General features: G+C 44.2%; 3 protein-coding genes and 2 pseudogenes across 6 annotated transcripts in view; all 5 read right to left on the bottom strand.

Annotated features, from left to right (window-relative positions):
- Window positions 1-2,398: 2,398 nt before the first annotated feature.
- Window positions 2,399-15,459, bottom strand: LOC116579375 (zinc finger protein 211-like). 2 transcript variants are annotated; one of them, XM_032324684.1, is made up of 5 exons: window positions 15,100-15,459; window positions 14,485-14,523; window positions 13,527-13,653; window positions 6,626-6,688; window positions 2,399-4,405 (listed from the first exon to the last, which is right to left on the bottom strand). In XM_032324684.1, the coding sequence occupies exons 1-5, from the start codon at window positions 15,130-15,132 to the stop codon at window positions 2,937-2,939; spliced, it is 1,731 nt and encodes a 576-aa protein (XP_032180575.1). In that variant the 5' UTR covers window positions 15,133-15,459; the 3' UTR covers window positions 2,399-2,936. The 2 variants fall into 2 exon arrangements, with proteins under 2 accessions (XP_032180575.1, XP_032180576.1); XM_032324685.1 differs by lacking the exon at window positions 6,626-6,688 and having other exon boundaries at window positions 15,100-15,451.
- Window positions 15,460-35,387: 19,928 nt separating this feature from the next.
- On the bottom strand, window positions 35,388-42,897 carry LOC116579385 (zinc finger protein 134-like). 3 transcript variants are annotated; one of them, XM_032324745.1, is made up of 5 exons: window positions 42,129-42,897; window positions 41,540-41,690; window positions 40,956-40,994; window positions 37,880-37,973; window positions 37,037-37,137 (listed from the first exon to the last, which is right to left on the bottom strand). In XM_032324745.1, exons 1-5 carry the CDS (start codon window positions 42,327-42,329, stop codon window positions 37,113-37,115), a joined length of 510 nt encoding a protein of 169 aa, XP_032180636.1. In that variant the 5' UTR covers window positions 42,330-42,897; the 3' UTR covers window positions 37,037-37,112. The 3 variants fall into 3 exon arrangements, with proteins under 3 accessions (XP_032180634.1, XP_032180635.1, XP_032180636.1); XM_032324743.1 differs by lacking the exon at window positions 37,880-37,973 and having other exon boundaries at window positions 35,388-37,137; XM_032324744.1 differs by lacking the exon at window positions 37,880-37,973 and having other exon boundaries at window positions 35,388-37,137; window positions 42,807-42,897.
- Window positions 42,898-47,770: 4,873 nt separating this feature from the next.
- Window positions 47,771-48,744, bottom strand: LOC116580114 (annotated as a pseudogene).
- Window positions 48,745-56,790: 8,046 nt separating this feature from the next.
- Window positions 56,791-60,948, bottom strand: part of LOC116579405 — a 6,268-nt pseudogene continuing 2,110 nt past the window's right edge.
- Window positions 59,541-60,948, bottom strand: part of LOC116580113 (zinc finger and SCAN domain-containing protein 4-like) — a 14,041-nt gene continuing 12,633 nt past the window's right edge. The window contains exons 6-7 of the mRNA XM_032326151.1: window positions 59,976-60,130; window positions 59,541-59,631 (exon numbers count right to left, since the gene is read on the bottom strand). Coding sequence (XP_032182042.1) covers window positions 59,541-59,631; window positions 59,976-60,130 — 246 coding nt within the window. The remainder of the gene's footprint in view (window positions 59,632-59,975; window positions 60,131-60,948) is intronic.

Below are 60,948 nucleotides of genomic sequence, written 5' to 3'. Positions count from 1 at the left end.
TGAAAGTCTGGACTTAAGAACATGATGGAAAATATGTAAATAATGCAGATTAAACTTGAAAGTGTGTGGTGCATGTAGTCTTACCTTCTACGTACCACAGAAACACCTGAGGGATAAACGTAAGCTATTCCTTTGTTAACAAAAAAGGAAATAGCCACAATTAATAAAAAAGAAAATAGGCTAAAGATATGAACAGACATTAAGATACATGGATGACAAATAAACACAAGAAAAAAATGTTCAACATCATAAATCCCTAGGGAAATGTAATTAAAATTACTGCTTGCTTGTTAAAAAGGTAAATTCCAAAGACTGAATCAAAAGACTGATGCCGGGGCGCCTGGATGGCTCAGTGGGTTAAGCCTTCGGCTCAGGTCATGATCTCAGGGTCCTGGAATCGAGCCCCGCATTGGGCTCTCTGCTTAGCAGGGGGCCTGCTTCCTCCTCTTTCTCTGCCTGCCTCTCTGCCTACCTGTGATCTCTGTCTGTCAAATAAATAAATAAAAAATCTTAAAAAAAAAAAAAGACTGATGCCATGTATTGGCAAGGATGTGGAAGAACTGAAATGCTCATGTGCTACTGGTGGGTATGCAAAAACAAAAAATCATTTTGGATACTCTGGTAGTTTTTTTTTTTTTTTTTAGAGATTTTATTTATTTATTTGGCAGACAGAGATCACAAGTAGGCAGAGAGGCAGGCTGAGGTCGGGGGAGTAGGCTCCCCACTGAGCAGAGAGATGTGGGGCTCAATCCCAGGGCCCTGGCATCATGACCTGAGCCGAAGGCAGAGGCTTCAACCCACTGAGCCATCCAGGTGTCCCTCTTTGGTAGTTTCTTAAAAGTTAAACATTCACCTGTCCTATGGCTCAGGCATTTTACTTTGAGTTACTAACCCAAGAAAAGTGAAAAAATACATATGTACATATTAAATTATATATAAGTGTTCTAGCAGCTTTATTTGCAATCGCCCAAAGGAGGTACCAAAGGCTCCTAACAGATGAACAGATAAACAAATGGTATATCCATAGAAAAGATACTACGCAGCAACAGGGTGAAACACTTATATAAGCATCACTGAAGAATTAATTATCTTAATTAATTATCTTAAGATAATTACAAATCATGAATGAAACCAGAAAAAAAAAAAAAACACTTTATGACTCAGTCCATATAAAATTCTAGAATATTCAAACTATTATAAATGAAGGTAAATCAAAGGTTGCCTGGAGAGGGGAAAGACACATTATAAAATGATGTGAGGCAAATTAGGGCTGATAGACATGGTCAAAATCATGATCACGATGAAGTTTTGCAGATTTGTATGTACATCAAAACTTAACAAACTGTACACCTCAAATAGGTGGAATATATTGTATGTCAACTATACCTGAATCAAGTCCTACAGAATAGTTCCAAACAAACAAAAAAACACAAAACAAATTCAAAAACAAAACCTGAATAAAGTTCTATGAAATAGTTCCAAACAAAAAAAACACAAAAGACGTCCCTCCCTCTTTTCATAAAATCAGGTTCTGCAGCCCTGTATTGACTCTATCTCTTTCCCGATGGCCTTGGAGAAGCAGCCTTGCCTAAGTGGTAGCAAATACTTATGACTAAGTAAATCCATACCACTCACTGAACAGGAATGCTGGCTAGGTCACAGAGCCACACCGAGGGACTAAGGGATCTCCTTTCTCTGCATGCTTGTTTTCCTATGTGTGTAGAAATGGCTTAAGGTGAATATACTAGAACCAGTAGCTTATTTTTCTTTGACAAAGATCTCAGCGACAAAAGATGCACAAACCTGGAGGTCCTGAGTTTCTATACATACCTATCCTGCACAATCACAGTCACTGGAGCATTTCTTGATGCAATGCTAGAAGGGGCAAGTGCAGTGTACTTTGCTTCAGACTCCTCCATTGTTACTGTACCAATTATAGTTCCCCCGGGGCTCTGTATTCTCACCATGACATTTGCCTAATGAATCCTTGGTATCAGGGCACATGGCTCCCTTGTAGCACCTGGGGTAGAGACTCAACACTACTGAGCGTTATGTGACATCCACTGTGAGAAAGAAAAACAATTCCTGTAGTTCTTAGAACCACTGAAGGTTGTCACAATTTCCTGACTCTTCAGGGTGTTCTCTGAGCCCACAAAAAAAAATCCTGAAACCCAGTCCTCAAATTAGGACAAGGCCTGGCAGTCTTTCCTACGAGACCTCAGGCAACAATGTAAATTGTTGGAAAAGCTGGAAAGAGAGCTATTTTCTTTCCAGACTCTCATCTCTGAGGCACACAAAGCATTAGGAACCCCAACAAAGCTGTTCACTCTGTAATGCCGACAGAACCCAGCCATTTTCAAATCACCTCACATAGCGAAGAGAACCCCAAGAGCAAAGATGGCTTAAACAATAAAGTCTTTATTACTGCAAAATCTAAAGGAATAGGAGGCAGGGAGATCCCAGGCTGGGGACTTGGGAGGTCAGGAAAATCCAAGAGGAGTGTCACAGAACAAACACATCCTTGAAAATGTGGTCCTTCTTGGCAAGTTACCAGCAGAACTCAGCTTGGGTCCTCTGGGCCATGCTCTAACTTCTACAAGAGAAGAGAATGAAGACCCTATAAGGGCTAAGAGTAATCATGATTTCCTCCAGCAAAAGGGAGGGAAAGAGGTCAGCTTCCCTGAGCACACTGTGGTGGTAACTAAAGCAGTAGTGCACACTGTAAACGCTGAGTGGTAGAGGTGATAAAACTCTTCCACAGAAACTGGCAGTGACATAAACCTGGCAAGAGCCCTGGACAGGTTAGAAGTGTGACACAGCTCCTGTATAGATTCCCACATACTAAAGTGAGATCTCTCCACTGTGAATTTTCAGATGTATGGACTTAAATTTAGGTAGATGGCTTCCTCACAACTTCTCTCCTCCAGTGTAATTATCTAAGGCCTTTCTCTAGTATGAAGTCTCTGGTGTTGAATGAGGTCAGATTTGGAGCTAAAGGATTTCCCGCATTTTCTGCACTCAGTAGATCTCTTTTCAGTGTGAACTCTCCGGTGCTGAATGAGGCTGGAGCTCTGGCTAAAGGATTTTCCACATTCCCCACACTCATAAGGCCTTTCGCCCGTGTGAACTCTCAGGTGTTTAACGAGGTTAGATTTGCAGCTAAAGGACTTTCCACATTCACTGCACTCAATAGGCCTTTCTCCAGTGTGAACTCTCCAGTGGTTCTTGAGGTTGGAGCTATGGCTAAAGGATTTTCCACATTCCCCACACTCATAAGGCCTCTCTCCTGTGTGGACTTTACGATGTGAACTGAAGCTGGAGCTTTGCTTAAAGGATTTCCCACATTTACTGCACTCATAAGGCCTTTCTCCAGTGTGAAGTCTCCTGTGGTGAATGAGGCTGGAGCTTCGGCTGAAGGACTTCCCACATTCACTGCATTGATGAGGCCTTTCTCCAGTGTGAACTCTCCTGTGGTAAATGAGACTGAAGTTTTGGCTAAAGGACTTCCCACATTCACTGCACTCATAAGGCCTTTCTCCAGTGTGAACTCTCTGATGTTGAATGAGGTTGGACCTTTGGCTGAAAGATTTTCCACATTCCCTGCACTCATAAGGCTTCTCTCCAGTGTGAACTTTCCTATGGCTATTGAGGCTGTAGCTTTGGCTAAAGGATTTCCCACATTCATTGCACTCATAGGGCCTTTCTCCAGTGTGAACTCTCCGATGTATAATGAAACTGGAGTAATAGGTGAAGAATTTTCCACATTCATTGCACTCATAAGGTCTTTCTCCAGTGTGGACTTTCTGGTGCTGAATAAGGTTACATCTTCGGGTACAGGCTTTTCCACATTTGCCACACTCATAGAGTCCTTCTCTAGTGATAACTCCCTGGTCCTGAGCAAGTGTGTCTGCGCAGCTGAAGGCTTTCTTGCATTCTCCACAGTTGTGATGACTTTTATCACTGTGAAAGACAGCCTTACACTCATTGTTCGGCTTCTCCCCAGTGTAAGTGACCTCTTGTTGGAGAAATCCCATGCTAGCTAAGAAGTCCTTCCCTGTCTCCTCACAGGTAAAGGGCTTTCCTGACACGTGGACTGTACAGTTCTTTATAAATGAGGCTCTGTCCACAGAATTTCTGAAGGGTATCTCTCCAGTGTGCTGCCCCCGGTACTGCTGAAGGTTGGCATCTAAACAGAATTGTTTCCTACATGTATATGGTTTTTCCCCAAGATATGTTCCCTGGTGCTCAGCCAAGTACAAAATGCTTCTCAAGATTGGGCCATGCAGTTCAAAGGGCTGGGCCTTCTGGGAAGGTGAATCTGCCTTCAGAGTCCCAATCTCTGAAACTCCTATAGGAATGCTCTCTTCGGAAGGTGCATGCTCATCCTTCACTCCAAGCCAACAACCTGAAAGCAAAGAAGTGATGATGAAATACATGTTGACTTTATTGGGAAGGGGCAAAACCCATCACAAATGTACATCTGACACATTAAAGAACCAGTATAAGGAACTGTTTTCAGGAAAAGGAAGTTGGGATTAGGTTTTGGAAACAGCTGCTTTATACTACTGGGTCCCCAAGGTCACAGAACTGGGGAGGCCTCATTAGGCACAGGATACAAGAAAAGGGTTGGGCCGGGGTGAAACACATATTCTACAACTCATTCTACTGTTAATGGCTTTTAGCAGGATTACCTCTGCTGTGACCTGTGATGCTGGACAGAAGTCTATGTCCACATGTAGGAAAATCTGACTGGAACAAAGTAAATGGCTTTAAGAATTCATAAAAGATGGGGCGCCTGGGTGGCTTAGTCAGTTAAGTGTCTGACTTTTGGCTTCAGTGCAGGTTGTGATCTCAGGTTAGTGAGATCGAGCCTCAGGGCAGGCTCTACACTGGGCATGGAACCTGCTTAAGATTCTTTCTCTCCCTTTCCCTCTGCCACCACCCCTCTCTTAAAAAAAAAAAAAAATTAAAAGATATGTGCACACTTTACTGTGGAGAGAAGAGTGTGAGGAATGAGTAAGAAAAAAGGTCCAGAGAGGTGGAGATTGGCCTGGGGCTAGAGAATGAATAAAAATGACAAGTCAGCAAAGTGTCAAGAATGGAGAAGGGAAGGTAGAAGTGAGTTGTGGCCACCAGCAATGGCACCAAAACACAAGTCAAACACAATAGGTTCCTGGTGTGATTTGTAACAAAGGTCTGATATCACATTCTCCCCCAGCTGTCATTCACCTAGATCAGGCCCTCTCTGGGCCCATCTTGTGGAGACTGGAATTATATCCATCCTGTGAAGCACAGGAGACTCTTCCCCTAACCCCAGCTGAGCAACTGCATGGGACTTGGAAGATCCAAATCCTAAGGATAAGATAGGATAGGTCAGTGGTTAATACTAGCCTGGAACACCTCAGCACACAATGGATCACAGAAAACACACTATAAAAAGTACCTCCATGCCCAGCTAGAGGGAAGATGGTGGGGCAGTAAGCACCAGGAGCCTGTCTCCTCACCCGGGACCACAAATGTATTGACAGACTCAATCTGATATAACTATTTTGCAACTGTAGAGTCTAATGAATGCTTGCAACTTGCTAAATTGCTTTAACTTTGGTCAATATCAGCTCTTAGCAATGTGTTAAGTTATAAACATCCCAACTTGTCTAACTCTTGAGTCCTACAGCAGGCAGTCATACACATTTTTCTAGAGCAGCTTGCTGGAGTCCAGGTGGGCAATAAGGACTCTGTCCTCCAAGTATCACAGATCTATGCTTCTGATGGTGGAGGTGTAATAGACAGGTGGGCAGCCATTGTTGCAAAACCTCTCCCTCCCTGACTCAGGCAATTTTACAGGAGGTTTAAAGGGCAGATGTCTATCCATTCCACCACCTCCTATTTCTCTTATTCCTGTTTTGGGAGACAGAAATTCAAGACTAGGATATTCAAAATCACATATATGGAGGAATAGAAAAAATCATCATACATGCCCAGGGAAAGGCACAGTCTTAGAAAAAAACAGAGGAGATCTTAAGTTTATACCTCAGACTGATCTCCAGTAGACACCCTACAACCATTAAAAAAAAACCTCCAAACGTTTGGTTTTCAACAACAAGAAAACCAACAAATCAGAGGACACACAAAGCAACAAGAAAGTTTAATCCATTCTAAAGAAAAAGAAAAAAAATCAAGAGAAAGTGTCCTTGAGAAAGACTACATTGTGTACTTATTAGACAAAGACTTTATTTTTTTCTTCAAGATTTTATTTATTTGACAGTGAAAGAGAGAGAGAGAGAGAGAGAGAGAGCGCACACAAGCAGAAGGAGCAGGAGAGGAAGAAGCAGGTTTTCCACTGAGCAGTAATCCCAATGTGTGGCTCCATCCCAGGACCCTGGGATCATCACCTGAGCTGAAGGCAGATGCTTAACCAAATGAACCACCCAGGTGTCCCTAGACAAAGACTTTTATTTAAAACATCTGTCTAAAAGACGCTCAAAGAGCTAAAAGAAAATGTGGACAAAGTCAAGAAAATGTTGCATGACCAAAACATAAATATCAGTAGAGACAGGCAATATAAAGAATAATCAAAAAGAAATTTGGGGGCTGAAAAATATAATAACTGAATGAAAGAACTCACTAGAGGGATACAAAAACAGCTGTGAGTAGGTAGAAGTAATCAGCGAATCTGAAGATATCACATCTGAGGAAAAGAAAGAAAAAGGATTGACCAGAAGTGAACAGAACATAAGAACCTATGTTCTTGTGTTCTATAGTATACCAAATATAGCATAGTAAACCAATATATGCAATATATACAATGTGTAATATAGTATATGTATAAACATATGTGTATATGGGTATAAAATGTGTATAGTAAACCAATATATGCAATGTGTTAGCCTAGAAGAAGAGGGAAACAAAAGGACAGAGAGCTTATTTGAAGAAACAATGCCTGAAAACATCCCAAATTTAATGGAAGACACAAACATTAACATCTAAGAAGCCCAGTGAACTCCAACAAGGCTAAACTCTGAAACTCACTCTTGGCACACACTATAGTCCAAGTGTCAAAAGCAAAAAGCAAAGAGAGAATCTTGAAAGCAACAAGACAGAAGTGACTCATCACATACAATGGATCTCCAAGATGATCAGATTTTTCATCAGAATCCATAGAGGCAAAAGGTAGTGGGTTGATATATCCAAGGGTTGAAGGAAAAAAATCGAAGAATCCTATAACAAGCAAAAATGTCCTTAAAAAAGGAGAGAGAAATTAAGACCTTGCAGATAAGTAAGAGCCAAGGAAGTTCTTTACCACTAGATGTATCCTGTAAAAAATGGTAATCGGGGTCCTTCAGGTTGAGATGAAAGGACACTAGACAGTAACTCAAAGCCATCTGACCAAATAAAGATCTCTGTTAAATTAACATAAAAACAATTATAAAAGCTAATAACTTGGGCTTATAACTCCACTTTTGGGGGCACCTGTGTGGCTTAGTGGGTTAAGGCCTCTGCCTTCGGCTCAGGTCGTGATCCCAGGGTCCTGGAATCAAGCCCCGCATCAGGCTCTCTGCTTGGCAGGGAGCCTGCTTCCTTCTCTCTCTCTGCCTATTTGTGATCTCTGTCTGTCAAATAAATAAATAAAATCTTTAAAAAAAAAAAAAAAAAAAACCACTTTTGGGGGGCACCTGGGTGGCTCCGTCAGTTGGGCATCTGCCTTCCGCTCAGGTCGTGGTTCCAGGGTCTTGGAATTGAGCCCCACATCGGGCTCCCTCCTCACCCGGAGGTCTGCTTCTCCCTCTCCCACTCTCCCTGCTTATGTTCCCTCTCTCACTGTGTCTCTCTCTGCCAAATAAATAAAATCTTAAAAAAAAAAAAAAACCAACTCTACTCTTTGTTTCCTATGTTTAAGAGATTAACACATAAATGACAATTACTGATCCAAATTTCTGGACATACAACACACACAAGATGTAATTTCATGACATCAGTAACTAAAGGGTGTAGGGACAGAGTCGTATAGAAGCAGAGTTTTAAAAAAATATGACTGAGGGGTGCCGGGGTGGCTCAGTAGTTAAGCCTCTGCCTTCAGCTCAGGTCATGATCTCAGGGTCTTGGGATTGAGCCCTGCAGAGAGCCTGATCCAACCCCCCATGCCTGCCTCTCTGCCTACTTGTGATCTCTGTCAAATAAATAAATAAAATCTTTAAAAAAATATGATTGAAGCTAAGCTGGCATAAATTCAAATTAACTGTTATAATTTTATATGTTAAATGTAACCCCATAATTAACTAAAACAAAACAAAACAAAACCCAAAAAAGAAAAAACAAAGCTCTCTAGAAGGTATACCAAAAAAACCCTCCAAAACAAAACCAACAAATCAGAACATTTCACTACAAATAAATAAATAAATAAATAAAAATCAATTGAATGCAAAAGACAGTAATACAGAAAATGAGGGGAAAAAAGCTTCAAGGCCTACAGAAAACAAATAGCAAAATGACAGATGTCCCTGCTCATCAGTAGTTACTATAAATGTAAATAGATTAAACTCTCTAAACAAAAGACAAAATTGGTGGAATGGATAAAAAAAATGTGAGCCGGGGCGCCTGGGTGGCTCAGTTGGTTGGACGACTGCCTTTGGCTCAGGTCATGATCCTGGAGTCCCCGGATCGAGTCCCACATCGGGCTCCCAGCTCCATGGGATGTCTGCTTCTCCTTCTGACCTTCTCCTCACTCATGTTCTCTCTCACTGTCTCTCTCTCAAATAAATAAATAAAATCTTAAAAAAAAAAAATGTGACCCAACTATATGCGGTCCAAAAGACACTCACTTTAGACCCAAAGACATAAGTTCAAAGTGCCTTCTTGGAAGTGACCATGCAAATAGTAATCAAAAGAGAGCAGGGGTGGCTATACTAATATTAGACAACAGAGTGATTTACATCAAAAAAGGTTATGAGACAAAGAAAGTTATTATGTATTAATAAAAGGTTCAAGACACAAGAAAAGATAATAATTATAAACATTTAGGCACCTATAACCAAATAAAGATCTCTTATTAAATTAAAGATCATTGGGGCACCTGGGTGGCTCAGTGGGTTGGGCCTCTACCTTCAGCTCAGGTCAGGATCTCAGGATCCTGGGATCGAGCCCCGCATTGAGCTCTCTGCTTAGCAGGGAGCCTGATTCCCCCTCTCTCTGCCTGCCTCTCTACCTACTTGTGATGCGTCAAATAAATAAACAAAAAGAAATAAATTAAAGACCATCAAAACCATGAAATAAAAATTGATAGAACTGAAGGGAGAAACCGACAGTTCTAAAATAATAGCTGGAGATATCAATGCCCCACTCTCAAAAATATAGAATAAACACACCAAAGTAAGGAAATAGAGGGCCTGAACAACAACAATAAACCAAGTATAACTAGCAGAATATACAGAATACTGCCCAACAGCAATATAATACACATTCTTCTCAATTGCACATTAGACATTTTCCAGGAAAAAGCATATGCTCAGCAAATTAAGTGCTACTAGATTTAAAAAGACAGAAGTCATACAAAGATTCATTCCAATCAAAATGGGTTAAGTTAGAAATCAAAAACTGAAGGAAAACTGGAAAATTCATCAGAAAATTCACCAAAAAAACCCGGGGCACCTGGGTGGCTCAGTGGGTTAAGCCTCTGCCTTCGGCTCAGGTCATAATCTCAGGGTCCTGGGATAGAGCCCCGCACTGGGCTCTCTGCTCAGCACGGGCCTGCTTCCCCGTCTCTCTCTGCCTGCCTCTCTGCCTACTTGTGATCTCTGTCTGTCAAGTAAATAAATTAAATCTTAAAAAAAAAAAAATCACAAACCTATGAAAATTAAACAAATAATTTTGGGGGGCCTGGGTGGCTCAGTGGATTAAGCCGCTGCCTTCAGCTCAGGTCATGATCTCGGGGTCCTGGGATCAAGTCCCGCATGGGGCTCTTTGCTCAGTGGGGAGCCTGCTTCCCTCTCTCTCTCTCTGCCTGCCTCTCTGTCTACTAGTGATCTCTCTCTCTGTTAAATAAATAAATAAAACCTTTTTTTTTTTTTTTAAAGATTTTGTTTATTTATTTGACAGAGAGAAATCACAAGTAAATGGAGAGGCAGGCAGAGAGAGAGAGGGAAGCAGGCTCCCTGCTGAGCAGAGAGCCTGATGCGGGCCTCGATCCCAGGACCCTGAGATCATGACCTGAGCCGAAGGCAGCGGCTTAACCCACTGAGCCACCCAGGCGCCCTAAATAAATAAAATCTTAAAAAAAAAAAAAAAGAACAAATAATTTTTAAACAACCAATGGGTCAAAGAAGAGTCATAAGGGAAATTACAAAATACTTAGGTTTAGAGACAAATGAAAAGATGGTATCAGCAATAATTATGTGAAGCAGCAAGAGCAGCACTAAGGGGGAAATTTATTCCTGTAAACACATTAAAAAGGAGAAAGATCTTGAATCAACAGCTTACCTTTACAAACTTTTTTTTTTTTTTTAAGATTTTGTTTATTTATTTGACAGACAGAGATCACAAGTAGGCAGAGAAGCAAGCAGAGAGAGAGAGGAGGAAGCAGGCTACCTGCTGAGCAGAGAGCCTGATGCAGGGCTCAATCCCAGGACCCTGCGATCACGACCTGAGCCGAAGGCAGAGGCTTTAACCCACTGAGCCACCTAGGCGCCCCTACCTTTACAAACTTAAAGAACTAAAAAAAGAGGGTGCCTGGGTGGCTCAGTGGGTTAAGCCGCTGCCTTCGGCTCAGGTCATGATCTCAGGGTCCTGGGATCGAGTCCCACATCGGGCTCTCTGCTCAGCAGGGAGCCTGCTTCCTCCTCTCTCTCTCTCTCTGCCTGCCTCTCTGCCTACTTGTGATCTCTCTCTGTCAAATAAATAAATAAAATCTTTAAAAAAAAAAAAAAAGAACTAAAAAAAGAGCCAATAAACCCAAAGCTAGTAGGAAAAAAAAAAAAAAAAGAAGAAGAAATATTAAAGATGTGAACTGAGACAGAGATAAAAAAACAACAAAGAAAAGGCAACAAAACTGAAAACTGGTTCTTTCAAAAAGCTATCAAAATTTAGACAAACTTTTAGGGTGCCTGGTTGGCTCAGTCAGTGGAGCATGATTCTTGGTCTCGGAATTGAGCTTAAGCCCCACATTGAGTTTAGAGATCATTTAAAAATAAAATCTCTAAAAAAAAATTGACAAACTTTTACCTGGATTGGCCTTAAAAAAAAAAAAAAAACCTCAAAGTGGTAAAATTAAAAATTATAGTGGGAACATGACTACCAATTCTACAGAAATAAAAGAGATCATAAGAGAGTACTAGAAAGGAGACTGAATCACTAATCAAAAACCTCCTGACAAAGGAAAGCCTTGGGGCACCTGGATGCTCCCTCAGTTAGTTAAGTGTCTCCTTCCAGCTCAGGTCTTGATCCCAGGGTCCTAGGATTGAGTCCTACATCAGGCTCCCTGCTTAGCGAAGAGTCTGCTTCTCTCTCTACCTTTCCCTCATGCTTGTGATATCTCTCTCTCTCAAATAAATAAATAAAATATTAGGGCACCTGGGTAGCTCAGTGGGTTAAAGCCTCTGCCTTCGGCTCAGGTCATGATCTTAGGGTCCTGGGATCAAGCCCTGAATCCGGCTCTCTGCTCAGGGGGGAGCCTGCTTCCCCCTCTCTCTATGCCTGCCTCTCTGCCTACTTGTGATCTCTGTCTGTCGAATAAATAAATAAAACCTTTAAAAATAAATAAATAAAATATTAAAAACAAAATAAACTTGGGGCAGCTGGGTGGCTCAGTTGGTTGAGCATCTGTCTTCGGCTTGGGTGGTGATCTCAGGGTCCTGGGATTGAGCCCTGGATCGGGCTCCCTGTTCAGTAGGGAGGCTGCTTTTCTCTCCCATTCTCCCCCTACGTGCTCTCTCTCTCCAAAGAATAAATAAAATCCTTTAAAAAATAAATAAATTAATTAAAATAATAAAATAAAATAAATTCAGCTTTCCTTTGGGGAAAAAAAAGAAAAAGAAAAGCTTGGACTTGATGGTTTCACTGGTGAGTTCTGCCAACCACTTATTGAAGAACAAACACCCATTTTTATAAAAAACAGACAAAGCCACTAGGAGCACACAGAAGACCAATAATATACTTGACGACTCATCAGGTAAAAAAATCATCAACAAAATACTCCCAAACTGAATTCAGAAGCATACTGAAGGATTATACACCATGACCTACTGGGATTTACTTCTAGAATGAAAGGATGGTTCAACATACAAAAATTAATCAATGTAATACGTCCCACTCACAGAATGAGGGAAAAATTACATAATCAGTTCAACTGATGCAAAAAAAAGTCTATCAAAATTTAACACCCTTTCATGATGAAAATAGTCAATAAACTAAGAACAGAAGGAAACTACCTTAACATAGTAAAAGTAAAAGATCACAACCCATGGCTAATATATTCAATGCTGAAAGACTGAAAGCTTTTCTTCCAAGATCAGGAAGAAGGATACCAACATTCACTACTACTATTCAAAATGGTATTGGAAGCTCTAGACAGAAAAAAAAAAAAAAAAAGGAAAAGAAAAAGAAAGGCATCCAAAGTGAACAGAATAAGTAAAATTATCTTTGCTTGTGAATATATCATATACAGAAAACTAGGCCTAAAGACTTAAAAAACTTTTAGAATAAGTGAACTTGGCAAAATAAGAGGATACAAATAGGATATTAAAAAAACCCAGTTGCATTTCTGTACATTAATAATGAATAATCTAAAAAGGAAACTAAAAACAATTCCACTTATAACAGTATCAAAATAATAAAATACTTAGAAATTAACCAAGAAAGTAAAGTATATGAACACAAGAAACTACAAAACTTTGATAAAAGGAATTAAATTAATAAGTGGAAAGAATTTTATATTCCTGGATTGAAAGATTTAATACTGTTATCAATACTACTCCAAGCCATCTACAGATTCAATGCAATCCCTATCAAAAGCACAATTTTTTTTGTAGTAATAGAAAAATTCACATGGAATCTCAAGGACACCAAAAAGCCAGAACAACCTTGAAAAAGACTAAAGTTGAAGGAGTCACACTTCTTAATTTAAAATTTTACTCCAAAACTAAGTAGTCAAAACACTGTGATACTGTCATAAGGACAAATAAAGACCAATGCAATAGAATAAACACTCGAGAAATAAACTCTTGCATATATGGTCAAATTATTTTCTACAAGGAGGCCAAGACCATTCTAGACCACTCAATGGGGACAATCCATTAGGTTGACATCAAGGTTACAGATCCTGAATCCCTCCCTCTTGAGGGTCTGAAGCAATAGGTGTTGTGGCAATAAAGGGAGAGAAGGGGACATGCAGACCAGCTCTAGAAACCACAGCACCTACCCAAGGAATTGGGGAAGGCAGCAGTACCCATTATTCAGAGGTGAGACAGAGCTGCTCCTACAGAAAAGAGAAAGGTAGAGCCTCGCCCAGGGCACGGAGGTGGGTGTGAGGGCCTTACCTAGTGAGGATGTGAGTGCAAAGTTCTCCAGCATCACATCATGGTACAAGCATCTCTGATCCTCGTCTAGGAGATCCCATTCCTCCCAGGAGAAATAGAGGGCCACATCTTCAAAAGTCACATTTCCCTGCCAGGATAAAGAAAGGTGAAACCACGAAAAGCCTCACTCCTGAAGACCCATACTCCATATCCCCACAGATCTATCTCACGTCCCTCCTCCTCTCAAGATCCCCAAATTAGAGGAGATACCAGACTCTTGTGTCACTGGTGTCTGCTCTTTCCTTTAACTCCCGTTAATTGCTGAGTTCACTCTGTTTCCCACTCTACAACCAAATGGAATGTGCTAAGACCTACATTAAGATCACCTGCTGGGGTGCCTGGGTGGCTCAGTCAGTTGAGTATCTGCCTTTGGCTCAGGTCAGGATCTCAGGGTCCTGGGATCCACTCCCACATGGGGCTCTCTGCTCAGCAGGGAGTTTGCTTCACTCTCTCCCTCTGCCCTCCCTCTGCCTTCTTGTGCTCTCTCTCTCTCTGTCTCTCCCTCTTTCACAAATAAATGAATAGAACCTTAAAAAAAAAAAAAAAAAAGACCACCTTCTTCCATTGATCCAGACTTTCCCTTGCCTCCAGATGGACGCCTAACTTCAGACGCAGTCATTCCGAGCTCGACTCTGGCGCAGTGCCTCGGTTTGTTCTCACCAGAAAGGAGGCCTGCATCACCTAAATGTGCTGAGCCTCATCTCCAGGCAGTTCCACATACTGACACATCTCTTTCCCTTGATCGGCCCAAATGGGAGCCCCTTCGTGTAAGTCCTGGCCTAGACTCGACTTTGAGCTCGGGTTCTTCAGGGTCCCCAAACTCAAGGGCTGGGAGAACGGCAGATGAAGAGTTCATGACGCCGCGGATTTGGACAACATGTGGTACGGAACCAGGAGGGACTGGTACCCGTCCACTCACCTGTGTAGGTTCCAAAAGCATTTCTGCAACCATGGAAACCTGTGGGAAGAGGCAGGTCTTCGAGAGATGTGGCCATGGCGACTTTCCAGGGCCTCAGGCCTTCCCTGTGTCCCTGCGGGGCACCAGAGCCAACTGGGGCAGACTGGCCGGCCAACCTCTGTGCTGTGTGTCCTTGGGAAAAGACTCAACCTCCCCCTGTATCCTCATCACCGTCTACAACTTTTCTATTGAGCAGACTTCAGAGGCTACTCAAATGCCAGCGTAGACAGCGTCTCTCTTTTCCTCAAAATTCTCCACGGGTCCCAGGACCCTCAGAACCGAGGTACGGCACCTCGGCCCGCCAGTCCAGGGGTCTCCGCCTCACGCCCTCTGAGGGCGGGAGGGCAGAATCCTCCCCCTCAGGCCCCCTGTGTCCCCCGCCCCAGGGGCCCCTCAGCCCCGAGCCAGCTCCTGCACGCAGCCCGCCGGCGCTCACACACGCGCCCCCGCCCACCAGCGCCTGCCTGTTCCGGACACCGGGGCCTGGGCCGCAGGGCCGCGAGCAGGCGCCCCGCGCTCCGGCCTTTGGGGTCTGGGTGGGGGGCGGAGGGGAGGCCCCGGGAGACGAGCGTTTACCTCAGCCGGGTCCCTGGGAGCGGCCGCCGCCATCGGAGCCTTTCGGCGGAGCAAAGTGATGACAGCTGAGTGGCCCCGGCAGTCGCGGACACTGAGGTCTCCAGGCGGTCCTCGCAGGCGGCGAAGTCCCCGACCCCAGACCCGCCTCCCTACAGCGGAGACAAAGCCTCCTTTTGTGCCTTCCCTATCGGTCGCAACCGGTGTTCCGGATCCTCTGACCGAGCCCGAAGACCCCAGAACCGCTAAAATGACCGCCACAGAAACGACGGAAGCCCCGCCTCAAGGCGCATTGCCCTGCCGGAAGTGTCCCCTTTCTGGGTTTTCATTGGACTACTGCGGCTGCCGCTCAACACAAGCCTTTCTGGGTAATGTAGTTCCTTCGGCAAGGCAGGCCTGGAAGAGGGGCGCCCAACACCAGGAACTCTCAAAGAAAAGATCAAACAGGAAGGCCAGGGCCAAGGAAAATGACCCTCTACTTCTGGGGTCCGGGAAGGTCTTCGGTTCCTCTTAAAGAGGCAGCGGACAACTTCTGGGGAGTCTTAAAGTGCCCTCTAGTGTCTTTGGTGCTACCGATCACTGGAGTGTTTCCTCGTTATTTCAGACTCTATGAAGCTGGCTCTAGCAGACATCCACTGGTAGCGTCCACTGATGGCGGGCAGCGAGACCAGTCTTTACACGCAATTGGCCTGAGGTGTTAGTCATTGTTTCGAGCTTCAGTCCGTTGGTTCCGGGACAAAGAAAAGCATTTGACCTTTTTTGGTATCATTTTATCAATAAAAGAACATTCTGAAAATAGCACCAATCAATCATATCAGGTCCAGCATGGCTACTAGCATTTCCAGTGAACTTAAGAAATATATAATTTGAGAGGCACCTGGATGGCTCAGTCAGTTAAGCATCTGCCTTTGGTTCATTCAGGTCATGATCCCAGAGTCCTGGGATGGAGCCACGCATCCAGCTCCCTGCTCAGCAAGGAGTCTGCTTCTCCCTCATGGTTGAGATGCTCTATTGCACGCTCTCTCTCTCTCAAACAATAAATAAAATCTTTAAAAAAAAAAAAGGATACTGAAAGGTTTTTTATTGCAACCTAATTAAAATATTTAATACGTAAATTGTATATAGGAAGCTCTCCTGACAATTTTCAGTACCCCACTAATCAATTTGATAAAAGACAAAATTCTTTTTTTAAAGACTTTAGCTTTTTTTTTTTTTTTTAAAGATTTTATTTATTCATTTGACAGACAGAGATCACAAGTAGGCAGAGAGGCAGGGAGAGAGAGGAAGGGAAACTGGTCCCTGCTGAGCAGGGAGCCGGATGCGGGGCTCCATCCCAGGACCCTGGGATCTTGACCTGAGCTGAAGGCAGAGGCTTTAACCCACTGAGCGACCCAGGCGCCCCAAAAGACAAAAATTCTTGCAAATTTTATAAAAAAGTATTTTAGGAGGAAAATATACATATTAGGAGGAAATATAAACATTCCTCCTTTTAGGAGAAAAATAAACACATTAAATGCTCATCTGATATTATGTTTATGAAAATACAAGTTAGGGATGCCTGGGTGGCTCAGTTGGTTGAGCAGCTGCCTTCGGCTCAGGTCGTGATCCCGGCGTCCTGGGATCGAGTCCCACATCGGGCTCCTTGCTCAGCGGGGAGCCTGCTTCTCCCTCTGCCTCTGCCTGCTGTTCTGTCTGCCTGTGCTCGCTCTCTCCCTCTCTCTCTCTGATAAATAAATAAAATCTTTAAAAAAAATACAAGTTAAATGATAAATTATATTTGATATTTCATCATTAAGGAACTAATTTTCTATAATTTCTTATATGGTCTAATTTTTATTATGGATCTCCTGATAAATATTTTATACCATTCTTTGTGTTTATAGAAAAACAAAAGTGAATTAAATACAATCACTATTTAATTACTAGAGCTCTTTAAGTGGACTAAAGGGGCGCCTGGGTGGCTCAACCAGTTAATCCTTTGGCTGGGGACCCGATCTCAGGGTCCTGGGAAGGAGCCTTGCATCAGGCTCTCTGCTTATCAAGGAGTTTGGTTCTCCCTCTCCCTCTGTGCTCTCCCTCTCTCTCTCTCTCTCTTTCAAATAAATAAATAAAATGTTTAAAAAACAATAAGCGGACTAAAAATTTCAAAATGTTTCATAGATCTTCTGAGTACAGGATATCATAGATTATATATTACATCCTAATCATTTACAGTTTTTTAAAAAAGATTTTATTTATTTACTTGACAGAAGGAGATCACAAGTAGGCAGAGAGGCAGGCAGAGAGAGAGAGGGGAAGGCAGGCTCTCCAACGAGCAGAGAGCCCAACTTGGGGCTCGATTCCAGGACACTAGGATCATGACCTGTGCTGAAGGCTGAGGCTTCCCACTGAGCCACCCAGGCGTCCCATCATTTAAGTTTTAACCCTCACTTTTTTTTTTTAAGATTTTATTTATTTGAGAGAGAGAGAGACAGTGAGAGAGAGCATGAGCCAGGAGAAGGTCAGAGGGAGAAGACTCCCCATGGAGCTGGGAGCCCGATGCGGGACTCGATCCCACGACTCCTGGGATCATGACCTGAGCTGAAGGCAGTCGTCCAACCAACTGAGCCACCCAGGCGTCCCAACTTTTTTTTTTTTTTAAAGATTTTATTTCTTTATTTGAGAGAGAGACAGTGAGAGAGAGCATGAGAGGTGAGAAGGTCAGAGGGAGAAGCAGACTCCCCATGGAGCTGGGAGCCTGATGCGGGATTCCACCCGGGGACATCCGGGACCGTGACCTGAGCCAAAGGCAGTTGCCCAACCAACTGAGCCACCCAGGCGCCCGTAACCCTCACTTTTAATTCAGATCGAATTTTATTGTAAGGATCTAAAATTTTTAAAGTGAGGAATCTTTTATTTTTATTTATTTATTTAGTTTTTAAGAAATATGCTGATGAAGCAAACACTAGTTTTTTTAAGGAATCTTTTTTTTTTAAATTTTTTAAAATTTATTTGACAGACAGAGATCACAAGTAGGCAGAGAGGCAGGCAGAGAGAGAGGAAGGAAAGCAGGCTCCCTGCTGAGCAGAGAGCCCAATGCGGGGCTTGATCCCAGAACCCTGGGATCATGACCTGAGCCGAAAGCAGAGGCTTTAACCGACTGAGCCACCCAGGTGCCCCAAGGAATCTCTTAAATAGAAACTTTTACTTGCAATTGCGTTCCATTGGTATACACTATATTAAATAAACAATAAAATTTAAAAGTAACATTGGAATTAAGAATTTGGCAAAGAAATGAACTGAATTTTTAAAAATTTTATTTATTTATTTGACAGAGAGACAGCGAGAAAGGGAACACAAACAGAGGAAGTAGAAGAGGGAGAAATAGGTCTCCTGCTGAGCAGGGAGTCTGATGTGGGGTTGATCCCAGGACCCTGGGATCATGACCTGAGCTGAAGGCAGATAATGACTGAGCCACCCAGGCGCTCCATCAACTGAATTTTGATAAATGTAAGATCCTATGGTGGGAACAGAGGGTATGAGACAACACATCCTCCAAGCAATGATTTGCATTCTGGGACTTTAGTGAGTGTATTTTATAGAGATAATGAGAAAATGATTAATTAAGACAGAAGGGCAAGTAAGAGAGAAGGCACCATGTATTTCTAAGTAAACCAAATGCCTCTCAGAGAGCCCACACTGTGACAACAGTGCTCACCACAGGGATAGAGAGGAGACATGGGGAGCTGCAAATGGCTTCAGAGAGCAACATCTACTCCAGTCTCACTCTCTGTCTCTCTCTCTCTCACACACACACACACACAGCACATACAGAACTTTTCTGGAAGATATTCTAATTTACATAGTAGTGATGAGGGAGCAGGAGGCTGGCTGAGGACAAAGCAAAAGCTGGCGCCTTGCACCCCCCCCTTTATCCGCTCCCCTCCATATGTGTAGCATTCCTCAGGCACCCCTGACTGCCATAAAATGATAAATAGTTAACTTGCTGAGATCGCAATCCTGCAAGACAGGAGTCTCCCTTGGTTTGCAAATTTCCTTGAGATTACAACAAAGAAGTTACCTTATCAATAGCCCAATTTCCAAAGACACAGAACTCAGTTCCTCAAGCCTAATGTTACCCTCCCCTCCATAAAACCGAAGGAGGTGGAAGTAGAAGGAAAAGTAAATAAAGTAAATTTCTTCTAAACTTAAATCTCATTAACAAGGATGCTTGATAGCAGGAATGTAACATTCCACCAGACTTCCAATTGTCTTTACTTGATAGCAACTAAGCCTTCAATATCCTGATAGTATTCTTTGCCTCAATAGCCCTTCTGAACACCCCTTTGTCCTCACCTACCCAACTCCTGTGTATATAACCAACCACTCCTCACAACCCGGGGCAGCCGTATCTCCACCTGCCCACGGGCCCTGTCCCCGTGCTCTAATAAATCACCTTTTGCACCAACGACGTCTTAAGAATTCTTTCTTTAGTCATCCGCTCCGAACCTCCTCACCCCACCGAACCTGACTTAGGTTCTGGGACTTCATCATTTTTGGCGAGCCAGCCAGGAGATTTGTGAGTCTTTACATTTGGACTCTGAGCTTCGGTGCAAAATTGGTGAGTACTTTCTCTCCCTTTTCCTTTACTCTCATTCCAGGGCTTTTTCAAGGAGTATGGTCTTATTGGAACACTTGCATGTCAATTGCTCAGGCTGTAATCCTCTAGCCCGTGGCTACTCTACGGGGAGGAGAGCGTCTGCCTTTTGGCTGTAAGCTAGTACCCTGGCCGGAATGGCAATAAGACCCAGAAACTTGATACCCTCTCTTTATTCCTGTTCTTATAGAAAGTTGTCTCTCTTGGGCATGGGACAGCCATCTAAGTCACCAGGACGGCTGCCAATCTTAAGACTCCTGTGTGAGGTTTCCTCCTGATTGATCTAATGTGATCCCCTCCACATGCCCGGTCTAGCCACTTCTGGCCGCGAGACCTCCACTGGGAGCCAGCCGAAACCAGTACCCGATTGAATTAAAATGCAACCGGGGACCGTTTCCTAGGGAAGTTGGCTGTAAGGACCACATGTGTTGGAATGTCGCAAAGACCATGATTGATTTCAGTCTTTACTGTTTGCGGAATGTGTTTGCCCAAATGAGTCAGCTAGTAAACTTTCTCTGACATATTCGATGATAATTACGTAAATAAGCCTTCTTCTAGTAAACCCAGGTTGCTGGGCCATCCCTAGCAAAGGGGACTCTGGCTTTATTTCTCTCTGTTTCTCCTAATAGATGTGGGAGCTTCTCCCTCACTCACTTCCCGTGTTAATGGCTATAACTGGAGCCAAGTGGGGTTAGTCTAACTTGAGACAGAGACTATAAGGAATATTCCCAAGCAGCTGCCGAAACTCTCTTTGTTTCGGGGAAGTTTCCCTGTGTTCTCTGGCCTGACTTGGACTGCCTAACCCCTCCCCCCTTGCTGGTGGGAAAGCATGGCGTCTGCTCCTCTGTTGGGGCTTATGAGCTCTGAAACCGGGAATCCCTTCTCTGCCTCCTGGCAGCACTTTGTTTCCTGTTTTCCTCTTCTGTTTCTGCACCAAGGTGCGTGCAGCCTGCATGACTAGCCTCTAGATCATGCACCACAGCTCCTTCTCTCTTCACTATCAAGGAGCAAGAAGAGCAGCCCCTGGACCTAACACCCACTCCAGATCTTCCCACGCATGTCTCAGGTAACATTCAAAGTGGAGTGGGCCCAGGTGGAACGTAAATCAGTATTGGAACTAAGTTAAGTTTGTTGGTTTAATTGAGATAGATGCGTCTTTGAAGTTAACAGCAGTAAATGTGAAGCTTTTATTCTATCAAAGTTTACTGAAGGTTAAATAAGCTCATGTTATTTGTTGAAATTTGTTAGCAAAGAAATGACTAAACTGATGGTTAATTGTCTATCTCAAAGTTCTAATGGGTAATTGCTGAAGTAACTTTCAAAGTCTTTGGTAACCTGAAAGTTTTAAAGTTTTGCTTGGATGACAAATGGAATTAAATTGTGGACATCTAGGTCTTAACCAAACAGGATAAAATGCTAAGTCGTTAATTACTGGATGTAGGTTTGTGCTTTTGACTTCTTACTGCAAAGAAACTAAGAGTATTTAAATCTGCTGGTAAACTTGTTTTCCACTTAACTGATTCATAGATTGCCACCTGAAGAATTCTGTTGTAACAGTTCACAATTGGTTAATAACTAAAGGTGTTTCTAAGAATACAAAGTTCTGCTTAGTGTAACTAAGACTGATGGAAATAAAGGGAAACTCTGTATGTAGGAAAGTAGGAGATATGTAAGAAAGACTTAAGGAATGGGAATACATTTTGTTGAAGGTAAAGGAAGGTAATTTTGTCCTAAATGAGATGGTTGTTTAGAAGGAAATGGCTTGGGACAAAACCTGAATGCAAAGGAAAGTTGTAGAAGGTTTGTGAAGGGAGATCTTCAGAAAAGGAATTTTAGCTATGGTCAAGAATGGATTAAGATCGAAATGAATGGGTTTTAAAGGTACATTGGTACAAGACTGAAATTGTCTCTGTTCAAAAGGACAATGTTTTCTTAGATCAATTGATCTGTTAAGAAAATGTAAATGGTTTTCTCTTTGCCTGCCCAGAAAAACCAGTTTCTATGTTTTGTTTTATTAGGTGTTTAACATCCCTAATTATATTTAGGCATGTGCTTCAACACTTTCTAAGATTTTAGCAAATGTTGACAAGATTTAAATCGTAAATCTCTTTAACTCAGGCTTTTCCTTGGTATGTGAAGTTGCTCATGAAATACTACTGAACCAATGATAAACCTTGGATTACATTTGGGAAAATACTATAACTATTCTAGAGATTCTACGCACTTCCTAAAGTTTTAATGTTTTGAGAGATCACCGCTTGATACTGTAATTATGGAAATGTTATGTATCTCAGAAATAACCTGATTTCCTTGCAGCTAAATTGTAAACTCCCATTTCTCTTTAGCTCTAACCATATCCATTCTGAGTTTTTGTCATTTATAATTGTTTTAATTCTCTTGTAAAATGAGTTTTATCTTCAAGGAGATTCCTATAAAGGACTTTCAGGACAAATACAGATATTTGATATACTTGAAAATCCTAAAACTGAAATGGGTAAGAATTTCCAAAACTGACTAAAGCCGCATTCACCAGATTTAGTAACATGGGACTAAATGAACTAAAAGATTATAGTGTTGTGTCTCTTAATGTTTTGTCTTATTTTAAACATTGCCGGTTCTCTCTAATGTTTGCTCTTCCAGACTAGGGATACTTTTTCTTAAGTTATCTGTAACTTATAGAGATGTAAAAGTGCTCATTTGTAAAAGTGCTCAAAGCATTCAAGCTTTTCTCTCTATCTGAACCCTCTGAAACCAAAAGGTTTCAGTAAGCATTCTTCCATGGCAATCAGTCATTTGCATAAGTTCAATAAGAATCTGTTCTCCTTGTAACAGGACACCATTGGAAACTGGTTATTTTACCAAGGCTTTGACTGGGATATCATATTTGAAAAGACTCAGATATGACCAGTTTAACGGAACTAAGGTTGACTTTATGAAACCTGGAGCCATAAAGCCCCTTGGGACTGTTGGCCTGATACCTTGCTTACAGAGTTCCCAGCAGCCTCACCAGGTGAGTAAAGAATGTCACTCCTTGGTAGGTGCAGTCTCAGGAAGAGGAATTCGCCCAAAGGTATTGCAGGCATGCCTGATGGCAAGTACAGGGCTTGGCTTCTGGCCCGGAGAGGCTACTAAAAGTTCAACCTAGAGATTCCTTATAAGAAGTTCCAGCAAAGCAGATTCTAAAAGATCTATATGATCACACTCAACTGTTCTTGCTGAGCTTATGGAAATAATGGGCCAAGTTTGTTAAAACTGGACTTGTTTCACAAGTGAATTAGTCCTGATTTGGCTATCTCTGTAAATGAGGGTTATTTTAGAGAGAAAAAAATTATGTTTTAGTAACACACCTTTATGGGTGTCAAATTCTAGATTTGATTGTCTTTAAATGTTGTTTACCTAAGCTAAACAATTCGAGGTAAACTTCAGAGAAGTTACACAATAGCTTCTTTAGTCGATCTTACTGTTTTGTGGGGATATTAGCAGACCCCACGGCACATGATTAAACAACTGGAATAATGAAATTGCCTAAAAGCCAACCTGTCGCACTCCATAGGATTAACTATGGACTTGTGGAGATAATGGATGACCCCACTTTCTTTATGAGTGGATTGGATGATTCATGGGGGACTCCCCTTATCTCTTGACAAGTTTTTTCCCACTTGACAATGATCCTCTGTAATCAGGATATTCTTAAGGTTGGACCACTCAAAGGTCTTCTTATTGGTTTCATCCCTTAGTCATATTTATCCTAGAGGCCACCTCTGTTGAGGTGCAATTGCAAACAGATGCTTTAGCTAAGCATAGAACAGCCCTCATAAAAGGAGCCTCAAAGCTTACAATGGAACAGCCCTCCTATAAAAGAGCCTCAAAGCTCACTATGGGACAGTCCTTGACTGTAATGATGTCACATCAGGTCCAGATTTGTCTTAGAAGCCAAAGGCCACCAATGGATGATGGAGGCCAACTTATTAAATACTGGGCTACACTAACAGATATGCCAGAAATAATACTTAAAATTTGTCAAACTTTAAACCTAGTTACCTGTATGCCTGAACCTGACCACTGTACTTCTTTCTCTATAGAGCAATAAAGGTTATTGATCTTGCTTACTCTATTTGTCCAGATTTAAGATGCCCCTGTTAAAAATACGAATGACAGTTGGTTTTCTGATGACAGTAGTTTTCATAGAAAAAAAAAAAATAAGAACAGCTAGGTATGCCATAGTGCTCACTAGCACTTTGCAATTGCCAAAGCCTAAGAATTAACATTTATACTGACTCCAAATATGCTTTCCTGGTACTACATGCCCATGGAGCTATTTGGAAGGAAAGGGGATTGCTATCAAGCCATAACTCCCCAATCAAATATGGGCCTAAGTTACGAAACCCTCCTTATCGCTATACTAAGGATGATATATATCAAATCTGGGATACATATCTGTGGCTTACACCCACGATTGGAAGGCTCAGTCAAAAGGCAGTTTTATGCTGGGAACAAAGAAATCATACGAGTGATACTTGGGCAAAGAACACACCATATCTGGGATGGCTTTCACTAGAAATGTGTTCCCAAGTAATAGTACTCCAGGCTACTGACTGGTTTGCTATTGACTGGGCAAGGCGACCTGGCATCAGATGGCCAGCTCCAAATGGAACCCACTGGATATGTGGAACCAACCTGTGGCCTTGGCTTCCTCCAGGGTGGATAGGTCGCTGTACTTCAGGATTTGCCTGGATTCATGGGCGCATTACTAAAACCATTACAACTCCAGCTAATCTCCCCAACTTGAAACAAAGATGGACACGATCTGCTTTTAAATGGTATGATCACTTAGCATCCATTTTTGTTCCATCTGCGGGACTAGAGGATGTCATGTGGCATGTAGAAGCCCTTAATAAATATACTACAAAGGCACTCAATGATTCACTAAATGGCATCTCCCTACTTAATACCGAAGTGTCACAGATACGCAGGGCAGTCCTACAAAATAGGATGGCCTTAGATGTCCTGACAGTAGCCCAGGGTGGCACATGTGCAATCATCAAGACAGAATGTTGTGTGTACATCCCAGACTATCACAAAAATGTCACAGGACTAATAAAAGATATGAATACCCAAATTAAGGCCCTACAAGATCCTTCTCTCTCTCTCAGCGAATGGTTAAGTTCCTGGTTTGAAGGAGGACTATGGCCAAATCTCCTTTTCGGGCTTCTCATTCTTATCGCCTTATTAACCTTAATATGTTGCTTTGTTCCATGTTTCTCTACTTGGTGCCGAGACTCCATTGCTACAATGACTTCACCACGACAGACGATCCTTGTCGCGCGTGAGGACGCCTCTTCACTGTCAGCGCTGGATTCAGCTGCCTCCACCTTTCGTAACTCCCCTATACGTTCCTACCCTGATCAATATTGATCCGAGCAGGTAGGGACAGCTCTACGCCCCTATTCAGCACGAAGAAGTTACAGAAGATGAGACCTTCCACCTTCAACCACCTTAAAGATTTAAGGGTCAAAATTGTTCAGGGGGGAATGATGAGGGAGCAGGAGGCTGGCTGAGGACAAAGCAAAAGCTGGCGCCTTGCACCCCCCCCCTTTATCCGCTCCCCTCCATATGTGTAGCATTCCTCAGGCACCCCTGACTGCCATAAAATGATAAATAGTTAACTTGCTGAGATTGCAATCCTGCAAGACAGGAGTCTCCCTTGTAAAACCAACAAAGAAGTTACCTTATCAATAGCCCAATTTCCAAAGACACAGAACTCAGTTCCTCAAGCCTAATGTTACCCTCCCCTCCATAAAAACCGAAGGAGGTGGAAGTAGAAGGAAAAGTAAATAAAGTTAAATTTCTTCTAAACATAAATCTCATTAACAAGGATGCTTGATAGCAGGAATGTAACATTCCACCAGACTTCCAATTGTCTTTGCTTGATAGCAACTAAGCCTTCAATATCCTGATAGTATTCTTTGCCTCAATAGCCCTTCTGAACACCCCTTTGTCCTCACCTACCCAACTCCTGTGTATATAACCAACCACTCCTCACAACCCGGGGCAGCCGCATCTCCACCTGCCCACGGGCCCTGTCCCCGTGCTCTAATAAATCACCTTTTGCACCAACGACGTCTTAAGAATTCTTTCTTTAGTCGTCTGCTCCGAACCTCCTCACCCCACCGAACCTGACTTAGGTTCTGGGACTTCATCAGTAGCACTTAAAATAAAAAGAGGGGCATTTGCGTGGCTCAGTTGGTAGAGACTCTGACTCTTGATTTTGGCTCAGGTCACAATCTAGTGGCCTGGGATGGAGCCCTGTGTCCGACTCTGCACTCAGTGCAGAGTCTGCTTGTCCCTCCCTCCTCTATAAATAAATAAATAAATAAAATCTTTAAAAAGAAAGAGGGAAGCACATTTAGGGTAAAAATATTGAATTAACTAATGAAGCAAACTAAGTTAGGGAGAAATGAGTCAAATTATTTTAAATCATGCAATGAGTTTAGACAATAGGTCAGTTGACTTGATGTGAACATGAACAAAGTTTGCATTACCTAGAATTCCACTGAGCCCGTGAGTCTGGAAATTACTGTGGTCACGGATCCCATCCGTCCACTAAGGACTGGCAAAGCTCAGTTCCTCTCTGCTCATCAGTTTCCACGTGGGCCTTCATGGAAAGCATCCTCCTCTCAGGAAGAGGGGAGAGCACCCAGCCGATTAGAGCTCCGAACGCAGGAATAAGAAGCCACCTTATTATTGCGGGTGGACGGGTGGGGCGACTCCCGGAGCGCCCTTGGACGCAGAGGCCCTGCGAGTGCAGACAGACTAAGACGCGACTTAGTGAACAGCGACACCAAAGCACAGTTCAAAGCTGCAGTTTGTGAAGATAATTTCTGTAAAGGGGAGTTGTAAGTATACTAGGGTCCACTGAGGGCGGGAATTCTGGAGACGCTCCGTTACAGACCAGTTAGGCGCACTGGCTCCCCGCGATGAAGAAACAGGCGCCAGCACCACCGAGTGTTCGCGGACGCCCAGCGTCCCCTGGGGGTGGGAGCTGCCAGATGCTCTCTCTGCCCTTTCTGTGTCTACAGAGAAGAGTCGTAGGGGAAATACTTTCAGGGTCAGTCGGTTTGTCGGCCACAAGATGGAGGAGATTTCAGGGCACAGAAAAAATGGAGGGGTAATGCTGGCAGTCTCAGAGGAGCTGGACACCGGGGACAGCTGTTTCTCCAGAGCCCTCAGGACACCGCCACCTTGCCTGGTTCTGGGTCCACGTTCCGGCCCACAGGCAGAAGGCTTTCATCCATACACTGTTTCCCACTGGAAATGTGGGATGCTTAGATGGATTCTGTTTCTTCTAAGAGTCTAACAGGTATTTGAAAAAGATAGCTACTTACCAAATCAGTGGTTGATGCCAGGACGGTGACCTCAGGGGCAGCATTCACACAGGTGTAGCAAGGGGTCAGCTGGACAAAAAGTCAAAGGTTGGAGACTCAGCGAGCTCACCTGCTTGCCGGAAAGTAATTATTTCATCTGTAACTGCGCTGACGTATCTAAACAGGGATTTGAGACTGTCTCTGAAAAACGTCTGTGATTTGTGCATAACACTGATAGCTCTTAGCATTTACAGTAAAGTTGTCCAAGAGGGGTGCCTGGGTGCTCAGGTGGCTAAGCATTTGCCTTCGGCTCAGGTTGTGATCCTCAGGTCCTGGGATCAAGCCCCACATTTGTCTCTCTGCTCAATGGAGCTCTTGCTTCTCCTTCTCCCTCTGCCTGCCGCTCCCCCTGCATGTCCACTCTCTCTCTCTCATAAATAAATAAAATCTTATTTTAAAAAATAAAGTTAGGGGCGCCTGGGTGGCTCAGTGGGTTAAGCCTCTGCCTTCGGCTCGAGTCATGATCTCAGGGTCCTGGGATCGAGCCCCGCATCGGGCTCTCTGCTCGGTGGGGAGCCTGCTTCCTCCTCTCTCTCTCTGAGTACTTGTGATCTCTATCTGTCAAATAAATAAATAAAATCTTTTTTAAAAATTAAATAAATAAATAAACTTATCCAAGAGGGTGAGGTGAACAGAAATAACTAGAGGACAGCCTTAGTTTAGGTGTCTAAAAAAATGATAAGTTATCATGGGAAGGTCAGCAGAAGACACTGAAGGTTTTTGGGGATTTTTTCTGGTTTGCTTTTTAAAGACTTATTTATTTATGTATTTGAGAGAGACGGAGAAAAGCGCACCAACAAGGGGAATGGGAGACGGAGAAGCAGGATCCCTGCTGAGCAGGGAGCCCAACACCATGCTTGATCCCAGGACCCTGGGATCATGACTGAGCTGAAGGCAGATGCTTAACCGACTGAACTACTCAGGCACCTCTTGAAATAATGTTTTTAAAAAATAAAGAATGATTGTTTTGTCACAAAAAGGCCAAGGGTAGGACACCTCGGTGGCTCAGTCTGTGAAGCAGCTGCCTTCGGCTCAGGTCACGATCCTAGGGTCCTGGGGATCGAGACCTGCGTTGGGCTCCTGCTTGGCAGGAAGTCTGCTTCTCTCTCTCCCATTCCTCCTACTTGTTTTCTCTCTCTCTCTCTCTCTCTCTCTCTCTGTTAAATAAATAAATAAAATCTTAAAAAAGAAAACAAACCCTCACTAATAGATGTGCAAAGAATAAAGGAAGAATTCCAAGGATGTCACTAAAAAAAGCCAACAAACCATGAAAGAGCAGAAAAAAGGATCAAAGAAAATCCATAGGAAGAACTACAAAACAGTAACAAAATGGAAATAAATACATACCTATCAATAATTAGTTTGAATGTAAATGGGCTAAACACTCCAATCAAAAGACATAGGGTAACAGGAAAAAAAAAATACCCATCAAATGCTGCCTACAAGAGATGGCTTCACAGATGAATTCTACCGAACATTTAAAGGAGTTAATACCCATTCTTCTCAAACTATTCCCAAAAATGCAAAAGGAAGAAACTCTTCCAAATTCATTCTGTGAAGCCAGTATCGCATAGACACCACATACACACAAAAAGACTACAGGCCAATATTTCTCATGAATAAAGATGCAAAATCCTCAACAAAATATTAGCCAACCAAATCAAACAATACATTAAAAAAAATCTTACAACAAGATCAAGTTGAATTTATTCCTGGGATGCAAGGATGGATCAGTATTTGCAAAACAATCAACATGACATATCACATCAATAACAGAAAGGATAATAACCATATGATCATTTCAAATGATGAAGAAACAACATTTGAAGGGGCGCCGGTGGCTCAGTGGGTTAAGCATCTGCCTTCGGCTCAGGTCATAATTCCAGGGTCCTGGGATGGAGTCCCACATTGGGCTCTCTGCTCAGCAGGGAGCCTGCTTCCCTTTCTTTCTCCACCTACTTGTGATCTCTGTCTGTCAAATAAACAAATAAAAACCTAAAAAAAGAATCTGCTAAAAAAAAAAAAGAAAAAGAAAACAACATTTGACCAAGTACAACATCCATTCATGATAAAAACCCTCTACAAAGTACAGGGAATATATCTCAACATGATAAAGGCCTTATATGAAATATCCACAGCCAACATTATATTCAAAGGTGAAAACAAAGAGCTTTCCCCCTAAGGTCAGAAATAAGACAAGGATGTCTACTCTCACCACTTTAATTCAACATAGTCCTAGAAGTCCATACGTAATTAGATAACACACACAAAAAATAAAAGGCATGCAAACTGGCACGGAAGAAGTAAAATCCTCACTATTTGCAGATGACATGATACAATATATAGAAAACGCTAGATTCCACCATGTATCTGTTTTTTACATCCAGTTCTTGCTTAATCAAGTTGTTTTCCCCATCTTTCCAAGAACAAATGCAGGATGTATACATCTATATATCTATATCTATATCTTTATCTATATACTTATTTATTTGAGAGAGAGAGAGAGAACAGCTGGCGGGGAGAGGAGAAGCAGACTCCCTGCTCTGGGGATGGATCCCAGGACTCCAGGATCATGACCTGAGCCAAAGGCAGATGCTTAACCATCTGAGCCACCCTGGTGCCCCAAAACACAGGATATTTATAAAAGCTCTTTAACATACTTGTCTAGTTTTATCATTTCAGTCACTTTTTGTGCATGTTTCCACTTTTTTAAATCCCGATACACTGTATGTCTTATATTCCTGCTCCTCTGTGTGCCCAGTAAATCACTCATCGGGTGCCAGACAAGATAAATTTTACCTTGTTGAGTGTTGCATTTGCTTGTCTCCCTTTAGTGTCAGATTTTGTCATGGCTTTCAGGTAAAGGCACATGGTAGCAGTTCTTCCTTTGAATGTTTGCTTTTAATTCTTTTCAGGGTGGGTCCGGAGCAAATCTTAGCCTGTGTTTAATTAAGTCCCACTATCTAGGTGATATATTTCCAAGGATTCTACCTGTTGTTCTGTATACTGTAAAATAGGTGTTTCCACACCGGCAGATAAGAACAAAAATGATTCCCAGCCCTGTATGAGCTGAATTATTTGATATACTGTCTTCTAGTGGTACTTGTCTAAACTTCGGACAGTTTACTCTCACATTTGTATGGATCCAGATACAGTCAACAATTCAGTGTTGTTCAGTGCCCTCTCTCTCTCTCTTTTCCAGGGGGCATTAAACACCCCGAGGGTGTTCTGTCAACAATTCAGTGGATCTTTCCTCAGTTCTTTGCCTCTCTTCCTTCCCTGTGCCCCCTCATCTCTAGCTCCCTAACCTTTCACACCAAAATTCTAGTCACGTTAGTTTTATACCCTGATTTTGGTCTCCAGGCTCTAAGGGCAGGAAATCACTGGGCTCCACTCCTGTTTGGGAAATAGTGTCCCAGTGGCTAGTTCTAAATTTCTGGAAGAATTCCTTAATACTTGAACAACAGGAAACAAAGACCAAAGAAACCGACCAGAAAACAGGAAATGAGGGTCTTTGCCAGGAAGAAAAAAAACACCCGAAAGGCTGAGAATGAAACCTTCACCATCTGAGAGCCATCTTTCTGATGGAAAGACTTGAGCATCTGCCCAGAGGGTGACCTTCACTTGTTCCTAGAGAATCACTTTAGTGCCCAGGAAAATACCTCCTCCCTTAGAACTCACCCTGAATTAGGTACACTTGCGATGGGAAAAGCCCCTACCTGGTACCCATGAGAAGCAGCCCTCTTGTATTGTATTGTATTGCATATCCTACCCCAGTATGATCTCATTACCCACAGGTCCAGTTTCCTGGGCCCTTTGGAACATTTCCTCTCACCCAGATTACACTTCTTACTTCAGTGTTTCCTCTGTGTCATAGGGTAAAGGAGAGGGAGAGTTGTTTGTTTTTTTTTTTTTTAAGATTTTATTTAGAGAGAGAAAGTGCATGAGTCAGGGGAGGGAGCAGAAGGCAGAGGAAGAAACGGACTCTCCACTGAGCAGGAAGCCTGATGTGGGGCTGGATCCCAGGACCCTGTGATCATGACCTGAGCTGAAGTCAGAGGCTTAACCCAGAGTCTCCAGGCGCCCCAGAGAAGGAGTGATTTTGCAGCAGTCTTAGCAGGCAGAGAGAAGCTAAAACCTTGAGATGCCAGGGATAGGGCCCAGGGGTCTGCAGCCTGAGCCTCAGACCAGATGGTAGGAGGTGGGTAATGGGGCCTGGGGCAGAGGAGGCAGCGGTGCATAAGGAGGTGAAAGAAGTAGCCTTGAGGATGCAGTGGGGTGGGGAGGGGCAGGAGGAGAGCATGGGGATGGTGATTCAGACGTCAGCACAGAGGCTGGGCCATGGAGGGAGAAGGTTGCCGAGGGCCAACAGGGACAGCCACTAGGGCTGGGTGTCTTGATAGTGCAAGAGGTCCAGGGAGTCAGTGCTGCCGCCAAGGAGCCATTAGGTGAGGAGGAAATTCCTAGGCTGGGCCAACAGGGCACATGGAAGGCCCCAAAGCTGGGCTGCTAGGGACTGCAGAGGTGGGAGGCAGCAGAGCCTGGTGCCTGGGGGCCAGAGAGCCCAGACAGGTACAGCCAGCCACTTAGCCCAGAGCACTCTCTGGACTCTGCCTGGGTACCCCCCGACACCCCACCTCTGAGCCAGCAGGTCAGGATGTAAGGCTCTGGCTTCCTTACCCTCTGAACCAAAGCATCTCTGCAGGCAAGTCCTACCCTGGCAGGCTCCAGCTCCTTCACACCTTTGATGCAGTGTCCTGGCCACTGGGGCTCTCCCCCAGTCCCTGGGGCTCCAGTTGCTCCTGAAGATGGCAGGCTGGCTTTCTGGAGGCTCTGGGAACTGGATTCCTACTTGTAGGTGCTGTTGGCAGAATTCAGTTCTACATGGTTGTAGGACTGAGGTTTGTTTCTAAGCTTCCAGGGCGTTTCCTGGTTGTGAAGAGGTGATCTGTAAAGTCAAACAATTTTTTCAAAGGCTCTTTGTGGGACTACTCGATACTCTGATCTTGCGGAGCAGGACTGAAGATGCTGGCTCTCAGAGGTATGGTGCTCAACTTAGCTCCTAGCTATTATCTCAGAACCAGCAATGGGACATCAAAGGGCCTGATACAGCCCTGTCTGACTTTCCTGTTTCTTTCTTCCTACAGATGGAAAGGTTCTCTATTGTTAAAGACTCATGTGAGGGGCCCCTGGGTGGTTCAGTCGGTTAAGCATCTGCCTTCAGCTCAGGCATGATGCCAGGGTCCTGGGATCGAGGCCCCATCAGGCTCCTTGCTCAGCAGGGAACCTCTTCTGCCTCTCCCACTGCCTGTTGCTCCCCCTGCTTGTGCTTTCTCTGTCAAATAAATAAAATCTTTTTAAAAATAAAAAAATAAAACTAAATACTCATGTGATTAGATTGAGCCCTCCGGGTAAGTCTCATCACTAAGTGCATTATTCATGCAAAGCCCCCCTCACCATCTACAGGAACATTCACAGGTCCTGGGGATTGGGCACCAACATCTTTGGGAGCGGTGATCCCATTTACCACAGTCTGCTGTCTGGTCCTCAGATTCCTATCTGTCCTGCTTGGAAAATATATTCTACCCATTCCAAGATCACAAAATGTCTCATTCCATTACAGTAGCCACTCAATGCCCAAATCTCATCAGCCCCCAAATCTCAAATCTCATCACCTTAACTGTCTAAATCAGATACGGCCAAGGCTCTGGATATAGTCCACCCTGCACACACCCTGTCTTGTCTGCAGATCTGTAAAGCTAGAAGACGAGGTATTTGCTCCCAAAATAAGACAGTGGAAGAGAAATAGGATGATAGTTATATACATTGTTTCAAGGGGGGGGGGGACGAAAAAGTAGCCACAAGTTCCAAGAAATTCTGCAATCAAGCTTAGCAAACTACATGAAGTATCAAAGCCTGGGAAAACCTTCTATAGTTCAGGACTCTGGCCTCAGGTCCCCATCCTGTATTCTACTGTCCTCCACCTCCTTTTCTATGACAGGTAACAAAGGTTTGCAGCTTAGTAATTTTTTTAGCTGGTTTCATGTGTGCAGAATATTGAAGGTCCCAATTTCATATTCTGTCCCTTTAAGATCCAAGGTGTTTCTCATAGAAAGCAATTTTCAAGAACTTTGTGGTTCCTCTGTATATACCACAGAGATTCACTCCATTAGACAAGAGGCTGGTTCACACATCCCCCACCCCACCTTCCCCGGATAATCCTCTATCAATTTTTTGGCTTTTGCTGAGATGGCCAAGGGATAACTTTAAATTTCCTAGATGGACTCTGGTTGTACTGAGGAGTCCTGCATAGTCACAATCTCTTCAAAGAAATTTTACATGACTAAATACACTTGTCTTTGGATCTTGCTGAGATACTACAAAAGGCTGTATAGCTACATTTCAATGTCTTCTGCAATTAAGATGAAATAAGAATTTCCCAAATCATAAATCTTGGGGTCTTTCTGTGTAATAGTTCTTCCGTATGTTTCTCTCTTCCCTATCACATTTTACCATAAACAATAAGCAAGGCCACACTTTTAATGTTTGCTTAGCTGAGTGTCCACATAAGGACTTGTACATTAATATTTGCAGTAGCGGTTTTTAAAGATTTTTATTTATTTATTCGACAGACAGAGATCATTAGTAGGCAGAGAGAGGGGGAAGCAGGCTCCCCGCTGAGCAGAGAGCCAGATGCAGGACTCGATCCCAGGACCCTGGGATCATGACCCGAGCCAAAGTCAGAGGCTTTAACCCACTGAGCTACCCAGGCACCCCTGCAGTAGCTGTTTTTAATACTTAGAATTTGCAAGGTGGGGGGCTGTCAATTAAGGTAAAGGGCAGCTCTTTCTGCCCACGGGTCCTGTCCCCGAGCTTCAATAAAACCGGCATTTTGTACATACACACAAAGATAATAAAGGGGTATAACCGCAGGATATCCAGAGGATTACTCAGTAATGAAGAGAATGAACTATTTACACAACGAATTCTCCAAATAATGTTGCCTGGAAGACAGTGGACCCTAATAAACTTCTAAGATTCCACTTACATAAGAGTCTAGAAAAGACTAATTCATCTGTGCTGAAAGTGAATCAGTGGTTGTTCACGGAAGGGATAGGAAGTATCAAGAAAGGCACTGAGAGGGATTTAAGAAGGGCCATGAGGTAACTCTGGAGGTGGATATGCCCAATACAACGGCTGGGTGATTTCTTACGTTTATACAGATATTAAGGATTACAAATTGCACACTTCATGTATGTGCAGTATATGGCATGTGAAACTGCAAAAACTGATTCCACTGCAACACCTGGGTCTCCCACTTCTACTGGAAAGCATCAATACAGTGACTCTACCTTCTTTCTCCAAATGCCCTGTAAAGAGAACCTCTTCCCCAGCAACAAAATAGGCAAGCACTGAAAGCGGTTTCCAAGTGAGTCACCAAAAGCTCTGGTTGGTCACAAAATCTACATCCTTGGACCACAATGTCTATCCCAGAGTTCTTTGCTCATGTAGCAAAGACACTAGGTATAGAGCCCACGGAGGTACAGACATCTATAAACTTTACATTCTTTGCACTGCCACTGACCCTGATGCTACAGTGACATGGCCCTGGAGATGCTAAGAATTCCCAGGCAGCTCCATCTCATACAGCCACAGTGCCAGGAGTGTTTGTGGCTTTTTTTTTTTTTTTAAAATGGGCACATCCACTCTCATTTGCTGCAGTCTCCCCAAACCCAATTATTCACACCCAGTGTTTCTGCAACGGTTTTGTTTCCTTCCCGGGATGGCAAGTCTTGCAGCCAACCTGGGTACCAGATCAGATTCTGGCCTTCAGGGCCTATGGCGCTTGGCAGGTTCTCAGAAAAGCTTCCCCTCAACAGTGCTGTGGAATATGGCATATATCTTGGAAATAAGTCATTCACTGCATGCTGCTGCCAAATATATTGAAGGCTGTTACAACCTTCCTCCATACCACCCTCAGGGTGATGTCTGGGCCCTGAAATAACTCTGAAATCCAGCCAAAATCAGGCCCTGAACTCTCGCCTAAAAAGCTTTTGTCAGCAACACCAGAACTGGACTGAGAATGGTTCTTTGCCAACCTGGTCTTCCATTTGAGGCACAGGAAACTGGAGGATCCCCCCCCTCCACTGTTTATCTCTTCAGTCTGGCAGGGCCTAAGTGTTTTCAAACCATTCCAAACAGTAAAAACAATGTCCAAGATTAACGATGGCTTAAATAAGAAAAAGGTCTTTATTATCACAGAAACCAGAGCAACGCAAGACAAATAGTTCTCCAGGATGGGTGACTTGGAGACTGGAAAATCTGTCACAAGTACCACATGAGACCAACAGTGTCCAGGAAGAAAGTAAACCTTTTCTGTAAGCCAGAACACAACTCAGATCCTCTTGGCTAAAGACGTACAGTAAGGTCCACACCTTTAATCAGTCAGTGGGGGAAGAAATGAGAAGTCTTATTTAATTCAGGATTCTACCTTCCCTGAGGACATTATGGTAAGTATGCTGATAGAGCTAAGATGGGTGTCCGCCACAGGCATTGAGTAACAAATCTGGCAAGGACCTGTCTCAAAGTGCAATGCAACCCACGAGAGCTTCCCTGTACCTGGCATTCATAACCCATCTCAGGTGTTAACGCTGTATAGGAGGAACAACACCTCACTGATGTCCTCCTCTCAAAGGGTCCTCTCAGAGTTCCTCTCCTTATGAGTCCTGCTGCGTTGAAAGCCGGCCTACAGCCTCCCTGCAGTGTGAACTTTCTGGTGCCGAATGAGGTGGGAGCTTAAACTATAGGCTTTCCCACATTCATTGCACTCATATGGCCTTTCTCCAGTGTGAACTTTTTGATGCCTAACAAGGTGAGACGTTCTGATGAAATCTTTTCCACACTTGCTGCACACAAACGGCCTTTCCCCTGTGTGAACTCTCTGGTGTGCAATAAAGTCAGAGCTTCGACTAAAGAATTTCCCACATTCGACGCACTCAAAAGGCCTTGCCTCAGTGTGAATTCTCTGGTGTTTAATGAGGGTGTATTTGTGGCCAAAGGATTTCCCACAATCACTGCAAACATAAGGATTTTCTCCAGTATGGATACTCTCATGCTGAACAAGTGTGGATTTGTGTCTGAAGACCTTCCCACAATTGTTGCACTTATAAGGCCTTGCTCCATTGTGAACTCTCTGGTGTACAATTAGGTTGGAGTGATGGCTGAAATATTTTCCACATTCACTACACTTGTAAGGCATTTCTCCAGTGTGGATTCTTTTGTGCTGAGTAAGGTTGTCTTTGCGACTAAAGGCTTTCCCACATTCTTTGCACTCGTAAGGCCTTTCTCCAGTATGGATTCTCTGGTGCTGGATAAGGGTGGCTTTGCGGCTGAAGGCTTTCCCACATTCACTGCACTCGTAAGGCCTTTCTCCAGTATGGATTCTATGGTGCTGGACGAGTGTGTCTTTGCGGTTGAAGGCCTTCCCACATTCGCTGCACCTGTAATGTGTATGTCCACTGTGAGAGGCCCCCCTGCTCTCGGTGCTCCTTGTCTTCTTCTTGCTGTGGCTAGCCTTTTGCTGGTGACTGCCCAAACTGGCCTGGAAGTTCTCCTCCTCACATCGTAAAGGCTTTTCTGACAGGTGAGGTTCTTCACAAACTCTACAGTTCTTCACAAATGAAGTCTTGCCTTTGTCTCTTCTTAAGGGCTTCTCTACATTGTACTGCTTCTGGTGCTGAAGAAAGTCTGCACTGAACCAGAACTGTCTCCCACATGCCTCACATGTGTAAGGTTTCAGTCCTTGGTGTGTTTCCTGGTGTTCATCCAGGTGCAAGATATCTTTCAAGACGGGGCCACATGTGTCACAAGGGTGAGCCATCTGGGCTGATGAACCTGCCTTGGAGAGACTATCTTGTGACACTTCTAAAGAAATGCTCTGCTCAGAAGGCGCCTCTTCATCCTCCACTGCACACCAACAACCTGAAGGCAGAAAAAATGCTGTTGAAGTGCATGATGACTTTGGTGGGAAGGAGCAACCCCATCGCAGATGTGTCTAGTATACCCAGGATTTAGTGTATGGGGCTGCTGGCAGGACAGCGGATGTGGCATCAGGTTAAAGAAAAAGCTGCTTTGCAATATTGGGCCTCAAACGGTGATAGAATGAGAAAGACTTCCCAAGGGACAAAGACACAAGGACAGGGTGCGCTCAGAGAGAACTGGGAAGCAGAAATGTCCAATTTACTCTTCTGCAAATGATTTTTAGAAGGGCCTTGGCTACTGGTGAGCACTATACAGAATGTACGTCTAGGCCTGGGAAATCGGATCTAAAATGAGCAAGTGGTATTCAGGAGTTATTTAAGGACATATGTATGTCTCAGGGCACGTGAACACTGTCCAACACAGAAGAGCACTGCAGAAGGAGCAGTAGAGAGCACTGGTGAGAGGGCGTGGACAGCCCTGGGTCAGAGGTCAGACCAGAAATGACAAGTGTGATGGATCACACCTGTACCCCTGAAACAAATAATACATTATATGTTCATAATTTAAAAAATAAAAATTAAAAAAAAAATGACAAGTGTGTAGAATGTCCAGAATGAGGAGAAAAAGACAGAAACAGGTACGGTTTATAACCTAGGCACCAAATAGGAGTGGGGCAAGGACAGGCTTCTGGTATTATTTGAACCCAACCCTGAAGTTACACCCTCCCCAAGCTCCCACTCACCAGGGCCTGTCCACGTCCCTCCTGCCATGGCTAGAGTCATGACCTCTCAGGCACTGAGTTCTTTCCCTTACTAAGTTCAGGAACCATAAAGGATCTGGAAGAAACAAATCATAGAGGAAAGACAGGGCAAGGAGGAAAGCTGTGGCCCAGAGCAGCTCACCACAGGATATTAAGACAACTAAATATTACAAAATGAACATCAGTAATGTTTCTGCAAGATCAGCACACTGGGCCTCACAGCAGTGACCATCACAGCAATTTATGACACAGGTAGGCCCAAGAAAATGCCAATTACAGAAAAGGGGCAGAGTCTAGAGTACAGAGGTATTATGAATGTAGGCAGAGCCATACAGTCAGGGAAAGGGCAGGAGGGTAGTCCACCGGGCTGACTACTAATCCCTGACCCTCAAACCCTTCCTGGTGATAATCTGGGGCAGCAGGGGTGGGGGAGCATAGGGAGTAAAGGAGGCAATACACAGCTGAGCCTCAGCAGCCCGAAAATCTATCTTAGAGAAGGAAAACAGCAGTGCCCATGACAGCTATGCGAAGAAAAGGGCAACCTTTAAGGGAAGAAAAAGTAGAGCAAAGCCCAGAAAACTGGGGTATGGGGGCCTTACCCAGGAAGACCGTAAGCACAAAGCATAGAAAACACTGCACTGTGACACAGGTCTCTGGGTCTTCTCACACAGTCCCCACTGCTCCCAAGAGAAATACACAAACACATCCTTCAAAGTCACATGACCCTGCATAAAGCCAACGACTAAGCACAGGGACAGCAGCTCTCCCCAGGAATCTTGGTCTACCCACCACACATTCACTTTCCTCCCCAGCTCCCCAACTTAGGCCAGATACCAGACCCTTGTGACTGGTGCCTACTCACTCTCCCCATTTCCTAGTAATCATTTTGTCCAGCCCAGAACAACAGGAGGGGGACGGACAGATCTTTTGCTAGCTAGTTCCCTGAGGTCTAGAGATCATGTCTCTCATATACAAATATGAGCTCAGAGTTCTCCCTAAAGCCCTCACTACGAATTCAGATTCCATCTCTAGCACACATCACTCTTTAGACCATAGCTCCCTCAAGTCTATGAATACCCACAACATAGGTCATCTCCCACATGCAAATCTGCACACAGCATCCAGAGAATTCCTGGTTAATCATCCAAGATCACATCTGGCTCCAGTAGGGGGTCCTCACTGCCATGTAACTCTGAACCCAGCTTTTTTTTTTTTTCTTCCTAAGATTTTATTTGTTTATTTGACAGAGAGAGACACACACTGAGAGAGGGAAGAGAAGCAGGCGGAGTGGAAGAGGGAGAAGCAGGCTTCCTGCCGAGAGAGCCCGATGTGGGGCTCGATCCCAGTACCCTGGGATCATTACCTGAGCGGAAGGCTGATACTTAATGATGGAACCACCCAGGGGCCCCCTGAACCCAGCTTTTAAATCCTCCCTTCCTGGTCCTATTTCTTGATTCAACTTCAGCAATCCAGAACAACATACAGATACCAGGTAATTCTAGCCCCTTCTGACTTTGTGGTCACATACTAAGGATACTATATTTTCAACAGGCTTAACACTTAACACGAAACACTCATTCAAAGCCCACACCCCCTGTCCTTCTACTGCAAGCAGTTACTCTGCCAGCTGGCCCACTCTGCCCCTGAGCTCATCTACCAGCTTGACTGAAACTTTCCACATCCCATGAAGTCACTATAAATACCTGGGAAGCAAACCAAAAAGGGAAAGCAGCTGCTTTGGCCTCACTTTCATCTCATCTCTAACACTGCTCTCTACTCTAGCACCCATCTCTTGTCCACAATCTCTCTGGAAGACTTCACCACCTGCCAAATCCTACCCTCTCCCTCTACCATGGACACTAATCTCCCTTCTCCTCTCTCTTAGGTGACTCCTGTCTCAGGCTGCTTGCTGTGTCCACGCCCTTCCAGACCCTTAATGGCACTGCCACTATGACATAAAGGTTCTCTGATAAGCAACTCCACTCCAATGCATATACTGACTGCCACCCTGTGGACTTGAATCCCTCCTCTAAAATCAAAACCTATGTGTCCAGCTGTCTACCTATACCTCCACTTAGATTCAACATGGTCAAAGTTTAATTTTTTTTTAACATTTTATTTATTTATTTATTTATTTGACTGGGAAAGACACAGCCAGAGAGGGAACACAAGCAGGGGGAGTGGGAGAGGGAGAGAGAGAAGCAGGCTTCCCTCCGAGCAGAGACCCCATGCAGGACTCAATCCGAGGACCTTGGGGTCATGACCTGAGCTGAAGGCAGATGCCTAAGACTGAGCCTCCCAGGCGCCCCACAAAGCCTAATTCTTGGTATTACTTCTGAAAGTTACTCCCACCACCAAACTTTTCACCATCTCAATGGAAAATTTTCCCATCCTTATACCTGCTTAGGCCCAAAACTTTGAAAGCTGTGGAGTCATCCCTGACTCTTCCCATTGTTTCTCTCATCATCCACATCAGAAAATCTGGTTAACCCTACTTAAAGAAAAACAAAAACGAACAAAAAAAGACGGACCAGAATCCAAGTAATTGTCCCACACTTCCAGAGCATCCAGTCTAGTCCAGCCATCATAAACAGTGCTCCTTCCTCACCCCAAAGTCTCTTGTTCACTGTACAGTCAGAAGAAGCCTGTTGAGACCAGAGCCAGATGACTCCCTCCTCTGCTCCAAACCTTCCATGGCTCCCACCATTCTCAAAACAGAAGCCCAGTTCCACAAGGTGCCATTCCTGAGTTGAATACTACTCTCTGATCAAGCTAGACATAATGGAGACCTGAGGCTCCCTAAATACTCTTGGTTAAGCCTCAAGTGATGCTTCTGCACATGCTGGTTCTTGGGTCTGGGGCACTGTTCCACACTTCACCCCACTGCACTCAATTCAAGGCAAAAGACCATTAGTGACACCAGCATCCCCAAACTCAACATCAAGTGTAGGGTAGGGTAGGTGAAGAGTCCTAAGACACCACCATCTGCCATCTGGGGTTGCCAAGATCATGGCCAAGTGGGGAGTGATGAATGAGGACCTGCATGCTCTGCACTCACCTATACAGAGATCCCCAGTGCTGCTACCATCAGGGCAACCTGGCAAAGAGAAGGAGTTGAGAGTGGCAGGTTACCAGAGTGGGGTACTGGGGACTGAACTATGGCCCTAACTCCTGACCTGCCCTTTGGTGAGGATGATTTCGGAAAGTCTAATGTCAGACGTTAAGACTTTAGTGCTGCCTCCCATCAGATAGGCGTCCATGAACAGACGTGCTGCAGTGTCCTCCTCTGTAAAGCAGGGCTAACAGTGGCATCCACCCTACAGGGCTACTGCTCCTATCACACACCGTTAGTACAAGCAAGGGTCCTTGAATTAGCTTTTACCGTCCACAAGCTTCATTCACATTTTTCCAAATGGTTTTGGAGCAAATGAAGGGATAGGTTTTTGATATTTAGGATTTATTTTTAATCTTCTAAGAAAACGTGGTATTTAAGACTTCCATCTTAATCAAACGCTCAGAGGCAAGCGCGTCAACCACTATTAAGCATCATGAGTATAAATTTATCATATCTATCCATCTAAAAATCTTAAGGGCCTGTACACCTGCCAAGTGCGCATTAGTCCTGTCACCAAACCAGCCTACCTGGTACACACCCCCGAAGGTGAGCCTGCTGGTGGCCCCTCATGAGAGATGTCCATGATCTCTGCTCGCCTGAGAGCTGGGGAACTGGGGTACCAGGGCCCTGGATCTGGCTGAGGCTGGCTTTTCGTCTCCTCCACAGGCCGTGCCGCTGCTGAGTCCACGGAACGGCAAACCGATAGCGCGTCACGCCTGCCTCTGCGGCTCAGGCCGGGCTCCTTAAAACCCACGGTCCTCTCCTCCCGCGGAGACCAGCCAGAACTCCTTCCCATGCTTCCCTCTGGAGGGGATGAAGGATGACCCCTTCCCCCGCCCTCCAATCTCTCGCCTCAAGAACCACCTGAGATAAAAACACCGTTAATATCGTTCTTGCGCGGGCGCCTGGGTGGCTCAGTGGGTTAAGCCGCTGCCTTCGGCTCAGGTCATGATCTCAGAGTCCTGGGATCGAGTCCCGCATCGGGCTCCCTGCTCAGCAGAGAGCCTGCTTCCCTCTCTCTCTCTCTGCCTGCCTCTCCATCTACTTGTGATTTCTCTCTGTCAAATAAATAAATAAAATCTTTAAAAAAAAAAATATCGTTCTTGCGCATCTCACCTCCAGGCTTCGACCTGGGGCCTCACCCCTCAGTGGTCTCCAACACAGCCCCCGCCAGAATCCCTGACGCACGGCCAGATGCCCATGGGCAACGTCCAAAATGCATTCCCCGAGACACAAACTGCTCCGGCCCTCAACTCGGTCTTCCCGCACCGCCGTTACCCGACGCGACAAGAATCCCGTCGGTTTCACCTCTACCATCCCCTTCTCCACCTCCCACCTCCCGCTGCAGCTCTGGTGCAGCCACAACACTCCGGGAGTGGGCGGCCTCCTCGCCGGTCAGCCAGCCCGCCGCGACCCACCTGCCTAAGCCAGCTCACATCATGCTCCCCCACGGCTCCCAGTGGTCCGCCCGAGGGCACCCTCGGCTCACGCAGCCTTTCCACGCAGGGCCGCCGCTCGCCTTCTAGGCTCCCTGCAAACCCCAGGGCCCGGTTTCCGGAGTCCTCCGGCTCAGCCGCGCCTCCAAGCCTTTGCTCATGATCGTCGGTCGCCCAGGGACACTTCGACGGCTCACCGCACCGGCTGCTAGGAAGGGGCTCCCCACACCAACGCCCCCACGGCCCACAACACCGGAGCCGGAGCTGCATCGACCTCAACAGGCGCCGCTCTTCCGTGACTTCGTGATTCAGAGTGAAGGACCGAAACGCCTCAGGGTCCAGGGAACAAAGTACCCACCTACGCGGGATCCATCACCGCGGCCGCCGCCATCACAATCTGGACCACAGGGACCCGTGAGGAGTCCCAGGTCGGGACTCACGCGCCGCCGTGGGCTGGCCCTGGCCGCGGAGCCTTCGCGCTTGCTGCCACCCCCGAGCTTTTCTGCAATGGACACAAGGTTTCCTCCCGTGCCTTTCAGCTTCAGTCACTCTGAACCGTACTGGCGTTCCCAAAGCTCCGCTCCGAGAGCTCCACCAGGAGCGAACAAAATGTCCGCCGCGAGGAAGACGCCGGAAGTCCCGCCCAGACGGCTTGCGCGCGCCTTTAATGGTGCCGCATCCGTGCTGCGCAGAGACTTCTGGGTACTGTAGTTTCCCTGGGGAATTGGCCCTCGTGACCGTCGGAGTTCTCCCGGCAGGGGCTGGGGTTGGGCAGCGTGCTCCCGCGAGGGACGCTGGGAAATGGTGCCTCCAGGCTCAAAGGACGGGACGGGGCTTTGGCCCTGCTTCGGTACCTTGTAGTCCGCTGGGGGTGGGTACCCGAAGAGTGTGGGAGCGTTCTTGTAGATATTCCCCAAAGCCACAAAACCACACGGACATATCATGTGCAATATCATCTTGAGTCCACTCACAGTCCACTCGTATTTCCTTGCTGCTTTTTAGATCCATGTAGATTGAAGCTTTAAATCGGTTTTGGGCTCTTTGGCTTGGTCAGGGACCCGGGATCAGAGGTCAGGTCAGCGGACAGGGCCAGGGCGGACTCTGGGAAGGGTTAATCCGCCAACGAAGGCACTTTCCTACCGGTGGGGGCGCTCATGGTGGCCAGCCGGGGTGCAGCACCCTGTAATTCAAACGCTCCTCAGCCTAAAACTGAGATATACTGATTTCCCTCTAGGAATATGCCGCCCATCTGAAAAGGGCCATTATAAATGCTTTTTGATGTGCCAGGGCTGGTGGCAGTAAATGTGCAAAGGAGACCATCTGACCCACAAATAAAAATTTAGAGCATCATGATCTCATTTCTTTGCTAGGAAGTGATTTTCACTTCACTTGCAATTACAGAACAGTGTCTGAATTGGGATTGGAGATTATTTTTGGTAAACGGTGAAGAAGAGGAGAGGAAGGGTCAAGGGAGGGGAAAGACGAGAAGGGAAGGAAGGAAGGAGGGAAAGAAGGAAAGCAAAGAAGGAAAGAAAAAGAAAGGGAGGAAGGCAAGGAAGGAAGGAAGAAAGAAAACATTTATGAATTGTTTAAATTACTGAAAGCTAGTAATATAATTCTGTGGTTATGCACAAATATACTAAAAAAATGGCTCCCAGGGGACATATCTGTGACAAGTGAAAACGGTTAAGATGTCAGCAAAAATTAAGTTGGAAACATCAAAGTCTGAGAAGTGAGAGAATGAGGCTGAGCATACATGGGGTCTGAAACATTGAATACAGGAAGGTTTAGTCTCCAAAATGTAATTTCATTCCATTCTTGAAAATGTTGAATATCTTGTAAATGTTGAATATCTACTTTGAAGGAGAATTCAAATATTTAGAAGTGTTACCAAAGGGCAAACTTCTCTAGTCCCCTCCCTCTTTGGGAGCTTTGTACTATCACTCAATAAATCTTGCTTTGCTGCCCACCCAAAACATAATAAACAAAATAAAAAAGTGTTGCCAGAATGATGAAGATGTACAAGAATATTGTAACACCATGTCTGTTCACGGCTCTAACAAACATTCAATGAACACCTACTGAATTTTAGGCACTATCTTAAGGGCATGTTTCAAAATTGAAAACAAGAGATAAAGTCCCCAGCCTTCAAGGAGCTTACATTCTACATATTCAAGAAAGATAGAGGAAGAAATACAAAATATATACTGAATTATGTACAATGTTAGAATGTGGTAGGCACAACAGAAAAGAAAGATGAGGGCACCAAGAAATGGGGTATAACATGTAGCATTATACAGCCAAGGGAGGCTGATTTGAGCCCATGTCTTAGTTTATAAAGGTGACTTAGTGACAACATGGATAGGTCAATGTCACTGAGAGAAAAGTTTAATGTTATTCACCATTTCCCTAGAAATGAGAGCCATAGCATACCACAAAACGCCACAGAGGGAACAGGCCACAGGTTTTGGTTAGGACACAATGCAGGAGCCAAGGGAAGGCCTAGCTGTGAGACTGTATTGTGTTTTCTACAGGAAAGGCAAGGCAGGGTGGAGCAAACAGCTGAAAACTGGCTAGTCTGAATAATTCCAGTGGGCTTTGGGTTATAAGCGTGGTCCCTAGTTGCCTGATACCTAGCACTGGGATGATTTAGGGCAGGCAATTTTCTTCAGGAAACCTTTAAATGATTCAATATTCTAGGTAATGGAGCTCCCCATTTAAGGTAAGCCACTAAGTGCTTATATAAAACCTTGAGGCAATAAAAAATATTAACACACGTTAAACTCCCTAAAGAAAACATGCAGATTTTCAATTAGAGGACAATGGTCTAATGAAGAAAAAGGACAGCTCTCTCTGTAAGATACAATGTTTCTCTTGAGTTTACTAGAAGCCAGAATATTTTCATTATGATTTATCATTCATAACAGACAGGCTGCTTAAATATATTGGATTAACATGATATTTAGATAAGTTAAGCATATGTTTTATTTTTATATACATTAAACTATTTTACATTAGATACTTGCAAAAAATATAATAGGGGTGTCTGGATGGCTTAGTCAGTTAAGCATCCAACTTTTGATTTCGACTCACGTCATGATCTCAGAGTCATGAGATCGAGCCCCATGTTGGGCTCTGTGCTGGGTGTAGAACCTGCTTAAAATTCTCTCCCTCTCTCCCTCTGCCTCTCCCATGCCCTCTCTCTTAAATATATATCTATATATATATATTTAGATATATATAATAAAATTTATTTTAATACAATTTTAGTTATAGACATAGTACAGAAATATACATTTAGCCACATATATTTTTTAAAGACCAAGTATTATATTTTTGAAGTTAGCATGGGGAGTGGCAGGCAGAGGGAGAAGGAGGCTCCCTGCTGACCAAGAAGCTGGTTGTGGGACTGGATCCCAGGACTCTGGGATCATGATCTGAGCTGAAGGCAGACGCTTAACCAACTGAGCCACCCAGGCATCCCAAGTGATTATTTAAAGATGGAAAATAAAGGTTAAATAAAAATGGAACTCTTTGAAAGTTTCCTTTAAGTACCAACAACAAAAAACTTTTCTAAAACTCAGTTTTACTTCATAAAGAATGATAACTTTCATGATCTATTAAAGAAAACCAGAGCTGAACAGTAGGTAAAGGAGCAAAACCAGCTTTTAATCAGGAACTGTTGTAATAGTGGAAAGAGAGCCCAGTATAGAACTTGGCTCAATTCCAAATAGAGTATGAACAACTAGGGGTTCATAGCCAAGAGGCAGTGTGGGAGTCAGTGGATGGAAAAGTACTGAGAAAAAACTTCAGGGGTAAGGGGGATTCTGGCTGAAAGCAGGCAAAGGTGATCAGTACCATCTGGGGGATGGTAGGATGAGCAATTTGATCAGATATCAAGGGTTATCAGCTATTAAGCAGGGATGGTTTCTGGCTAAAGCAACTTAATAGGATTCTTGTTAAAACTGGGCAATGCAAAGATGGGCGCAGAAGTCCAAATGTTGAGGTCTAGTTGTGAATAGGATTCCTGACAGGAACCTGGCTAAAGTTTGGTCAAGGAGAGACTCTTTCTTAGCTTTGACCCTTAAATATTGCTAAATAGGAAGTGCATTATTTTACCACCTATTTTTGAAATGAAAAAATATTGTAAAGTAAGGTCAAAGAAGGCTAAGTTATAATGTGTACTAAATTTTATTTTAATTAAATTATTTTTTATTTTTTATCACAATTTTGATTATTTCACTGGACAAAAATTCTCAGTGACCCATGATCTTTCCTATGAAAGGTTTTTTTTTTTTTAAAGATTTTATTTGTTTATTTCACAGACAGAGATCACAAGTAGACAGAGAGTCAGGCAGAGAAAGCGGGGGTGGGCGGCGGGCGGGGTGGGCGGCGGGCGGGGTGGGGGGGAAGCAGGCTCCCTGCTGAGCAGAGAGCCTGATGCAGGACTCGATCCCAGGACCCTGAGATCATGACCTGAGCCAAAGGCAGTGGCTCAACCCACTGAGCCACCCAGGCACCCTCCTATGAAAGGTGTTGATCATTGACATGACCTCCAACACCTGCCAGAAGATATCACCTACTTGCCTGCCTCGCCACATTGTATGCCACATACTCTGCTAAACATCATGAACTTCTTTTCACTCTTTTTTTTTTTTTTTTTTTTTTGACAGAGGGAGACAAAGTGAGAGAGGGAACACAACCAGGGGGTGTTGGAGAAGGAGAAGCAGGCTCCCCGCTGAGCAGGGAGCCTGATGCAGGACTCAGTCCCAGGATCCTGGGATCATGACCTGAGCCTAAGGCAGAGGCTTAACCCACTGAGCCACCCAGGCACCCCTCTTTTCACTCTTTGAAGTCCACCTGTGTTGTACCAATTTAGGATATTCCCCAGTCATTTTCTGTTCCCTTGAAACATTTTTCACCCAATATGCTTTAACAATGCAGTAAATCTTTTGGATGTCACTTCAGAGTTGAATCAACAGTGAGTTTCCACTCCTGAACTCCCGAAAGCTGAAAATCTCCCCCAAGTCATTATCTTATTGCCTGATATTCTCCAAAGAATAGCAGATGCAATTTTAGAAAGTCATTGTCATATTCATACCATGTTCATTTTGGACAATCATATACATGGTATGAGGCCAAGGTTGTTTTTGCTTATTCCATACTGATCCCTATGGGATAATATATCATCTGGCAGAAAACATGAGTGTTTTATGTGTAAACACACACACACACAATGATCAAATAAATACTTAACTAAATTATAGGATGCCCTATAAGGAACTTACCATCTGGAGACCATACTTGGAAAAATCACTTCCTTCACCAGAAAGCAGAAAATCGGGAGGCGCGGGCGTCACACGCAAGGAGCACGAAGGGGCTGAATGCTGGGAAGCCAGAAGATGCCAGTGCACAGGTATTAGTCAACCAGTGGGTTGGGTTCACAGTAAGTGCTACGCATGAAGACCAAATGGAAGAGAGGAAATAAAAGGAGATGAACATGCTCACCAGGATCAGGACGGTCCGTGTGGGAAGGTCTAGAGAAAGGGTTGTTGCTGTGAATGTATTGGACTCGCTGCTTGTGCCTGAGCAGGACAAGGACGATGGAGCCAGGAGACCAGGCCACGAGGCCCAAACAAGTGACATAACAAAGGAGAACATGACCTCATGGAGTAAGACTACAGATTTGATCAAAATGGGTGAATTATAGTATTCGTACGTTTTTTCCAAACTCATGTTTTTTCTCTTTCTTGGTTCAGTAACATGCAAAGCAGTAAAGATATATAACAGGAGATGCAGCATCCAGCAGAGGAAACAGCAAAAGCCAGTGCACTTTGGGGATTGTACCCTGAGCTGACCACATGGAGGTGTTAGCATTGAGCTTACTGGCCTGGAAGCCGCTGTGAAGGCAGGTGGTGCTGAGAGAAAGCCTTCTGGCCACTTGGTGAGAAGAGAAGACCAACCCATGTCCAGCTTCATCCAGGAAAGATTCCAACCCAAATGCTGCCATTGTCTGAGGGATCCTAAAAAAGACTCATGGTTGGGGCGCCTGGGGGGCTCAGTGGGTTAAAGCCTCTGCCTTCGACTCAGGTCATGACCCCAGGGTCCTGGGATAAGCCCCACATGAGGCTCTCTGCTCAGCAGGGAGCCTGTCCCCCCCCCCCCCCCGCCTACTTGTGCTCTCTGTCTGTCAAATAAACAAATAAAATCTTAAAAAAAGAAAAAGAAAAAGAAAAAAGAACCACGGTGTCAGCTGTGACTGCCCTGACGAGAATCAAGTCTGTGGGCCTCAACATGCGCCTCGTGAGTGAGGTAAAGATAGAAAGACAAAGAAGTAAGGCACTCCCAAGGCTCCCAAGTCCAGCCTGAGTGAGGAAAATAATACCCAAGTTTAAGTCAGTGGAAACCATTTCATCAGTTTAAAGGGGATACTGTGGCTGTTTTATTTGAATTGCAGGAATCTGGAGACTAAAATAGAAAATTTTGTTACTCTCAATACACCAAGACAGCATCTTTGATCACATAATTTCTCGACTCAATATGAGTATTTAGACATGCCTTTCATAGGCGCAAGACAATTTTTTGCAGGACTAGTTGTAATAACAAAAATTGGAACCAACCCAATGTATGTCAGTAGGAGACTGAAGGAATCATAGTGCATTTTCACAATGGGGCACTAGGCAGCCATGACTAAAGTTCTTTTGACTGCTGCATTTCCAGGACGTACAATTAAGTAAAAAATAGAAAGTGTCAGAATATTGTGTGTACTTAGCAATATTTTCCTAATAAAGGGAGCATAATTAATATCCATTTATCTGTATGTATATGACTGTAATTTTCAAATATTAAGAACATACTTAAAAATTACAAAAATGAGGGGCACCTGGGTGGCTCAGTGGGTTAAGCCTCTGCCTTCGGCTCAGGTCATGATCTCAGGGTCCTGGAATTGAGCCCCGCATCAGGCTCTCTGCTCAGCAGGGAGCCTGCCTCCTCCTCTCTCTGTGCCTGCCTCTTTGCCTACTTGTGATCTCTCTCTCTCTGTCAAATAAATAAATAAAATCTTTTTAAAAAATTACAAAAACGAGCACCTGCAGGTGATAGTGATAAAAGAATAGAGGAGAAAGTATGAAGCCAGATGGCGCTCAGTGTATCTGGTTCATGGTTTTTGTTTCAAATTTTTTATGTGTTTATCTAAACATATATGGTGCCCAAAATGTTATAAAACATAACTTGAACATAAAAACAAAAAAATAAATAAACCTAAATGTGTGCCAAATTCAGGCTTAAGCCAAAGAAAAGGAGTTACTTCTATATTTTAAACACCATAATCTGAATACATATTCTATATTAATATATATGTAAAGATAACTAATTCTGTACTTATTATAAGTAAAAAATAGCATTTTTAAAAAAGATTTTATTTATTTATTTGACAGACAGAGATCACAAGTAGGCAGAGAGGCAGGCAGAGAGAGAGAGAGAGAAGGAGAAGCAGGCTCCCTGCTGAGCAGGGAGCCCGATGCGGGGCTCGATCCCAGGACCCTGAGACCATGACCTGAGCCGAAGGCAGAGGCTTAATCCACTGAGCCACCCAGGTGCCCCCCAAAATAGCATTTTTTAAAGATTTTTAAATTTAGGGTGCCTGGGTGGCTCAGTGGGTTAAAGCCTCTGCTTTTGGCTCAGGTCACAATCCCAGGGTCCTGGGATTGAGCCCTGCGTGGGGCTTTCTGCTCAGCAAGGAGGCTGCTTCCTCCTCTCTCTCTGCCTGCCTCTCTGCTTACCTGTGATCTCTGTCAAATAAACAAATAAAATATTAAAAAAAAGGATTTTTAAATTTGGTGAAAAAGAGAGTGCATACAAGCAGAGGGAGAGGCAGAGGGAGAAGCAGACTCCCAGCTGAGCAGGGAACCCAATAGGAGACTGGATACCAGGACCCTGGGGTCATGAAGGCAGATGCTTAATCAACTGAGCCACCCAGGCACCCCCCCCCAACAGTACTTTGATTCTGTAATTATATATGTTCATATATACATGTATATACATATATAGTATATACACACTATTTTATTAAATGATAACAGATCTTTCTGAAAAAAATAAATGAATCCATATCTGGAATAGAAGTTATAGAAAACTACCTCAGAACTCCCTACTGTATAAGAAAACAAAAGAGTCACCCCAAACTACTGAGATTATGTAAACAGGACACTAGAGTTGGAGTGCCTGGGTGGCTCAGTCAGCTCAGGTCATGATGCGAGGGTGGTTCTCGGATGGAGCCCCGTGTTGGGCTCCCTGCTCAGCAGGGTCTGCTTCATCCCCTTCTTTTGCTCCCCTTCCTTTGCTCCTCCCCCTGCTCCTTCTTTCTCACACTCACTCTCTCTCTTTCTCAAATAAATAAATAAAATCTTTAAGAAAAAAAAAAAAGGATGCAAGAGTTGACAGGAATGATTCTAAATTACAAAGTAAGGGACACAGGTGTGCCTGGGTGGCTCAGTGGGTTAAGCCTCTGCCTTCAGCTCAGGTCATGATCTCAGAGTCCTGGGATTAAGCCCCGCATCGCATTGGGCTCTCTGCTCAGTGGGGAGTCTGCTTCCCCCTCTCTCTCTACCTGCCTCACTGCCCAGTTGTGATCTCACTCTGTCAAATAAATAAATAAAATCTAAAAAAAAAAAAAAAGAAAAGAGCCTGAGATTTTTAGTATCATCAACTGGAAGGATGGAGTTGGTAGCAACTGAGAATGGGAAAACTATGTTCAGAGAAGAGTGAAAAGAAAGCTCACAGTGACACCACCAAATGCTGGTGAGAATGTGGAGCAATAGGAATTCTCATTCATCACTGGTGGGGACGCAAAATGGCACAGTCACTTTGGACGACAGTCTGGCAGTTTCCTACAAAACTAACATAGACTTACCAGGCAATCCAGCAATTGCATTCCTTGTTATTTACCCAAAGGCTTTGAAAACATATCCACACAAAAACCTGCATATGGATGTTTACATGCAACTTTATATCGCCCTCCATGCACAAGGACAACAAGAAGCCCCAGTTCAGATGCATCTTCTCTCTCTTTATTTCCGCAAGTCTACACACTTATATACACTTACATGACCAATCAGCGAGCAGGGTACAGGAGGGAGCGAATCAGGCTGTGCACCTAAACGAACAACTTCGCTAGCAACCAATGCTGTTTACTTCCTCTTTGGGAATTCCGCTTAGTCTCACGAGGCAATCCTAACCTGGCAACTAGCCAGGCGCCATCTTTTAATGGCAGGGGCCGCCCTGGCCAGGGGCCTGCCTCCGACAACTTTAGCCGCTATCACCAAAACTTGGATGCAACCAAGATATCCTTCAGTAAGTGAATGGGTAAATAAACTGGCACATCCAGACAATGGAATATCATTCAGAATTTAGAGCACTGTCAAGTCATGAAAAGACAAGGAAGAAAGTTAGATGCATATTACTAAGTCAAGGAGGCCATTTTGAAAAGGCTACATAAGACATAACATTTTGAAAAAGACAAAGTTCTGGAGACACTAGAAATATCTGTAGTTGCTGGAGGTTAGGCAGGAGAGAGGGACAATTAGTGGAGAATTTTTAGGGCAGTGAAACTGAAATTTTAGGGCAGTGAAACTAACCTCTATGAATTATTGTGGTGGACACATGTTGTTATAATTTACCCAAACACATAAAATGCACACCAAGAAGGAACCATTATGTAAACCATGGTCTTTGGATGATAACAAGTCATTGTAGGTTCATCAATTATAACAAATGTACCACTGTAGAGGGGACTGTTGATAAGGAGAGAGACTATACATATGTGAAGGCATGGGATATATGGGAAATCTCTGTATCTTGCCGTCAGTTGTTGTTGTTGTTGTTTTTCAAGATTTTTTTTACTTGTCAGAGAGAAAGAGACAACAAGCAGGGGGAGCAGCAGGCAGAAGGAAAAGCAGGCTCCCAGTAAGAAGCCCGATGTGGGGACTTGATCCCAGTTTGGGATCATAACCTGAGCCGAAAGCAGCTGCTCCACCCAGGTATCCTACTTGCTATCAATTTTGCTGTGAATCCAAAACTTCTCTAAAAAAATAAGATAGGGGTGCCTGGGTGGCTCAGTTGCGAAGTGTCTGCCTTCGGCTCAGGTCACGATCCCAGGGACCTGGGATTGAGCTCCGCAACGGCCTCCCTTCTCAGCAGACAGCCTGCTTCTTCCTCTCCCTCTGCCTGCTGCTCTGCCGACTTGTGCTTGCTATCTCTGTATCAAATAAATAAATAAAATATTTTAAAAAATAAGATTTATTTAAAAAAATTTTTTTAAAGGAAGCTCAGGAGGAGTTTAAAGGTGTTGAGTCTGTGATGTCTATCAGATGCCCAGGAACGGGCTACAAGAAGATCATTAGATAAGAGGATCAGGACTTTTACACAGAGACACACACTTTCAAGTTCTGAGTGTGTAATATTTACAACCGTGCCACTGTGGAAGATCACCAGTAGAATGTAGACAGATTGTGGAGAAATAACTGCAGACTGGGCTCAGATTCATTACAATACTAAGAGGAGGGTTTTTGTTGTTTAAGCCAGCGTGTTCAGTTAAGAATACAAAACAGCAGCAGCAACAAAAACCTCATGGTGCAAAAGCTGCTGAAAGAAACTTTAAGGAAAACTTTCGATGTCATTATTGTATTTTTAAGTTCATTAATGGTGACAAAGTTGTAAAGACAGAAACTTTATACAAATGAGTAGAGAACTACATAGGAATTGAAGTAATAGAAACAAAAGGAGAGAACATGCTTATAAAAGTTTAGCAATAAAGGGTGAGGGAGAGCGATGACAGAAAAGAAAATGTACTAGCTCAGAGGGAAGGGTAGTTGTTTTATGAAGTACAAAAACCATATTGATTTTTTTGGTCAAGGAAATTAAGAGGCTGAAGGTCAGTGATGGGTGGTTTATCAGTCAAGAGATTTGATAAATGAAGAAAAAAAACCCCTCAGAAGCTAAGACATGGTAAAGTCATAGGTGGGATGGAGGGATTGATGCTAAATTTGGGGGGAGGCATCATTTCCATTTTAACACAGGGAGCCCGGAAGAGATTTGTTTTAGGAAGCAGAGGATGTTTTCAGACAATATCAAACAATGATCTTTTATTCTCTGTATAAAGGTGGCAGAATATTAACATAGACAAAAGTAATACTGGAGGAAATTTATAAAGTAAAAAACAGATTTGGCAGTCTTGAGATTTTAGTGAATATATTGAGCTAGGAACACCAAGATGGACAAGCAAGTAACAGAAGAGTGGAAGAGGCTGCAGGAGTAGAAGACAGCTGGAGGATTCAAGTAAGGTCCTTGACCAGGATTTGGGAAGCTTCTAAGTGACAGATCAGTGGTGACAGCTCTTCGAGTAGATGGACTGACTTCTTTATAGATAATTATTAGGACAATTCAGGATAGAAGAGAGGTCTAGATTCTCCAAGTAAACAATGGGAGGTTTGAAGTTGGTGGCAACAAGCCCAATTAGTAATCAAAATTGCTAATCAATTAGACTATCAAAATAGTCTTTTTTGGCCAATGGCAACAGTGGAATGTTAGAGCAGTAACTGTTGAGCACAGGGAGTTAAACGGCTGAAATAGAGAATGTGTTTGTGACCCCAGATGGTGGATCTGGCTTTTCCCTCTATCTGAGACCAGCTTATGCTCCATGCTATAATGGCAGCCATGTGCCACTGGGCCAAGGGTTACTGGGCTAAGGTGCAAGTACAATTCCCTAATTGGTTGGATCTAGTGGTTTTGCTGTAAGGAAAGTTCTCATTAGAATCATAAATATGAATTATGTATTCTGCTACAAATAGCCTATGACACATCATGAAGCCATATGAGAATTGAAGTGGGGTTAGTGTACAAAGCAAAAATAACATTTCAAGAAGCCCTTAGCATCTGAATATCAGATCAAAGATCGCAGATTTTGGGTATAAACAAAACACCTTAGAATTGTAACTCAGCTTTGCAAGTGAGTTGTTTTTTTGTTTTTTTTTTGTTTTTTTTTTAGATGATGACTAAGCAAATGGAACATGGAGAATGCAGCAAAGATTCTCTGGGCTGATAAAAATGTAAGTGGACATTGTGCAATGAGGAGGTCACCATCACTGGTGTTGGTAACATTTCCATTACTCATGAGGCCTTTTTTTTTTTCCCCCAAAGATTTTATTCATTTATTTGAAAGTGAGAGAGAGAGAGACAGAGAGCTCAAGTGTGGGGAAGGAGCAGAAAGAGGAGAAGAGGACTCCTTGCGGAACAGGGAGCCAGGCACAGGGCTCAATCCCAGGACCCCAGGACCCCAGGACCCCAGGATCATGACCTGAGCTGAAGGCAGATGCTTAACAGACTGAGCCTCTCAAGCACCCCCGACCCCTGATGAGTCCTTTTAAAATTTGTTCTAAGGGATGCCTGGGTGGTATATTAAGTGTCCAACTCTTGATTTCGGCTCAGGTCATGATCTCAGGGTCTTGAGACTGAGCCCCATGTCAGGCTCCTTGCTCAGAGGGGAGTCTGCTTGGATTCTTTCTTCCTCTACCTCTGCCCCTCATCCCAATCATGTGCATGTGTACACATGCTCTCTCAAATAAATAAACAAATCTTTTAAAAAACCTGGTCTTAATACTCAGGTATCTCAATAATTTCAGTCAGAGAAAAATTAAGCACTTTGCATTTTCCTAATTCATTTTAGACAATCAGGCCTTAATAATGTCATGTCCAAGCATAATTCAAGTGCTGCTGATTCCCATCACTACACCTGGGAGAAATTACCCTGTCCTAGCCTTTACCAAAAGCATTGTTGGTTGTCGCAGCTGTACCCTCCTCCAGGTGATCTTTGGGGCTACAAACATCCTGACATTCAGGCCACAAATTAGGACTACAGATACCTGTAGTCTTTCCTAGAAGGCCTTACGCAGTATATAGCCTTTTCTGATTTCAAATGTGTCATTCCAACACCAACTGGGTGTTCAATGCAATTCTGACACTAGCTACTTGGCAGACCCCACAGGTTAGGACTCAGTCCCACAACTGTCTCTTAAAATGCCAGCCGCAAATGGGGTCCCTAGACTACCCTCACTTCTACCAAGTTGACTATAAATCTGGAGTTGCCTCGAGTCTCCACTCAGATTTAATAATTTGCTACAATAACTCACAGAACTCAGGGAAATGCTATGCTTACTAATAGTTTACTAAAATGGACACAAATCAACAAAGAGATGAAGAGGTACATAGGGTGAGCTCCGTAAGAGCCCCAAGAGCAAGAATCCTTGTCACAGTGGAATCAGTATGCACCCCCTCCTGGCCGGCTGGTGTTAAGTCCTGTTTTTAGGGGTTTTGGCCATTCCATAGGCGTGATTGACTAAATCATTGGCCATTGGTGAGTGAACCCAATGTCTAGCTCCTTCCCCTCCCCAGATATCAAGGATAGTGCTGCTTCCCGACAGCGCACAGGAGACGAATGAGGCACAAACAAGTCAGCTGCAAGAGAAAGGGAGCAGGGGATGACAGCAGAAAAGACTGTCTCTCCGAACAACTCCTTAGTCTCATATTTATTGGAAAGTCGGTAACAACCAACAAAGAAGCCAGAGTAGGTTACACACTGACCATGAGTCTTGCAGATAAGTAAGAAGAAAGGCAAAATACATCTGGTCCTGTAGCCCGTGATCTAGAGTGAGCAAGCCCAAAGAGAAGGATCGTCTGATGAGCTGCAGGTGCTCCTGCAGGAGCAGGAAGGGGAGGTAACGGGAGAATGAAGCAGGTGGCGTTCCGGCCTGAGCGGGCCGTGCGTCCTTAGCAGCTGCGTCCTTAGCAGCTCAGCTTCAAGGACGTCTATCATCCTCTCCCTCAGAGGCCTGTTGCTAGTGCATATTTTTCTTAAGGCTGTATCTAAGCATGTTTAGTGGCTAGTATAATTTCTTATGGGTTATATCTTAAGCAGTACATTATTCTGAGGGACAGTTACAGATAGGGCGTACAGTTAGAACTCTCTAATGTCTAGTCACCAGCTCCCATCCTGAAGTTCCTTTATTGGCCTCCATCTTGAGTCATTTCACCCTCATACAAAAGACTCTTATCCAGGAAATCCCAAGGGTTTCAGAAGTTCTATGCCAGGAACTAGGGACAAACATCAAATAATTCTTTTTTAAACCAGGTAGGAATGCTGATTAGGTAAAAACTATAGTGAGAGGTAGTCTCTGACATTATAGTCTCCTTGATGTCCAAGAAAGCTGTCCACTTTTCCACAATGGCAGAGCCCAATGTTTTCAACCCACCCCACACAATGAATAAAAATCTTAAGATTAAATGTGATTTAATAAGATGTTTATTATTGCACAAATCAGAGCAAATGTGAGGAAGACAGGTCCCACCTCAGTGACTTAGAGGCTGGAAAATCCATAAAAAGTATGGCATAAGATCAACAATGCCACAAAGAGGGTAAAACTTGCAAAATATCAGTGGTTCCTGGATTGGGTTCTGTGGCAAAAAGTGGATCAGGTCCATGCCATAGCTAGTCAGAGGAAAGGTTCCCACCCCAGGGGTTCAGACCATGATTTCCACTACAGAGCAGAAGAACACAAACATCTGTCTTCTCTGAGCATGCTAAGGTGACTCGCATGCCATGAGGAGGACCTCCTGGGTGTTAGAGGTGAGATACCTTCTGCCACCACTGGCAGTGAGAATTCCGGCAAGGTCTGAGCAGGTCAGAATATGAAATGCAGCTCCTGAAAACTTCTTGTAACTGGAATGTGTGGTAGATGGCTTCTCAGAGAGGCTCTCTAGTGCTGTTACATTGAACAAAGAAAGAGCATATTTCCTGAACGTTTAAGGCCATTTTCTTATGTGGAATTTCTTTTTCATGCTGAATGGGCTTAGATCTTGGCTGAAGGTTTTTCCACATCTACTGATTCATAAAACTGATTTGAGTCTTTAAGTTTTTGGTGTTGAATCAGAGCAGACGGCGGAAAACTTTCTCAGGTTGGCTGCAGTCCTGATGCCTTTTTCTAGTGTGAAGTTTATGGTGTTGAATGAGGCTATAGTTTTGGCTAAAGGATTTCCCACATTCACTGCATTCATAAGGCCTTTCTCCAGTGTGAATTCTCTGATGTAGAATGAGGCTAAAACTTTGGCTAAAGGATTTCCCACATTCACTACACTCGTAAGGCCTTGCTCCTGTGTGAACACTCCGGTGTTGAATGAGGCTGGAGCTTTGTCTAAAGGATTTCCCATATTCATTGCACTCATATGGCCTTTCTCCAGTGTGAACTCTCTGATGCTGCATGAGGATAGAACTTTGGCTATAAGACTTCCCACATTTGTCACATTCATAAGGCCTTGCTCCAGTGTGAATTCTCTGATGTTGAAAGAGGCTGGAACTTTGTCTGGAGAATTTGTCACATTCAGCACACTCATAAGGTCGTGCTCCTGTGTGAATTCTCTGGTGCCTAACAAGTTTGGATTTGCATCCAAAAGTTTTCCTACATTCACTACACATGTAAGGCCTTTCTCTAGTGTGAGTATGTAGGTGCTGAACAAGTTTATATTTGAAGCTGAAGGCCTTTTCACATTCACTGCAATCAGAAGGCTTTTCTCCAGTGTGGACTGTCTTATGCTGAACAAATGTATGCTTATAGCTGAAGGTTTTCCCACATTCACTGCACTCAAGCAGTCTTTCTCCAGTGTGAATTCTTTGGTGCTGAACAAGTGTACATTTACGACAGAAGGCTTTTCCACATTCACCACATTTGTAAGAACTTTTCCACTATGAAAGGACCCCTCACACTTAGTACTGCTGTGTATACTCAGTATTGCTTTGGGAGTGGCCTGATGCTGGAGAAGTCCCAAACTGGCCAAGAAGTCTTTTTCAACATCCTCACAGGTGAAAGGCTTCCCTAATGAATGGTGTCTATAGGTCTTCACAAAGGAAGTCCTGTCCATGTTCTTGCTATTGGGTTTTCTCCCACTGTGCTCATTCTGGTGTTGGTGAAGATTTACACTGAAACAGAATTGTTTTCCACATGCCACACATGTGTATGATTTCTGCCCAGGATGTGTTCCTTGATGCCTATCCAGGTATGAAGTATCTTTCATGACAGGAACATGCTTCTCACAGAGATGAATCTTCTGGGTGGTTAGATTTGGCTCTGAGATCCTGATCTGTGGCATTCTTCCCAGAGAAACATTCTGTCCGAAAGGTGCCTCCTCAATCTCTCTGGCACACAAACAATCTGAAAGCAGAAATGCTAGTCATGTACATGTTATCTCAGGAGACAAGTGGCAGCCACATTATAAATATGTGCCTGACATACCAAAGAATAAATACATGAGACTATTCTCAGGATGGAGGAGTTGGGAGGCAAGATGAGGAAGGGGCTTCTTTGCAGTACTGTGATTTTAAAAGGCTCTCTAAGAAGCAGGATCACAAGATGAAAGTAGATCAGAATGGGACGCAGCACAGTAAGGAGAAGCAGGCAGAGTTTCTGACTTACTCCTTTGAGAATGACCTCCAGGAGGGGTGTTGCTCACATGTGAGTATCATGAAGAAACAGGAAAATGACTGCTGGTGAGTAGCTGGTGTTCAAGGACTACTGGGGATATGTGTTCACCAGCTATTATGCACGAGCCAATGCTGGGAACACTGCGAAGGCAGCAGTGGAAAGGAATGGGTAACTGATAGATGTAAGAAGTTGCCAGCAGCCAGGGACTAGAGGTCAGAGTAAAAATGACAAACTAGTCAAGTATCAAGAATAGGGAAGAAAAGGTGAAAATGAGGTGTGGCCATTTAAATGGCACCAAAACACTAGTTTGAACAAGTTCCTGGTATTATGTGAACACAGCCCTGACGTCATGTCCTGTCTCAGCTGCCAATCAGCAAGATCAGGTCCCTTCTGGCCCCTCCTGCCATGGCAGGAGTGGTATCATTCTGTGACATGTTCAGAAGTCTCCCCCACAACCCAAGTTGAGCAACTACATGGGACTTGGATAATGTAAGTCCTAAAGTTAAGACAGGACATATACCAGCCTGCCATGACAAATTGTAGAAAACTAAACGTTACAAAAAACCTCACACAAAGGTCTCCAAGAACAGCGCACAGTAGACGTAAGTAGTGTCTGTTTCAACGATGGCAATTCCCGGCACATGCAGACATGTAGAGCTATCCGAAGAAGGGAGCAAAACCTGAAGCAAGTATGTACCGTGGATCTGCAGAAATCACCCAGCCAGGAAGGGGTCAAGCAAGGTGGGATCCATCCAGCTGACTGTCAAGACTACCTAGAAGGACGACCCAGAATCCTTTGCGGCTAGACTTCCGGGCTGCAGGTGTTGAGGTATCAGGGAGAGCAGAGGGCAGTGCTAACAGTCCAGTCCAAGCAACAATAGCACCTACCCAGGGAACTAGGAAAGGTCGTAGTGCCCATGGTCTGGATGGAAGGACAGAGCAGCCACTAGGGAAAAGCAGAAAGGCAAACTTGCTACCTAGGTCACTGTGATGCTACCTACCTCACACTGTGAGGTGTGAGGGCCTTACGCAGGGAGGCCATCAGTGCCAAGTTCTCCAGCATCACATCATGGTACAGGCGTCTCTGAGCCTCATCAAGGAGACCCCATTCGTCCCAGGAGAAGTACATGGCCATATCCTCCAAAGTCACATTGTCCTGTCATGTTGGGGACAGATGAAATCACAGCCTCCCTCCTGAGGACCGACAATCCACCCCACACATTTATCCCACACCCATCCCCTTCCCAAGCTCTCCACTTTAGAGGAGAAACCAGGACCTGATGCCACTGGTATTCCTCTTTCCTCATGGTTCTATTAATCAACGTGTCCAGCCCTCAGCAACCGCAGGCAAGCAGGCAGAGACACCATCTACACTCAGGAACTGGATTACAGGGCTGCATCTCTTCCTGACAGGCAATTTCCCTGGAGTCCTCCATATAATGCCTCATAATAAAATTTGGGGTCACCCATCACCCTTAAGTCTCCAGTATCAGTACCCAAGACCATCAATTCCCACTCCTTCTCTCCACATGCACATGCACCTCTCACATCCTCAGACCCAACACGTGCATCCCCACAGCCCCTGCCGATTCCCTGCCCCACACCATATACATCTTCCGGGACTTGCTCCGTGCTACCTGGCACACAGCATCCAGAGAGAACTTGGCAAATTCAAACAGGATCCAGTACTCCCCCAGACCTCTGATGGGTCCCACACCAGGGGTAGCCCTGGATGCTGCTGCAAAGGCCTCTCTGCCTGTCTCTAATCCTTGCTTCAACATTAGTCACATGGAACCACACATGAATTTCTGATGCCCATGACCCCTCTCCCAGTTCTGTCCTGCACTTGCTGCCCCTTCAGGAGCCACAACCCTCCTCTTTCCACCAAAACCTCATTCAAAGCTCAGCCATACTGGCAGCCATACCAAGCACAGTGATTTTCACAGATAGCTACGCTTGCCCCAGACCATACAC

The sequence above is a fragment of the Mustela erminea genome, chromosome 19 (genome assembly GCF_009829155.1).
Source record: "Mustela erminea isolate mMusErm1 chromosome 19, mMusErm1.Pri, whole genome shotgun sequence".
Lineage (NCBI taxonomy): Eukaryota > Metazoa > Chordata > Mammalia > Carnivora > Mustelidae > Mustela > Mustela erminea.
This window is presented reverse-complemented; position numbering and strand designations above follow the sequence as displayed.

Coding starts and splice junctions, on each gene's coding strand:
- LOC116579375 (XM_032324684.1), bottom strand. CDS start 15,132: ATGGCGGCGGCCGCTCCCAGGGACCCGGCTGAG. Junction 14,524..15,099: donor CTCCCAGGGACCCGGCTGAG/GTAAACGCTCGT, acceptor CTCTTCCCACAG/GTTTCCATGGTTGCAGAAAT. Junction 6,689..13,526: donor TGCACTCACATCCTCACTAG/GTAAGGCCCTCA, acceptor TCTTTTCCTCAG/ATGTGATATCTTCAGATTCG.
- LOC116579385 (XM_032324743.1), bottom strand. CDS start 42,329: ATGGTAGAGGTGAAACCGACGGGATTCTTGTCGCGTCGGGTAACGGCG. Junction 40,995..41,539: donor CCTTCGGGGGTGTGTACCAG/GTAGGCTGGTTT, acceptor TCTCTTTGCCAG/GTTGCCCTGATGGTAGCAGC. Junction 37,138..40,955: donor CACTGGGGATCTCTGTATAG/GTGAGTGCAGAG, acceptor TTCTGCCTTCAG/GTTGTTGGTGTGCAGTGGAG.